The 72089-nt window shown below is 34.7% G+C and overlaps 2 pseudogenes; both read right to left on the bottom strand.

The window, feature by feature from the left end:
• Positions 1 to 39646: 39646 nt before the first annotated feature.
• LOC140007184 (uncharacterized) lies at positions 39647 to 42569 on the bottom strand (annotated as a pseudogene).
• A 25050-nt stretch (positions 42570 to 67619) lies between these two features.
• On the bottom strand, positions 67620 to 70542 carry LOC113689126 (uncharacterized; annotated as a pseudogene).
• Between the last annotated feature and the right edge of the window lie 1547 nt (positions 70543 to 72089).

The raw sequence follows: 72089 nt of genomic DNA, 5'->3' as shown, positions 1-72089 counted from the left end.
GAACCTCCAAAAATAACTGACTGAATCCTGATTTTCCCCCTATGTGTTTTATGAGTCCAATTGTTAACCACCTCATAAAATGGAAAAGTAATCATGATGACGTTTTAGTTAAAGACAATAGGCTATTTTCTACGCTGTTTAATGAAAAGTGTGACCAAATTACACAAATGAAAAAAAAAGGCTTAGAAAATTTTAGGAGATCATATATGTTATCAAACTTTGATTTGCTTCTTTAATTTGGTTATTTGTACCAAAGGTTTCCGTAACTTCATTCGGTATTTTGATCCGTCTCTAATCAAAATTTTCTTTAAAGTGAAATTATTTGGCATTGACTTGATCAAAATTTTCTTTTGTTTTACTTATTTATTTATTACTATTATGATTATTATTATTATAACTTTTTTCATTTTGACTCTCTACCAACTGCTTAGGTGATTGGCCGACTTGGACTTGAAGGAATTTTGTTGACCATTACACCCTACATGAGAAAATTGGAACTACTATGTAGAAAATGCAGCTGTTGAGTTGAAACTGAAACCGTAAAAATTTCATAAATCTATTGCGTGTAATCGTTTTTGGTAAAACTTAATTAACTTAAAATTTGACAATTGTAGCAACAAAAATGTAGTAGAAAATTTTCCTATACAAGTTTGGAGTAATTAATTATAGGAATAACCGAATATAGTTTGTTAGTGAACGCATTTTAACTTTTGGATGCTGTTATCAGTCCAAGCTAAGGTAAATACCAACTTATGCCAAAAAATTGAGGGATAATTTGAGAAACCTCCCCTGAGATTTTAAACAATGTCACTAGCCTCCCTTATTAAGGTTTGCAAAATTACACAAACCTCTCCTGAAGTTTAGGTTTTGGTAACAAAATTAGTCCAAGTTAGAAAAAATAACATTGAAAGAGTACTTAAGGAAAGAGATGACATTGTTATTTCATAAATACCACTTATACATGTACATAAGTTGTATGGGATAATTGCATAAACCTCCCCTAAGGTTTTTGATAATTTCATTGACCTCCCCTGAGGTTTATGATTTGGTAACAAAATTAGTCCATCTCTAAAAAAGTATGATTAAAAAATTACTTCTAGGAGAGAGATAAAAAATTTGTTCCATAAATGCCCTTTATGCATTCCAGTCAAGGCATATTAGCAAAAACAATTATCAGTTGTAAACAATTATCAATCAAGGTGTATTGTAGCTATGATTGTTTCAAAAAATTTCATAATTTCAACTAAGATTATAACTTTTAAATATTAAACTGAGAATAGTAGAGGTTGTTTACTTGATTTAGCATTTGCCTTTTGTGATTTTATACATAAAAGATCTTCCAATTTTGCCTTTTTTTTATCTCCTTTCTTAGCCACTTCCACAAAATTACTCTAATACAAAGGCTATTTCTTTAGTTTCTAAACTAAGGGGAAAAATCCTCAAGAACAAACTTGTTTTTCTATTTCTTTCCTCTAACCTTCCTTCATTCTACCCAAGCCTTTTTTGTATACGATTGAAATGTGATCATGTCAAGTCTTGTCAATCACAATATGGTGCCAATTGGTGTAGCAAATCGAGCTGCCATTTTATTTCTTCCACATTATTGTTCATACTATTAATAGATAATTCCCTTAATTTGTTGATTTGTGCCATAATTGCTTAATTTTCAAATTTTAGTTTCTAATCTCAAATAATGTGTTGGGGTATATGAGCAATTTCATGCTAGGTGATGTCAAAAAATGGGCCTCTTATTCTATCAGGGGAGATCAGTGTAATTTTTCAAATCTCAAGAGAGGTTAGTGAAATTATCAAAAACCTTAGGGGAGATTTCTGAAATTATTCCAAGTTGTATTAGTAAAAGAATGAAAATAATTAAAAGTTAAAAACAATTAACACATACATTTTACTGCTCAAAAAGTTTATATTTAATACATTAGACAACACAAATAAGGAACAAAACTACATTAACATTCACAAGATTTAGCAAAACGCAGTCTTCTCTCTTAACATGAGATTTGCTATAATTCTTGTGATTTTGAACAAAAAATTTTAAATTTTAAATTTTCCCTTCTTTTCTCCTTTACTTTCACGAAATTACTTCATAACCATCACAGTTGTAAGAGTTTCAAAGAAAATTTTCTCATGAACAACCTTCTTTTGTCTTGTGGTTTTTTCTTCTATCAAATCCCTTTGTCTCATATTGTGTACAATTAATTTATGGTCAATATCAAGTTAGGTCAATTACAAAATAACACTAATTAACTATTAGTAACTAATTAACTAATTAACTATTAGTAACTAAATAACACAAATGCATCCCTACCTAAGACATTATGTCATATTAGAAACTAATATCTAACGTTTGAGTAATTACACTAATTAACAGAAATAACTGTTGGAAATTTCTTTATTGATGAACAGTGACTTGCAATTACAAAATAACACTCTTTGATATCAAATAGTGTTATTTTGTAATTGCAAGTCACTGTTCATCAATAAAGAAATTTCCAACAGTTATTTCTGTTAATTAGTGTAATTACTCAAACGTTAGATATTAGATATCAAAGAGTGTTATTTTGTAATTGCAAGTCACTGTTCATCAATAAAGAAATTTCCAATAGTTATTTCTGTTAATTAGTGTAATTACTCAAACGTTAGATATTAGTTTCTAATATGACATAATGTCTTAGGTAGGGATGCATTTGAGTTGAGTCAAACTCGAGGAGTATAGATAAAATCACTAAACTCGAACTCAAGCTCGACTTTAGTTTACTTTACTCCAGTTTGATCTCAAACTCGAGTTTAATTAAATCTAATGGAGTCAAATCAAGTTCAATTGAGCCTATTCGAGTGTAATCGAATTTAATCGAGCCTATTCGAGTCTCATCAAACTCACATAATAAAAATTGATATTTTACATATAATTTTTCATATAGGATATTATTGGACATTTCACAATAATAAATATAAAAAAATAAAAAATGTATATTATAAAAAACTCAATTAGACTCATCGAGACTTTGAGTACAAAATATTGGAGTTCGATCTCGACTCATGAGCTCAAAACGTAGTTCAAATTCAATCAAAATGAGCACGAGTCAACAACTTGAAATGTGTCGAGCTACTTGGTTCAGTATCACTCCTAGTGTTAGGGTATATGAGTAATTTCTCCTCACGTGATGTAAATAACTAGACCCACAATTTGCTCAGGGACGTAAGTATGATTTTACAAATCTCAGGAGAGGCCAGTGAATTATTAGAAACCTCAAGGGAGCTATCCCAATTCCCAAGTTTAGTCTGTTAAGCTTCTTGCACTTAGTAAATGAAATAGCTTAGAAAACCCAAGCTTAATCCCAAGAACAGCAACTCATGGTATCAATCTCCATCTATAAACAGCTTCAACGGTCAAAGTTGTCTAGATGTCTCACATTTTCTAATTTTTGTCGGAGGAGATATAATGATATATATATAAAAGGTAATGCAATCTACTTTTGTCAACAAGTCAAATTCTTTTTTCGTTATTTAACTTTGAGGAAGAATTTGACCAGGTCTGGATTTTTCCCCCTTTGACATTTAAAAGATTAATTGCTAGCCACCGACAAAAAAATGCAAGGGGGTAGTGAAAAGTTCGCCACCAGAAGGAATTTATATCCGCTTTAAATTGTGGGTAAGGTATTGAAACCTCGCACATGCTGTTAAAAAAATTTCAGAGGGTGTGTTATATCGAAATGTGTTAAAATAATTGAAAAATATGTTTATGAAAAACATAAATTTTTTTTTTTTTTTGCAAAAAATCACAGGAAAATGCACCCATTCTGATACCATATCAATTGTTCTTTAGGATGACATTAGACGAAGAAGCGCCCATTCTTAACTTATAAGATGTACGAGTAGGTAAAAATATTTTTCTCTTCAATCAAACAAAACTTGATGTCGTATTCATGTGATTCGAGCCAAAATCTTTCAAAAGGATATCAAAGGCATTGTGTAAGCCCAAAACATTCTCTGATTCAAACTTTGTGTGAATCCCAAAATAAATATGGCCCATTAGATTGTTTTGTGGACCGACCATTTATCCAAGTTTTGTTGGACTACCAGCAGAGCAACCTTGCTGGAAAGTACATTTCTATTGGATTTCACAAGTGGTTGGCTAATATCACAATTCAGGAATCTATATATATATATATATATATATATGAAAGTAGATATTTTAATTAGAGTGTTACTCCTATGTGGCTTGCTTAATTGAAGAGAATTAATAGGTTATGGATCATTTGGACTTTACCCATACTGAATATTATATTATATGTGTAAAAACTATCCCTAATTTTATAATAAATTTAAAAAATAACTAATCTTATCTTAATGATATCTGCTTTCTATCAAATTATTACATAGAACTATAGTAAACCCTTTTCAAATTACAATTATTAAAATTTTACATATTCCATAAATTACTTTCTTTCATCACCATATCGTTGATTAATATTCAAATTGTTCATCATCTATTCCCTTAATTTTGAATTAACTTAGTGTAAAAAAGAGAATTAATTATTATACTGACAGAATTATCATTATTGTTGGAATCTAAATATTTATTATTGAAAAAAATAGGTTGTTGGATCCTTTCTACTTAATTAAATGTGAATATATAGTTCTAGGTTTATGGTCATTATAAAAATTTAAATTATCTAAAAGAATATCTATCAAGTTTTTAATATGGGATATATTATTTAATGTATACTATTATATTATAGTGAAAGTATGTAAACAAATTTTTTAACAATTAGTAAATAATTGAACATTTGGAATACATTAATTTTTTAAAGTTAATATGAATGAACATGTAGGATTATTGTTAATTTATTTAAATTATTCATATTTGTATAAATTCATAATAAATAAAAAAAGATCGTACTAAGGCACATGCAAAATTCTAGTAACAATTAACAAATAATACTTAGCAATTAACATAAAGAGTAAATTTTATATACACCGATGGTATCTACACTATCATCATTGGATCTATGACACATGTACAAAAGTAAATTTGAACCATGGAACATATAAGTAATTAACACCAAAGCTCAAGGCACCAACTAGAACAAATACTAAGGATTTAAATGCTTACTCAACTCTTACAAATCCAATCCAATCTCTATTTATAAACATAATATTTTTTTTAAACAAGAACAGAAAATTTTCCATTATAACATGCAGCACTACAAGGCCTTGGGTCTAGCAGCCAAATTATGAGCTTTTGCAACAGCAAAAATGTCAAGTAAAATAGGTGCTATAGTTAGCAATGCATTCGAGCACTAGGTTGCATTTTTGTTATTAAATTATGATTGTTTTTCCCATAATTTTGACCGATTATTCCGTTAATTGGTAGATTCTACTCATATTTGATAATTAGTGTTGGTTGTATGGATTCAATGCAAAAAGGAATCAAAGATGTGATTTTTAACTGGACTTTTGTGCTGTTTAGAGTGGGCGCGTCAAAATCTAACTCTACACGTCCGGAAAACTTGGGATTTAGTACGTGATCTCCAATTGTAAATTGAAGTCCTGAAAGTCAGATTCATCACCGAATGGATAGTATTTCACTTTTGTTAATACTAGTCTAGGCTATCTTTTAGAATTTTTTGAAAAAGGAATTGTTAGCTTATTAGGATTTGGATTCGGTTAGAGAAAGAGAGTAGTTTGAATAGGAATAGGAATCAGGGGAAGAGACATCATTGTCATTTTTCTATTCTTTCCCACAAGGAACAAAAGGTAAAAAAAAAAAGAAGAAAACGCTTTTTTCCTTTCCTTTTTCTGCTTGACTCTTCAACTCATAATTGAATAACGGTCTTGGCAATGAATTCAACTATTTTGCATGCGATTTCTTCGATGGAGATGAGCTAAACGTTTTGTTCTAGCCTTCATTACACACTTCCCCATTATTGATCAGTAATGCCGATAAAACCCTACTGGAAACATTGATATGTATCTCCTCTTCAGAAATTGGTTGAATTAGTTCACTCCCTTCATCCCGCGTGAGGGAACATGATATATATTCTAATAAAGCTTGAGAAACCTCCTCATTTTCAAGGATTGAATTTTGACCTATATTCGAATTATATAAACCATGAAAGTAATTCAAAAAAAGATTCCTGTTGTATTCCTCATCTCTAGCCCAGTAGTCATTCTCATCACGAGTATCAATAATATTATTTCCCGATTTCCTCTTAGTGGCTCATTAATGAGAAAACTTAGTATTACTAGCTCCCTTACACCACTAATTAATTTTTGCTTCTTGTTTCTAGTAGTCCTCTTTGCATTACATGAGATGATCTAGGTGGTGTTGAAGCAATTGATGTGCTTGCATAGCTTCCAGAATGTGAATATTTTCCAGATGCTATTGAGTTTTTTTAATTTTGAGATCAAGCTGTTTGTATGATTTTTCATTCCAATTTAGGAAGTGAGCAATTGTCTATCGTAGAAGAGAAGAAATATTTGGTTTTGGTCCCTCCAATAGAATCATGTCATTTGCAGTCATGCAAGCGTAGTGGCGAAGCCAAGACTCCGGAATAGGTGGGGTCAAACTTTAATATAATAAAAATTGTACAAAATAAAAACTATAATATAAAATGAACAAAAAAATGCAAAACTATAATATAAAATGAACAAAAAAATGCAAAACTATAATATCACATACATATTATAATTGTCTCCTACGAGTACTTATCTTCTAAAAACGTTGCAAAATTAATTCATTGTCAATTTTGTTAAATACATCTTTTTCAATACAAATAACCAAACGATCATTCATCCATTGATCCCCCATACGATTACGCAATCAATTTTTAACAATCTTCATTGTTGAAACGGTCCTCTCCATGGTTGCTATTGCAACAAGTAAAATAAGTGCTATTTTTTATAAATAAATAGTCCAATGGATATACAATATCCCTTTTAGTCTTAATTAATTCAACTGCAAAACCAGCAATTCCTATCAATTTTGCAAATTCATTGCTTGAGAACATATCAAGGATGTAACTATCAAGCTGATTGTCAAGAGTTAGTAGATCAACTAAAAAAAATTCATATTGATAGAGTTCCACAAAGTGAATCAGCTTTTTCTTATCAAAAGAAGAGAAACCATTATCTAGAACAAGCCCTTTCATACAAATTAGCAATTTAACATTTTCCTTTGTAAAATTATCATTCAACTCCTAAAGTAGCATGTCAATCACACCACAAAATAAATTTACTTTATAGTGGTGTAAATGTGTAACACTTGGACTTTGGGGCTTTGACGTATCTCTGAAAACATATGTATCATTCATATTAGGAATCTCAATATCATATTTGATACAAAATGAAGTATCCTCATTTAATAATGCATCTCATCCATTATCTCTCATCAATTGCAATCACTTTTAGCAATTTTAACTAGAGTCATTGTATTCAAAATGTCTTGATCTTTTCTTTGTAATGCTAATGATAGCTCATTAGTTATCCCTAACAAATTTTCATAAGATGCAAAGGAAATGCAAAGTTAAATGTTTCTCAGTATCCAAAATACCATCAGCTTCAATTTTTTACTTTGAAGTTGAGCTATCATCCACAATGTACTTCCTCCTTGTGGTTAGCAAGAAACTTCAACAGTTCAAGAAATGCTAATCCTTGAATAGTTGAACTCCCAGATTTATCATGACCATGAAATGCTAATCCTTGGGACAAAAGAAATCAAATACAGTCCACTGATAGAGTTAATCTTGTCCTATAAAGACTTCAAACTTGATCAAATTGTTTAGACAAAGCAACTTCAATATATTGATCTTGTTTCAACAATGCTACACATTTTTGCCAAGCATAGTTGTGGGCACTATTTAGCGGTCCAATATGTATAGTTAACCTATCTTTCTTATTCCAACTATTGAAACCCTTATGCAGTGAACAAATCTTCTCTTTTTTTTTTCCAAAATTATGTGAAAATAAATAACAACATAAACAAAAGACTACATCCTTACTTATGCTATATTCCAACCAATTCCCATATTCATTACACCAAGTAGGACAAAATCGATGTGGTACATTTGCAATTTTTTTTTGTTGAAAAGTTGTAATGCTAAGGTTGACAAGGCCCTTTTAATAAACATGCTCTTCATACTCTATCTTGATCAATTAGGTCATACTTGGAGATCTTAATAAGTAACCTCAGATTTGAGGAAAGATCAGCCAAATTAACTAGGGCTCCTATTTTTCTAAAAAAATATTTAGTGAACCACTAGCAACTTGATCTTCTATCGATTTTCTTTTAAGAAAATTTTGCATAACCTGTTACAAATAAAAATCATAAACTAACTTAATTTAGTATTATAAACATGAATTTCAGCATTTGATTAAAAAACATATTAAGGTTGAGCACAAATATATAGCCCATTCACAAAAGAAGGAAAAAAAAAAGATAAAAAGTACAATCAAAACTAATTTAAGCTTTATTTCTAAAGTCCAAGAAACATTTGCTAATATGTATAATAATGGTCCAAATCCATAATTCAGAAGAATCTTCTAATTTGCTAATTTGATAATCCATAATTCAGAGGAATAATGCTAATTTGCTTAGCAATGCTTTACATCTATAGGAGGAATGAAGAAAAAGTGAGATAGAAAGTTTTAACTTTAGATCATCACAGGTTCACAACGGAAGTCAGCAAATGAAATTTCAACAAAAAAGAACAAGAAAATACAAACTAGAATTGGACAAAAAAAAGAAGTCAAGCTAGAGAAAGGTTTCCGGTCTGTTCTAAAATGTCTACATTTTGAGTTACTTTTGTGTAAGACAAGCCACCCACTTTGGAAATGTTATTTGGACTTTTTAGTCCTCTAAATTTATCAATTAAAATTTTGACGCCAAAGTCTATTCTTTGTAAGGGGTCAAGCAAGAATATCATATATATATATATATATATATATATATTATAGATAGATTTTTAAAATTTAAGTAGAGTCATTTGACCCCACCTGGAGCCACATGGCTCCGTCTCTATGCAAGCGGCTTGAGTTCAATGGCCTCCAAATTCTCTGAACAATTGACCAAGTTGTTTTATCTCTTATCAAGAATGCTTTTAATCTCGTCTTTAACTTTTTAGTTAATGATCCTCCAAAAAAAAAACTTTTTAGTTAAAGACAAGATGTATTGATAAGCAATAAAGATGTTAACATATCCTTGTAGTCAAAGTAGAAGAATAACTCTTATAGATATACATTGGTAGTTGATTCATCATCTTGAAAAACTATTGCGCTTGCTATTCTTTCTTTTTCTTTTTTTTTCTTTTATGCTATTACCTTATGAACTATAGCTTTTAAGGAAGGAAAATTTGTTTCAACATGTAATATATGTCGAATTGCAATGGATGTGAAATCATCTTGCATTGCTAACACTAACAAAAATTTGGCTACTATTGATTTTAGCATTTGCTTGTGTAATGATAAATAAGGGCGGCATATTGATATCTAAATGTTCCAAACAAAATATTTCTAGTTACATGGTTGGAGATCATATTTCTTGAAAACCTTCTAATCGTCTATTGAAGCTTCTCTTGTCAAACATATTTTCTTCGTGTGTCAAAATAAAACACATTATAGTAATCAATGTAAGTGATAACATAGACTACATAAAATATAAAAAAAATTGTTATAAACCTCTATTTTAAAAACTATTACATCTTTACTAATTTTTACTGATAAGAGAAGATGCACAGCTATCTAAACTTTTTTGAACTAATTGTATGCTTATGTCGCTTTTGCACTACTATGCACTTTATAAATGATTAATCATAATAGTAACATATGATAAAGTGGAACACATGTAAATAGTGTTACTAGTTATATAAAATTTTCAATTTAAATGAACTAAAAAGTTATAAGAAATGAATACTTGTTTTATTCTTCCTTGAGAATTTTTTGATGCCTTGTTGTAAATTGTGTTTGCTTGCATTAAGAATGAGAAGATAGTGATTGAGAATGAGGTCTTAATAAAGTTTGAACTTCAAAAACTTTATGCTCTTGAGAGAAAAGGACAAGTTGAGTTGTCAAGTGAATGCTAGATAGGGGGCAAAAAAAGGACAAAGATGCTAGGCATATTCAGTGGCTAGTCACAAAGACTGTTGAACTCAACATGTTGTGTTTTACAGATACTATTTTGTATTGAAGTGCACCGAACAAACAATGTGGGTCATTATTAGGTAATTTAATTAAAACGGGTCAAATCTATTGGTATTTTGTAAGTGGGTCATTTAATTAAAATGTTGGGCCAATACGTATGGATATATTTCTTTTGTTATTGGTCAAGACTTATTATTTAATAAAATTTCATTTGGACTAAAATGGCAATTCGGCTTCTGTTAAAAAATTTTAACTGACTTTGGACAAAATATAAGCTTTTTATTGGCTTGTATGACCTAATGATTTGTTATTTTAGTTTGGATCTTACATTTAGCAATTGGACCATGAGGCTCATTTCTTTAACCCACTTTAATAAGTTCAAAATTCCAAGCTTTATCACAACAGCCTAATTTTGATTAAATAAGCCCAAAGTCTCTTTTTAAGAGACCAAGTTTGTTTATAAGGTCAAGTTTAAATTTAAAAAAAAAGAAAAGAAAAAGCTTCTTCCATGGACTGGCTTAGATGGGGGCAAACTCCAATTCAAATCCAGCCCAAACTAGCAAGGGTCCATTCATACCAAAATTAGAAACTTCCTTGTGGTATTTTTCGACTAAGGCACTTTTCAAAAAGAGAAAGCTTTTCCAAAAGAGAAGCTTTTCAAAATAGAAAACCTTTCATTTTTGCTTCGAGCACTTTTAATAGGAAGTCCAAACATGATCTTTAGGGTTATCTGATAGGAAAAGAAATATGTACCCTAAAATATGAAATGAGAACTAATTAAGGTAATATGTTATCGACTATAGTTTTGAAACAACTTTAAGGTACCTTAGAATATCTTTGAACGAGCAATTTGAGATACATTGTGCTTGCTCGTATATTATTATATTAAAATGGATTAAGTGTGCTTACTTGAAAATGTTTTCTTATGTTACAATATATGAATAAGTGGCATGTTTTATGAATTAAAAACTATAGGGTTATTATCACTTTATTCCCTTAAACTATATCACTGCTATCAGTTCACCCTCTAACATTATCTTTTAGTCACTTTACCCCCATAAATAATTCAACTCAACATGTTAAAGAAATTTTAGACAAAAATATTCTTTTATTTTATAGTATTACTATATTGTTGTTATCACTTTATTCGTTTAGATTATAGTGATGCAATCACTTTAGTTCCTAACTGTAAGGATCGAAGACAACCTAAGAAAATGGTGAATTAGGTTGATTAAAAAGCTAATCAAGTTATAGGCACTTTTTTGCTCAATATGAAATTTACCCTATTTTCTAAGTGATCACATAATGAATCAATTAATGAATGAACAATATCACTTGAAAGAAGTAGAAGAGATATGCAATTTAAGAATCACAAGATAATAATCAATAAATAAGAAGAAAAGAGTTACAAACCAATTAACTACCAAACTCCTCTTGAGCTTGAAGATCAATTCACAAAGCAAGTTTCTTCAAGTTGATGACGTACAACCCATCTTGTGTATAAAGGAAGGCACACTTCCTCCTTACCTCAAGTTTCACTCGGTCAAGTTAGGAAGTTTTACTATCCCTCAGGACAACCCTCAAAGAGTTATACTATTGAAATATTTACTCACAAATGAAAAGTTTATAATGAATTTCACACCACCAAGATTACAAATTTTCCTTGGTGAATGTTTTCTCACTAAAACTACCCTATATCTTTTGTATGTTCAGTGTGCAAAAGTTGTTTGAAGTTTCTGATAATACTCTATTTATATGAGACCAAAAAAGTGTTTCATTAATGCTTCCAATGGATAGAAAGTAGCTGAAGAATCAATTAACCGTTGGGAGTATCAGACGTCCGATACTACCGTTGCTTGCGTCCGATAGCAGATAGAGAGTTTGAAAGATTCTATCGGACTTCTGGTACTTCCGATACTTGCGTCCGATAGTAGACAAAGAGTTTGAAAGATTCTATCGGACGTCCGGAGTTGTTTTTGTGAGTGTCCGACAACTTTCGTCTTCCTTTTTCTTCTTTCAAATGCTATTGTTCTTTGAATCAAATTGCTTCAAGGCTGAAAAGATTTCTTGGGAAAGATATTAGTACTATTCATTTATTTTGTAAACATCAAAAGACAGGAATCAAGATCAACATTCTTCCCATTTTTTATGATGATAAAACAATGAATGGAAGGAAGGAAAATGAGGAGAAACTCTCCCTTACTCATAGCATCTCAGAACAAAACAACTCTTCTATAACTCCCCCTTACATACAACATCCAATGCATTATCCATTCTTCCCCTTTTTGTCATCATAACAATTGAAAGTCATACAGCATCCATTAGTCAAAAATCATTAAGAACACCAAAATTCAGCAAGTATCATCTGTCAATTAAGATCCAGCATCATTAGATTAGTATTATTCTTTTCTCCCTATTTTTGTCATCATAAAAATCAAGTAATATCAATTAAAATCCACTAATCATTCAAAAAGTATCAAAGAAAACTCATTTTAGAGCATCATAAACATCAAAAGAAAATTACAAAAGAACATTGAAAATGCATCCTAATATAAAATGCAAATGACCCTAGAGTGTTTAAAGTGTAATCACAAAATTTCAAAAAGTCACAATATTTAAATTTTGAACTATTGTCACTTGTAATTTTAACAATATTCAAACCAAGCAGATTTTGAACTTTTGCAAATAGGGAAACGAAATTTTTGAATGTATCATCTTTATGAGTAAGAAAAACCACCCAAGTGTATCTAGAATAATTATCAATAATGACTAAACAATATCTCTTACAACCCAAGTTAGCAATTTGTGTAGGACCAAACAAATTAAGATGTAAAAGTTTCAATGGTCTTAGAATAGAAACACGTCATCTCCAAATGTCACTATGCCACTAAACTTTGGTTTGAATTTGATAAATTGTGGTGAATCACCGATCATGTGTTTTGAACATTCACTGTCTATGAACCACTTTGATTCCTTAATAATGTTCACCAGATTCACCTACTCAAGAGTTCAAGAACTAATATTTGGTACCCATTAATTTTTGGATTTTTGAGAGTTAGTATCATGTTTAACTATCCACATACATTTCATGTCTTTTCTGATGTTCTTCCTCACATAGCAATTACTTTTCATGTGACCTTTTTGATAATAAAAATTACACATAATCAACGAGTTATTTGCATAAATAGATTTAATAAATCTTACTTGTCTTCTCTTATAAACAACAAAATCATTTGCATCAGAATTTATCTTCTTCTCATAAGTGCCAAGATGAGACTTTGTTCCATTTCCTTGAAAGCAATTTTATTTTTTATATTAGAGCAATTCATTTAAATTATCCATTATTCTTTTCAAATCACCTTGTTCCTTTTTGAACATTTCACAAAGTCTTGTTTTTCTATCAAACTCATTTTGTAGATCAATCTCACCCTTTTTCAAGTAATCATTTTCAGTTTTCAATTTTTTATTTTCTTGAAAAAGACGTGCATTGTCTTGAAAAAAAAAACTAATTTTGTGTTTTAATTCCTTATTTCTATCATAAGATTTTTTCAAATTATCATGCAATTTTTCAATAAAAAATTCAAGATTATCATCAGTTTCATCATCACTTTCAAATTGAGAGTTAGAAGTTGTTATCTCATTATCTCCAATGGTCATAAAGGCCAATTGAGCAGATTTTTCTTCCTCTTTAATTTCACCATCGGAGCTGCACTCACTCCATGTGAATTGAAAGTTGTTGAATCTTGATTTTCTTTCAGCTTTTCTTTCTTTTTTCTTCTTCATTGGACACTCACTCATGTAGTGTCCAAATTGGCCGTATTCATACCATTTATCATCTTATTTTTTTATTGGTCTCTTGCTTTCCGTTGTTTCTTGCATTGTTGAATTGATTGGAATTCGAATTGTTAGGTCCTCCTTTTCTAAATCTCCTTTTGTTAAGGATTCTCTTGAAACCTCTTGTGATAAAAGTAAGATCATTGTCGTCAACTTCCACATCTTCTCCATCCAAGGAAGCCGAATCATCTTCATCTTGAGATACTTTTAGAGCAATGTTCCTTTTTACCATTACATTCTCTTCCTCTTGCACCTTAATCTTAAGTTTCAGCTCATAAGAGATTAAAAAATTAATAAAAGATTCAATAGGTATATAATTCAAATCTTTAGCCTCTTCAATGACAATCACCTTACTCTCCCAATTCTTTGATAAAACATTCAAGATGTTTTTATTTTTCTCTCCTAAGGAGTATTTCTTTCCTAGCACCTCTAAATCCTTAATGAGATCATTGAATCTACAATACATTTTATCAATATTCTCATGAGGTTCCATCTTAAATGATTCATATTTGGTAACTGAGATAGATTTCTTTTGTTCTCTCATATTCTCACTTCTTTCATGAATTTCTCTCAACTTGTTCCAAATCTTTTTAGCAGACCTACAACCTTTAACTCTAATGAATTCATTTGAATTCAAAACACTATATAATACATTCATAGTCTTTGCATTCAAGGTGAGGTGGGTTCTATCATCACCAGTCAGTTTATTTTTAGTTTTTGGTCTTGGTCTATGAGTAATTTCATCTATTATAGAAGCATCATATGGACCTTCATTAACTATAAACTACAATTTAATATCAATCGATTGCAAGAAAATAATCATTCTTTCTTTCCAACTCACATAATTTGATCCATTAAACATTGGAGGTCTAATCACAGATTGTCCTTCAAAAAATATGGCATTGTTGGTTGTCATCCTTACTCCTAAACTGTTTGAGTTTAATCTCTAGAAAACCAAACTCTAATACCAATTGTAAGGATCGAAAACAACCTAAGAAAGGGGTGCATTATGTTGATTAAAAAGCTAATCAAGTTATGGACACTTTTTTGCTCAATATGAAATTTAATATTTTTTCTAAATGATCACATAATGAATCAATCAATGAATAAACAATATCACTTGAGAGAAGTAGAAGAGATATGCAATTTAAGAATCACAAGATAATAATCAATAAATAAGAAGAGAAGACTTGCAAACCAATTGACTACCAAACTCCTCTTGAGTTTGAAGATCAATTCACAAAGCAAGTTTCTTCAAGTTGATGAAATACAACCAATCTTGTGTACAAAGAAAGGCTCACTTCCTCCTTACCCTAAGTTTCATTCGGTCAAATTAGAAAGTTTTACTATCTCTCAAGACAACCCTCACATAACTACACTACTAAAGTATTCACTGATAAATGAAAACCTTACAATGAATTTCATACCACCAAAACTACAAATCTTCTTTGGAGAGTGTTTCCTCACAAAAACTACTCTATATCTTTTGTATCTTTAGCATGCAAATTTGTTTGAAGTTACTGACAATACTCTATTTATATGAGACCAAAAAAGTGTTTCATTAATGTTTCTGTGAGAACCTTGAAAAAATATATATATAAATAGTAAATAAATATATACTTACATATATTCATACTTGTTGCTTATACATTTTAAGCTTTGAATAAATTTTATTATTGTTGGTTCTTAGATAAGTATGAAAAAATAAGTTTAAAGTCGCAAATAAGTTAATTGTGCAAAATAGTAGATTATTTGAATTTTTGCCAAGTTAAGTTAATATTTTTTGACGTAGAGTGTTTCATTGCTTTTATATTAATTCCTTGAATTTCAATAGCTAATTTTAAGTGTTAATAACGTTAGGTATTAGCAGGAACCTAGAATTAAGACGAAATCGTTTTAAGTCAAAACTTTTTATAATTACGCTTCAGACGTTGAATCTCGATAGTTTAATTTTTGCGCGACTAGTATGTTAGTAGGCTATCAAATTTCTTTTAGGGTGAAATCTTGGAGTTAGTTTACGAATGAGAGCTTAAGTGGAAGGGCGAACTAGTTGTTAAAAGACCGAAATAGCCTTCCTCCATCTCAAAATTAACCATGCAGCCATGGAACAATTCGTGAACAAGCTTCCATTCCAAACACTTCCAATTTCTGCCGGTTCCATTTTTCCACTTTTCATTCCAGCATCCACCATCACTAGTGCCGACTCAGTCCACGTAAAACACTTCATTATATACTCTCCACTACCACACTCTCTTATACCATTTCCAACCCACCACAATATCAACCTTCCATTTTCTTTTCTGCCGTGAGCCGAGAGTGGAGAGCAAGAGAGAAAGACCCGAGCCTTTTATTCTTTTCCTTTCTGTCCGTAAACTAGAGAGGGAAGAGAGAGACTTGCTGTTCATTCTTCCTTCCATCCGTGAGCTAGTGAAGAGATTGAGAGCCAAATTTCCTCCATCCTAGTCGCAAGCTTGAGCAAGGGAGAGGGAGAGCTAGCGGGCTGCAATTTCTGGACTGCCGAGAGGAGGGAAATATTTCTGTTGCTAGCCGTGTGTGTGAACTCCAAGCTGAGGTAATTTCTGGACCTAGAATAGTTGTTTAGGGGTAGATGATGTTGATTATAAACTTGCATGTGGTGGTTGTGCGGTTGGATGATAGATTAAGTCACAAGAAAACTGGTTTCGAAAGAATTGGAGTTGCCGAATGAGTAAGCTGGAAATTTACAGCCTTAATTGACCAATCTGTGATAATCTGAGCCTAGATGTGTATTTAACTAACTAAAAACTGGATGATCAAGCTTTGCATAAAGTTAATTAGCTGTGAGAAAGCAAGAAAATTTAAGGAACACAAAATCTGGTTGCATGCAAGCCAACTGAGAGCAGAATTGGATGAATTTCTGGTTAGATGGTGACTTTTGATGACATTCGAACTTGGTTTTAGATCAAATCTGATAGATAGCTCTTTATTTGGTGATGCATGTAAGTTTTATGGTGACAAGCTTGAGTTTTGTTGCTGGAATTCTTGTTTGGAGGACTGCATGGCCGCTGTTTAAAAATTCCAGCTTAGCCGATGGTGGTTCTTTTGAGTTTTAATGGATGTTTTGGTGAATTGAAGCTGGAAAATCCTGTTGTATGCCCTATATGACCTATATCTAGTATTGCATGTTGAATTTTCTGGATGGAAACCTTGTTGAAAATTTCGAAGTAACTTGCTGGAAAATCTGTTTTGTTGGCCGAGAGAGTGAAGGCTGAAACTCTCTTGTTAATTTCAAAAATTCCATGATAATATACTATAATCCTAAGTAAAACGTCTTATAACATCTTGTTCTAGTTTTCATGTTTATCTTATTGATTTTAACACTTGAAAGGCTGGTGAATTGGATCATGAATTGAAGTAATTATTGAAGGAAAATATTTTCCAGCATGGCCGAGAGAAAGGAGTTGAGCACTTGACTAGTTTTCCTTCGAATTTTAGCTAAGATTCTTGTATTGGATGTTTAGGACTAGTTTGTAGCTTGCTAATCACCTTTTGCATGTTGAGTTGAAGTAAAAATTTAAGAAAATTAGGGGCAAAGCACTATAAGTAAACTGTTACATTTGCTGGATTTGTACATGGTTACTAGCCGTACTAGTTGAGACTTTTGGTGAGGTTATTTTTTGGAATTGTGTGTTACTTGTTTTGGTTTTGGTTGGATGGTTTATGAGCTATATATTTGGTGTTTCAAGCAATTAAAAGATGGAGATTTAATGGACACTTTGAATTGGCAATTACTGGAATTTTTTCTTGATTGTCGAAACAAGAAATGAAAATCTGAATTTCTAAGGGAATTTGTGAGTAAGCTAACCGTGAATTTCTTTTATGTTTGAATTAAAGTTCTAGTTGACTTGTTGTAAGAAATATTTGTTTGATGCCAAGAGCTAATGATTGATGAAGCTCTTGGCCATTTGAGTAATTTTTGACAAGAGTTAATTTTTGGTAAATTTGTTCAAGTAGTTGGTTGAAATGTACTTGGAAGGTCCATGGTTTGTGATTTGGATTTGTTTTGATACCTTGGACTTCCTTTGTTGAATTTTGTTTGGAATTGAATTTGTTGAGACCTAGGGCTAATGATTGATGAAGGCCTAGCGAAATTGATGTTTGGATTGTGATTTTACTATATTGGTGACTTGAATTTCAAAGTGCAAATGAGTTGGAATCGTGAAGTCCGTTTTGGTCTTTTGAATTCGAGTAGTTTTGATCAAGCTTTATTGAAATATTTTATCTTAATATCAAGTTATAGAAATTGAGTATAGTATGATAAAACTAAAATTTAAATATCGGGACTTTTAAAACCTTGCTAACTAGTTAATTCTTTTCTTTGCTTAAACTAGTTCTAGTATTTTTAAGAAATAATTGTATTAACTTCCAAACTTTAAATTTTTCACAAAATTATCCTTGGCTAGTTGTTTTAGAGGAAAATTGTTAAAAACACTAGATTTGATTTATTTCAAAAAGAAAGGCTTTGAAAACTTGTTTGAATTAATTTGGTCCTAGTTTGCCCTCTAGAAGGGAAATGCCTTTAAAGAAACCATACAAAATATTTTATTACTTTACTAGCTTTAATTCTAAGAGATTTATTGATTTATTCCGAGAAAATAAATTAGTTTTATACCAGATAATCTTTTGTATTTAAACCAAGAGTTTATATAGTAAAACTTATAATTTTTAAAACTTGGTTTTTCTAGGGTTTAGCGAGGACGTGGAATTCGATTCCCAGTTTGACTTTTGAGTTTCACTTTTGGTGAGTGCCCGTGCTTGTTCTATGACTAAAGTGTTAAAGTGCTTTCTTGACTTGTTATATGATAATTGGAAAGTGATTTTTCTGAACCATCGAAGTGGCAGTGTGTACTTTATCGCACTAGCCTTTCGAATAGTGACTTGCTTGAAATGTTTTCTCGACTAGTTTATAATTGTGACGTCGTTGGATGAATCTCTCGACTAGTTTATAATGTGATGTCATTGGGTGAATCCCTCGACTAGTTTACAAAAAGATATACTCGAGTAATACCAAACTCACTCGTGAGAAGAACGGGTCTGGTGGGAGTAAGTTGGTTGGAGCGTGTTAAGGAAAAAATAATAATAAATCTACATGGACTTTAGATAGTGAGAGTTGACGGAGGGTCAACTGCGATTAATTTTGATCAAGTGCGTGGAAAATGGCTCCTGAGAACTCCTATATCCTACCCTGTACTGTTATACGCTTTTCTACTTGCTGAATTTAAGCTTGAAGTTATTAATTATTATTTGTATTATATGATTGCATGTTTTGGGCACCACTGAGTTTTAACTCATCACACGATATTTGTTTTCCTTAACAGGTTTTGGCATTCTAGAGACTTGAAGCCTACTTGTCGTTTTTGTTTAACTCATCACACAATATTTGTTTTCCTTAACAGGTTTTGGCATTCTAGAGACTTGAAGCCTACTTGTTGTTTTTGTGAATATTGTGTTGAATCGGACTATGTAACTTTTGTTTTGGGTTGTCACTTGAAGCTGGAAAAGTGCAAACCCTAAGTTTTGGCTTGTATGAATTTATTTGAACTTTATGAGTTGACTGTGTGGTTTGTAATGTATATTTGTAGTTATGTATTAAACTAGTTGGAGATGTGTTTAAGAATGAACGTTCAGATGTCCAATGACAATGTTATCTCTGAAGTTAATGTGTTCCTAGTATTTTAGTCGTTCAAAGGTGTGGATTTTTCGGGTGACGAGTTTTGTCTTGATTTGAGTTATACGTGGAAAGGGTTTAGCCGGTTTCTTTGCGTGAGTTCTAGCGAAAGTTGGGCAGGCGACCCGCCAACCCTCTAGTTCGCCTTAGGGAGAAGTGGGGCCGCCACAGTTTCTAATGGATAGAAAGTAGTTAAAGAGTCAACTAGCCGTTGGGAGTATCAGACGTCCGGTACTACCGTTGCTTGAGTCTGATAGCAAGTAGAGAGTTTGAAAGATTCTATCGGACGTCCGGTACTTCCGATGCTTACGTCCGATGGCAGACAAATAGTTTGAAAGATTCTATCGAACGTTCGGAGTTGTCTTTGTGAGTGTCTGACAATTTTCGTCTTCCTTTTTCTTCTTTCAAATGCTCTTGTTCTTTGAATCAAATTGCTTCAAGGCTGAAAGGATTTCTTAAAAAAGATATTAGTACTATCCATTTGTTTTGTACACAACAAAAGACAGGAATCTAGATCAACACTAACATTATTTTCTAGGTGTAGACAATGAAATTTTAATTAAATTTCAAAAAATTACCATTGGTTTATAAATTATTTTTATGGCTTATTTTTATCCAATTGGATATTGCCATATGTTATGTACACTTGAAAAAATTGGTTGTTAAATGGCCAATTATATTTTGCCACATGTCAAGTTGAGGCGTTCCAATCAATTGAAATTGCGGGGATGTTTCCACCAACGAAATCATATCTACATGACTTGAAAATTTTTGGATAGATATCTAAATATTTATTTCTTATTAAAGAGATAATATTTAGAGTCGTTTAGTCCATATATATTTCTTATATACTGCAATAGCTTGACCAACCAAATGGCGCCACATCACGTGTCCCTACAAGTTTGGCTAATCAAAGAATTATTTATTAGTATTATTTCTTTATTAGTAAATACAAAACGAAAAAATAATATTTAAACTGGTACATTTGACGCCCCCACTTCTCCCTAAGGCGAACCAAAGGGTATCGGCGGAACGTCTGCCAAGCTCTCGCCAGAACTTGGTACAATTCAAATCCAAATTTAAAAATAATACCCGATAATACAAGTCCAAATAGAGAAAAATCACTTCCTTAAATAAACTTTCAAATCTTACATCACCAGTTCTCAAAAGTACATCAATATTTTCAAAATATACAGTCATTATCATTCGACTAGCCAATTACATCCCATGATTCTAATCAAAAGCGATCAATTCGGCTTTTCTCCCTAACTTGCAATTCGATCCTGTTAAGAAAAACAAAACTAATGGGGTGAGCGGATGCTTGTGAGGCCAAGAAAACATACAAAACACATAGTTCAGGTGGTGATATCATTTAAGCAAGAATTAAATCTGTAACATTCAAGTAATTCAAAATTTTCAATTAAACACATTCAAGGAGGGTACAGGACCTTTCAAGAACTAATTTTCACTTGTTTTGCCAAAGTTCAATCCCATATCTTCTCATGATGACACTCCATCATCCGGGTAGGTAATTAAATTCGTAAAATTTCACTTACTCCATTTATGGTTCTGAGTCGACATAAGAGGTACCTCCCACTCGAATCGGTGCGGTACATGCTATCGCTCAGGGAATCAATTATACATTTATGGTTCTGAGTCGACATGAGAGGTATCTCCCACTTAAACCGGTGTGGTACATACTATCGCTCAGTGGTCGATGAGACATCGCTTCAATCAACTTATACTTTGTTTATGGTTCTGAGTCGACATGAGAGGTACCTCCCACCTGAATCGGTGTGGTACATACTATTGCTCAGTGGTCGATGAGACATTACTCCAATCGACTAAGAATGGTTTAAGATTCTGAGTCGACATGAGAGGTACCTCCTACCCAAATTGGTGTGGTACATGCTATCGCTCAGAAAATCGATCATTTGTTTAGAATTTTGAGTTGATATGAGAGACCTCCCACCTGAATTGGTATGGTACATGCTATCATTCAGAAAACTGATTATAGCACTGAAACGGTATGAGAGGCACCTCCCACCCAAATTGGTGTGGTACATGCATCCGCTCAAGGCTTACGAGTTAAACATGTTTATGAATAATTATCGATCATATGTATTCCAGTAACAAGTATCGCAAAATTAAAAGAAAGAGAGGACGAGGGCATCCCCAAAAGTATACACATAAGTCGAGGAGGTTCACTCCACTCGACATCACAACACAAATATGGTTTGCAATAGCAACATTTCACTTAATTCTCATAGCAATTCATTGCACACAATTCGAATATCAATTCATATAGCACAATTCAATTATAGCATCACTTAAGGGAGAGCGAGTGCGGTAAAGTACACACTCGTTTCAACAATTCCATAATACTCAATTAACAATTAAAGCATTTATCAACAATTCATGCACTTGACACTCACAAATCAAAATAGTGAGTAAGTGCTCAAATAACTCTTAGGCGTCCGCTTCGAGATCCTCTTGAGTAAATAACAATTGGCTATAACACACTATTACTTATAAATCCCTTATTAACAAGGGAGATTGCACACTTGTACAATCTAAGAAAATATCATGAAATAGAACTTTGCTTGCTCAAAATTTCAAGTTCAAAAGTGGTATTTAATAACACAAGGAAAAACTGATTTCCTTCATGAAATCAAGTCTAAAACGGTGAATCAATATCAAAGGATAGAGAAGAGTTTCCAAAACTCATTTCCCAATAGGTTCGAAAATTCAGCTTTAAGGAGTAATTTTTGAAAAATCATATCTTGCACTCAGTAGGTCTATAATTGGAAACCTTTATACCTTTGGAAACTAGTTTCAAAGTACTAAAAGTTCCCAAAAAACACTTTTCCAAAATTCTGAATGGAAGACATTCAAATTTCAGCTTAAAGTGGCCGACTTATGCTTACAAGACAGTTTTTGTCTTAATTTTCGGTAAAATTTAGGAATTCGGCAAAATTCACAGAATGTGAACTAACCTCCGAAATTCGTAACACAATAAGAAATCCAATCAAGATTTCAAAAACAACAAATAGAACTAAAATCGGGATTTTGGGTGTCGAGATACATCAGTTCAAAGTTGGCCGCATTTTATAAATTGTTCTGTCATTTTTCAGGTTTGAAAGGCTATCTTTGAAGTATCATTTGGCTATCGATTTGACATTGGAAATACACCAAACTTGGTACGCTAAATCTTTCATATGTGAACAACATTTCTAGTAAGTTTCATGCAAAAACTCCCTCGGGAAAGCAGTCATTAAAACAACTGAAGTTCAAGAAATGTTCTAAGGCTCATCTGTCTTCTTACGTTTCCTTCTTTTTTTAAAAGTTTTGTTCCATACAATCAACCTCAATTAATTTAAGTGTCGAAATCAACGTTCTATAAACATCCAATAAGTAATTTAGAGGTAATTGACATCAAGGTTTTCAAAATATAACTTCCCAAATCAGATTTGACCATTCGGCCAAGAGAAAAGAAAATTTTTTTCAGATTTGAAAAGCAACTTTGGGACATCATTTGTATATTGAAATGATCTTAGATTGACATCAAAATTGGTATAATTCAACTTCCATATGAGGACTACTCTATCAAATTTCATTTGAAAATTCACACGGGAAGGTAGTTAATAAAACTACCAAAGTTTAAGGAACTACCAAGACAAATCTGTCTTCTTGCTTCCTTTTTCCTTTTCAAACATTTTGCATCACGAAATCAGTCCCATTTTGGTTCATTTGTGAACTCACAGTCCAAGAAATATTTCATAAGCAGTTCATAGTTGGTTGACATCAAAATTTTCAAAGCAAAGCATCTCACAAACAACCAAATTAGTTGGCCAGCAAAAAGTAGGATTTTCCAGCTCTGCTGCAGTTTACAAATTGCACCATATCTCACTCAATAAAACTTAGAATTGAGAATGGTTAGTGGCGTTGAAAATTAGATTAAAAAACCTACATTTTATTAGAACAAATCGTTTTCAAATTCAATTTCTAGGTAAGAGAAAATAGAGCCACAAAATGCAGCTTCTACCTTTCTCTCGGATAGGTTAACAGAACAGGGCAGTCGATTTTGATCAATCACTACAGATGATTCAGTTCGAATTAGAAGGTGCATGATATACCGTTAGAAAACTATGGATGTCTAATTTTGAATGCCACTAACGGTACTCAATTTCGACCTCTGGATAGAGAAATATGTTCATTTAAAGAACATGCCAGAGGATTACTGTTACACGAATTTTCAGTTTGTTCTTGCCAAAATTCAATTTTTATCCAACCAATTCAAATAATTTTTGATAAAAACTTTCCACACATCATATACAACATATCTACATCAGTTTCAAAGTCATTTGAACAACAAAAATTTGAACCAAAGGCCCAGCAAAAACAGGACAGATTTCGGCCGGTCTTCCTATGCAATTTCCTTCGATTTTCCTTTCACTTTTCTAACTAACATGATCTTGTTTAACACATAATTAACACAAACAACACTTATTATCATCAAATCAGCCCATACAACCAAGGTGGGATTTCATAGAGCCCACTTTAACCATTTCAATTCAAATTACAACATAAATAATGAAGCTACAAGCTTCATAACCAAGTTTAAACCCACTAAAGCTAAGATTAAGTGATTGGATGATTTCCTCCTAATCCTTGAGAGAAACCAGAAATTTTTGCATTCTTAGAGCCCCAAGAAAACCGTGAGATGCTGTCTTTCTTCTAGTTTAAGTGAATCTCCAAGAAATTTTGTTGTTGGATGCAAAGTTTAAGGTGATTTGGAGTAGGATTTGGAGTGAAATGGTGAAAAGTTTTCTTCTTCTTCCTTGGAGAGCTTCAGCCGGCACTTGAGGCGAAAAAGAAGGGTTTGGTGTGTCATGAAACTTCCTTGAGAAGCTTGAGGTTTTGTGGTTAAGATTCCTTTAAAAGTCAACTAGGAATAGTGCGCGCATGCGCGTGTTTCGTGTCCGTTTTCTCTCAGAGTTGTTTCACATATGCACTAAATTTCTAATGTACTGCCTTTAACATTATAATTATTCACTCTTAGTAGTCTAGTATTAGTTTCTTAAATTTCCACTTAGCCGTTCAGGCTCGATATACGCGAACTTCCAATTCGCGTGCGATAAAGCGAAATTTAAAAGAAATTTTTCTAACAATAATATAAGTAACTAATACTAGGATAATTAATTATAAAAATAACTATTTTAAAACTAACGCATGGGTTCTCAAATCTCCAAGGTCACTGCACTCTTAGATCAAATACTACCTCGAAAAACGTATTTTCGCTATTTCTCACTAAACGAGATTTCGAAAATAAAATTTGCTAATGGAACGTTTTAAAAATATATGTAAGGCATAGTTTCATGTAAATGGTTTTAAAAGGGTTGAAATAAATTATTCGGAGAAAATGAGTGAATAAATATTTAAATAAACCAGTAATATGAGATTAAAATAATTAAATTTTTGGGTCCTCACATCCTTCCCCCTTTAAAAGAATTTCGTTTTCGAAATTCATACCCTAATCTATGAATAACCCTAAATACTTCTTTCGGTTTCCTCTTCAACTTCTCAAATTACTTTTTCGATTCCATAATCTCTTCATAAAACCTTCATTAGAGGGATTTGTTTGCTTTTTAACTCATTCACTTCTTGATTAAAATCTTTACCAATCCTTTCCTCACATGACCAATTTTCATCACTCCTACTTCTCTCATTCAAAACTCACACTTATTGAATTTAACTATTTTTAAGTGTCGTTCATGATTTTATCACAGGTCTAGAGGTGTGGAGCAATAGATTAAATATACATATTAACCATAAAATCAATTAAAAGCAAAGTAAATTTTCTTATGTCATAAAAGATCATAATAGTTATACTAAGTTATAATAAGTTCATCAAATCATTTCAAAAGAAAAGGGGAATAACAAGACAAAACATGCTAAGTCGCAATATACAACAAAAGGATGTCATCCCCTATACAAAAGATTACCACCTCTAAAAGTGTCAGTCTATGCTAGGGTAAAGCTACAATTCCTATTTGTCGAGTGGAGTTAGATTCACCCCTACTCGCAGAGTTTCTACTACTAGGATCCCTCACCTCTCTCGGGAGTGCGGGGTTGACGAAACCCACGCCCACGCTTCCGTCCACGTTCTCACCGATCCATTTTGCAAGGTTTTGAACACATAATAAAAGTGGAAAGTATAAGCGCATGAATTGAAAAACATGCACACATTGCAAGAACATTTTAAATCACGACATAGATATTTGCATAAACCAGAGGTCATGTCACATGTCAATGTGCATATAACTAGTTAATAGTACTATCAAATACAGGTCATAGGCAACTAAGTGTCACAAATATAGGAGTACATGCAGGCAAAATACAAAAGGCCTCACAGCGAGCACCACCCCTACTATCTTAAGCAGGATCAAAAGAAAAATCATAAGCCTAGTTAGGAGCAGAACTAGAAAATCCACGATACCAAACCACATCATTCGAATGATGATAAATTCCAAATTCCATTCAAAAGGCTAAACTACTTTCCAAATTCTTAACCTAAAACTTCCAATGAATACAAGTTTCTTCAATAAACTCAAGGTAAAAGTTCTTATACAGGTTAGGGTAATAAGTCAAACCAAAAGAAATGCAAAAGATGTCTCATTTTCAAGTTCAAAGTGGAGTCCAAATTTGTTCAAATGATTCAACTTTTCTTCCGAAATTTCGGCAAGCAAAATAATGGGAAAAACAACGTTTTTAACCCTTAAACTCACCAGATGGCCATTTAGATTTTCCAATCTTGACTCACCTCCAACCTAACTTGAAAATCAAAGTTTTATAGTGTTTTGTGAGCAAAAATGGTGTTACAACCTAAAGCACCAAGATCACGTTGCACTTAATACACAATCAAATCCCACAGTCCGACATCCTAAACTTTTAACCTTAGGATACACTACAAAGATCTGAAACCTAAACTCTGATACCAATAGTGACGCCCCTACTTCTCCCTAAGGCAAACCAAAGGGTATCAGCGGAATGCCTGTCTAGCTTTTGCCAAGATTCGATACAATTCAAATCCAAACTTAAAGATAATACCCGATAATACAAGTTCAAGTAGAGAAAGGTCATTTTCTTAAATAAACTTTCAAATCTTACATCACCAGTTCTCAAAAGTACATCAATATTCCCAAAATATACAATTATTATCAGTCGACTAGCGAATTACATCCCATGATTCTAACAAAAAGCGATCAAGTCAGCTTTTCTCCCCAACTTGCAATTCGATCCTATTAAGGAAAACAAAACTAATGGGGTAAGCGGATGCTCGTGAGACCAAGAAAACATGCAAAACACATAGTTCAGGTGGTGATAGCATTTAAGCAAGAATTAGAGATATAACATTCAAGCAATTCAAAATTTTCAATCAAACATATTCAAGGAGGGTACAGGAGTTCTCAAGAGCTAATTTCCACTTGCTTTGCCAAAGTTCAATCTAATATCTCCTCGTGATGACACATCGTCACCCGGGTAGGTAATTAAATCCGTAGAACTTCACTTACTCCATTTATGGTTCTGAATCGACATAATAGGTACCTTCCTCCCGAATCGGTGTGGTACATGCTATCACTCAGGGAATCGATTATATATTTATGGTTCTGAGTCGACATGGGAGGTACCTCTCACCCGAATCAGTGTGGTACATACTATCGCTCAGTGGTCGATGAGACATCGTTCCAATCGACTTATACTTTGTTTATAGTTCTGATTCGACATAAGACATACCTCCCACCTGAATCGATGTGGTACATACTATCGCTCAGTGGTCGATGAGACATCGCTCTAATCGACTAAGAATGGTTTAGGGTTCTGAGTCGACATGAGAGATACCTCCTACCCGAATTGGTGTGGTACATGCTATCGCTCAGAGAGCCGATTATTTGTTTAGGATTTTGAGTCGATAGAAGATATTCCTCCCACCCGAATCGGTGTGATACATGCTATCGCTCAGGGAATCGATTATACATTTATGATTCTGAGTCGACATAAGAGATACTTCCCACCCGAATCGATGTGATACATACTATCGCTCAGTGGTTGATGAGACATCGCTCCAATCGACTTATACTTTATTTATGGTTCTAAATCGACATGAGAGGTACCTCTCACCTGAATCGGTGTGGTACATACTATTGCTCAGTGGTCGATGAGACATCACTCCAATCGACTAAGAATGGTTTAAGGTTCTGAGTCGACATGAGAGGTACCTCCTACCCGAATTGGTGTGGTACATCCTATCGCTCAGAAAACCGATTATTTATTTAGAATTTTGAGTTGATATGAGAGATACATGCCACCTGAATCGGTATGGTACATGTTATCGTTCAGAAAACTGATTATAGCACTGAAGCGGTATGAAAGGCACCTCTCACCCAAATTGGTGTGGTACATGCATCCGCTAAGAGTTTATGAGTTAGACATGTTTATGAACAATTATCGATCATATGTATTCCAGTAACAAGTATCGCATAATTAAAAGAAAGAGAGGACGAGGGCATCCCCACGAGTATACACAAAAATTGAGGAGGTTCACTTCACTCGACATCACAACACAAATATGGTTTGCAATAGCAACACTTCACTTAATTCACATAACAATTCACTTCACACAATTCGAATATCAATTCATATAGCACAATTCAATTGTAGCATCACTTAAGGGAGAGCTTGTGTGGTAAAGTACATACTCGTCTCAACAATTCTATAATACTCAATTAACAATTAAAGTATTTATCAACAATTCATGCACTTGACACTTACAAATCAAAATAGCGAGTAAGTGCTCAAATAACTCTTAGGCGTCCGCTTCGAGATCCTCTTGAAGGTTCCCTTGAGCGCCTGAGCAAATAAAAATTGGCTATAACACACTATTACTTATAAATCCCTTATTAATAAGAGAGATTGTACACTTGTACAATCTTAGAAAATATCATGAAACAGATCTTTGCTTGCTCAAAATTTCAGGTTCAAAAGTGGTGTTTAATAACACAAAGAAAAACTGATTTCCTTCATGAAATAAAGTCTAAAACGGTCAATCAATATCAAAGGATAGGGAAGAGTTTCCAAAACTCATTTTCCAACAGGTTTGAAAATTCAGCTTTAAGGAACAATTTTTGAAAAATCGTATCTTGCACTCAGTAGGTCCATAATTGAAAAATTATACTGTTGAAAACTAATTTCAAAGTACTATAAGTTCCCAAAAGACACTTTTGCAAGATTCTAAATGGAAAACATTCAAATTTCAGGTTAAAGTGGCTGACTTATACTTACAAGACAGTTTCAGTTTTAGTTTTCGGTAAATTTTAGGAATTCGGCAAAATTCACAGAATGTGAACTAGCTTCCGAATTTCATAACAAAATAAGAAATCCAATCAACGTCTCAAACACAACAAACGGAACTAAAATCGGAATTTTGGGTGTCGAGATACATCAGTTCAAAGTTGGTCGCATTTTATAAACTGTTCTGTCATTTTCTAGGTTTGAAAGGCTATTTTTGAAGTATCATTTGGCCATTGATTTGGTACACTAAATCTTCCATGTGTGAACAACATTTTTACCAAATTTCATGCAAAAATTTCCTCGGAAAGGCAATCATTTAAACAACTGAAGTTAAAAAATGTTCCAAGGCTAATCTGCCTTCTAACGTTTCCTTCCTCTGTTAAAAGTTTTGTTCCACACAATCAACCTCAATTAATTCAAGCGTCGAAATCAATGTTTCATAAATATCCAATAAGCAATTTAGAGGTAATTGACATCAAGGTTTTCAAAATATAACTTTCCAAATCAGATTTGACCATTCGACCAAAAGAAAAGGAAAAGTTTTTCAGATTTGAAAAACAACTTTGGGACATCATTTGTATATCGAAATGGTCTTAGACTGACACCAAAATTGGTACAATTCAACTTCCATATGATACTACTCTATCAAATTTCATTTGAAAATTCACACGGGAAGGTAGTTAACAAAACTATCAAAGTTTAAGAAACTTCCAAGACAAATATGTCTTCTTGCTTTCTTTTTCCTTTTCAAACATTTTGCATCACGAAATCAGTCCCATTTTGGTTCATTTGTGAAACCAAAGTCCAAGAAACATTTCATAAGCAATTCATAGTTGGTTGACATCAAAAGTTTCAAAGCAAAGCATCTCACAAACAACCAAATTAGTTGGCCAGCAAAAAGTAGGATTTTCCAGCTCTGCTGCAGTTTAAAAATTGCATCATATCTCACTCAATATAACTTGTAATTGAGAATGGTTGGTGGCGTTGAAAATTAGATTCAAAAAGCTACATTTTATCAGAACAAATCTTTTTCAAAATAAATTTCTAGGTGAGAGAAAATAGAGTCACAAAATGCAGCTTCTATCGTTCTTTCGGATAGGTTAACAGAACAGGGCAGTCGACTTTGATCAATCACTACAGATGACTCAATTCGAATTAGAAGGTGCATGATAGAACGTTAGAAAACTATTGATGTTTAGTTTTGAATGCCCCTGACGGTACTCAATTCTGACGTCCGGACAGAGAGATATGTTCGTTCAAAGAACAGTGCCAGAGGACCACTGTTACACGAATTTCCAGATTTGTTCTTGCCAAAATTCAATTTTTATCCAACCAATTCAAATAATTTTTGGTAGAAACTTTTCACACATCATATACAACATATCTATATCAGTTTCAAAGTCATTTGAACAACAAAAATTTGAACCAAAGGCTCGGCAAAAACAGGACAGATTTCGGCCGGTCTTCCTATGCAATTTCTTTCGGTTTTCCTTTCACTTTTTTTAACTAACATCATCTTGTTTAACACATAATTAATACAAGCAATACTTATTATCATCAAATCAGCCCATACAACCAAGATGGGATTTCATAGAGCCCATTTCAACCATTCCAATTCAAATAATAACATCAATAATGAAGCTACAAGCTTCATAACCAAGATTAAACCCACTAAAGCTAAGATTAAGTGATTGGATGATTACCTCCTAATCCTTGAGAGAAACCATAAATTTTTGCATTACTAGAGCTTCAAGAAAATCGTGAGTTGATGTCTTTCTTCTAGTTTAAATGAATCTCCAAGAAATTTTGAGGTTGGATGCAAAGTTTAAGGTGATTTAGAGTAGGATTTGGAGTGAAATGGTGAAGAGTTTTCTTTTTCTTCGTTGGAGAGCTTCAGCCGACACTTGAGGTAAAAAAAGAATGGTTTGGTGTGTCATGAAGCTTCTTTGAGAACCTTGAGGTTTTGTGGTTAAGATTCCTTCAAAAGTCAACTAGGAATAGTGGGCGCATGCGCGTGTTTCGTGTCCGTTTTCTCTCAGATTTGTTTCACTTATGCACTAAATTTCTAATGTACTTCTTTTAACATTATAATTATTCACTCTTAGTAATTTAGTATTAGTTTCTTAAATCTCCACTTAGCCATTCCGGCTAGATATACGCGAATTTTCAATTCGCGTGTGATAAAGTGAAATTTAAAAGAAATTTTTGTAACGATAATATAAGTAACTAATACTAGGGTAATTAATCATAAAAATAACTATTTTAAAACTAACGCATGAGTTTTCAAATCTCCAAGGTCACTGCACTCTTAAATCAAATACTATCTCGAAAAACGTATTTTCGCTATTTCTCATTAAACGAGTTTTCAAAAATTAAATTTGCTAACAAAACGTTTTAAAAATATATGTAAGGCATAATTCCATGTAAATGGTTTTAAAAGGGTTGAAATAAATTATTCGAAAAAAACAGGTGAATGAATATTTAAATAAACCAGTAATATGAGATTAAAATAAATAAATTTTTGGATACTCACAGTACAGTCCTAATATGACTGCACGTCTTGCAAGACAAGTAGAGTCGCATACATGTTTTCAACATCTACCTCATACTACAACTATAAATAGGGGTCTCTCTACCAAGTCAGGAGACACACATCAAGATGTATCTCATACGCTCAAGTATTGAATCTCCAAGTTACAAAGGTCTGGGTCTTTAACCTTTTCAAGTCTTTCATATATCAAGGCTTGAGGTTTCAAATATTTTCAAGTTCTTCTAATCTTCCATATCAAGATTTGAAGGAATCGGTGGTTGATCCAAGAACAAACTGCGAAACCTCTGGATTGGCGTTCGAGAAGAAGAATCGAAGGAAACTCTCTCTAAGTTCGAGAAAATTTCAGAGATTGTACCCATATTTTTCCTAAATTTGTATATTACATATTTGTTATGTATTTCTTTTTCTTGTCATTTTGCAGACTTGAAATTTTAATCGCGTACAAATTTTTGGCACGCCCAATGAGACAATCTTTGTCTTCCATCTCTTCTCTTCGAATATTCAACCACCACCAATGGCACCAAAAAGCAACAAGATCATGATTGCACGTTCCAAAACTACTAACGCTAAATCTGTTTAGGAAGTTGCACGTATTGCCACAAATACCCGTGCTATTGGTCCTATGACAAGGAGTATGATGAGAACTTCCGCACAAAGTAGCATGGAAGCTCCATCGGGTTCAACCCCCGTCTTTGGTTCAACATCACCAATGAGCAATTCTTCCACGGTGGGGATCAAAGACATTCCTGCCTCGATTGAGAAGGCTCTTGCCATGCTCGAATTTTGATCCGGATCCAAATTTTCTAAGCATGATAATGATTCATCAAGCACTGTATCAGCCTTTTTACATGAAACTCTTCAATCAAGATTTTCTATTGAAGATTCTGTTGATTCTTCTGTTGCAATGCCTGATATGATGACAAACACTTTAAATCTCGAAAAACAAGTTTCGAACATATCCAAAATGATGGAGACCATGATAAAACACATCAAGAACCAAGATGCTCTTATCGCTCAACTGCTCATCTAGAAAGATAATGTTCCTGAAGGAAGCCATATGAACCCTAAGGAGCACCAAGAGAGTGAAATTCCCTCATCTAAAAGTTAGGACAAAGTGAAAGGAGTATATGTGACTGCCGAGAGAACAATCCCTATAGAACAATTGAAGAAATTTGTTGAAGACGTGATTAAAGACAAAAATGAGGGTGGCTTAAAGTCAAGGTTTACCTACTCCAAACCTTACACTCCTAGAATTGACAACCGAGTAACTAGGGTTGCAAACGAATCGAGCTGCTCGCGAGCGGCTCGAGCTCAGAATATTAAACTCGTTAGCTCGCGAGTCGGCTCGCGAGTTTGAGTATATATATATTTTTATTTAATAATAAAATTACGTATATTATATATATTTTATTATTTTTTATTTTCATAGTAAAATTACGTATATATCCTTCATATTTTATTATTTATTAAGAAAAAATATTATTTTATTTATTTTTTAAAAATAAAATAATTATTTTTTATTTTTTTCGAGTTCGAGTTTGAAAATTGCTGGCTCGTCGAGCTCGAGCTTGGTAACATTTAGTCGAGACTCGGCTCGATTAGCTCAAAACTCGACTCGACTCGACTTGTTTGCAGGCCTACTAGTAACGCCTGTTGGGTATCAACCGCCTAAGTTCAACAGTTCGATGAAAAAGACAGTCCAAACAACATGTGGCCTATTTCATCGAAACCTGTAATAATTCTTGAACCTATGGTGACCTGCTAGTCAAACAGTTTGTTTGGTTCTTGAAGGGCAATACATTTGATTGGTACACTGATTTCACACCAGGGTCCATCGATAGTTGGGAACAGCTGGAGTAAAAGTTCTTGAATCGCTTCTACAGCACTAGAAGAACCGTTAGTATGCTGGAGTTGACTAACACTCGCTAATGAAAGGATTAACCTGTGGTCAACTCATCGATAGGTGGAAAAGTCTGGGGTTTAACTGCAAAGATAGACTATCTAAACTCTCTACCATAGAAATGTGTATTCGAGGGTTGCATTAGAGCTTAAGTTATATTCTACAAGGTATACGTCCAAATACATTTGAAAAATTAGCTACTCGTGCTCATAATATGGAATTAAGCAGCACAGCCAATGCAACTGATAGGCTTCCTGTTCAAACCCCACGAGTACAACCGCCTCGTCAAAACAATGAAAGATAAGAAAATAAAAAAGGGGGCAAGCTTCCTTCAAGACTCAATAATAAGGAGTCCATGGCAATAAACACAACTCCCATGAAAATTGCTACTAAGGTGAGCCAAAAGTTCACCGAAAAGTTAGAATCCTCCCAAAATAAGGTAATAAGAAGACCCACTCTAAAAGAGATGTAGAAAAAGGAATATCCCTTCCTTGAATCTGATTTGCAAGAGATGTTTGATGATCTTTTCAAAGAGAAATTCCTTAAACTTCTCGACATGAAGCGTCGAGCGGAAACCGATCAAGTCAATGATTCAAATTATTGCTATTATCATCTCTTGATTGGCTACCCTCTCACTAAATGCTTTGTCTTTAAAGACAATTATGGAATTAGCTTGTCAAGGAAAAATTCTTCTCGAGGAGGATAAAGTATCGGCAAATCAAACAACAATAATGTTTGGATCTGTGTGTTGTCCAATAGAAGTTCTATCCACATCAAGCAGTGCTCTGTTTGTAAAAAGGGAACTCGAAAAATCTTTAATTGAAGATGATAATGAAGGATGGACTTTAGTCACTCGAAAGGGTACTTACAAGCCAAAGGTAAAGAAATACATCTTTTCAAAAAGCATTGGTTCGACAAAAGCTAAAGTGACAATGAAACAATAAAATGCAACAAAGAAACAAAAAGGAGTGGCCGTAACACCAGTCTCTTCAAATCATCAGCTCCGTCAAGAGGTTTGACAATCTGTGACACTGAAAGAATTTATACCCAAGGGGTATTTAAATGACGATGATGATAATTCTACTTCTTGTAATGTCGTCAATGCTGAAAATCCTCAAGTCGCACAAATTAGCACTGAATTTGAGAAAAAAACTCAAAATCGATGATAAATCATCGGTGGATTATGCAATGACTATCATTTTTTATTATGACGATTTAACAATTGATTTTAAAACCCACAATCGACCTTTGTTTATTAGTGTATATGTCCGAGAACAGGAGATGAATCGGATACTCATTGATGGGGAATCTATTGTCAATATCATGTCCGTATGCGTTATGAAAGAATTTAAAATTTCAAGCGATAAATTCTCTCAGAGTCGCCTCATGATCTAAGAATTCAACCAAGGCGGGCAAAGAGCAATTGGCCTTATAAGGCTTGAATTGCTTATTGGCGAGTTGTCTTCAAGTGCATTATTTCATATTATTGACGCCAAAATCTCTTATAACATGCTCTTGGGAAAACTCTGGATTCATGAGAATAAGGTTATACCATATACTTTTCATTAATGTTTTAAATATTGTCAAGATCGTATAGTTAAGAAAGTTATTACCGATGATAAGCCTTTCACTGAGGCTAAAGCTCACTTTACCGACGCCAAATTTTATATTCAAAAAGAAGCAAAAAGAAAAGAATTAACGAAGGAAGAAATTCCAGATTTCAAAGTACCCATTTTGCGTTATATTCCAAAATCAAAGAGAAAAGAAGGTCAGTCTTCTTTTATCAGAAATGACACATTAAATATTCTCCTCACCAAAATAGAGCCTGTCAAAAGTGAGAAAGTGAACTTGCAAGGATTTGTCCGTTCCAAAGAAGGATCTGTAGTGGAACATTACTCATTACCAACCCATCGGACCTAAAAAGGTTTTGATCCAAACGTATATAAGTTTCTTGCTAAGACGGGCTATAACCCAAGTGGGAAGAATGCATTGGGCAGCCTCCCTTCTGAAGCAACTGGTGAACATATTCATGGATTGACACCTACACAGAAAATATTGAAAGAAAAAGGTTATAATGTTGAAAGTTCATCAATGGGTCTTGGTTATCAATCGCCTTCTCCTGTTCGTATAGTGATCAAAACGCCAAGTTGTAATTATGGGAATGAAGAAGTGGAGGTCACAAGTCGAAAGAAATCTGTTTTCGATAGATTGAAAAATAAGTCAAAGCGTACTTCTGTGTTTGATAGACTTGACCTACAACCAAAGAATTTGAAACCGTCCATCTATAACATATCAGACAGTAGAAAACAAGAGTACCAAGTTATCAAAGAAGAAAATCTTACTCCAATAAAGAAGAATGGTTCCAGAAAATGAGTTTTCAATTTCTTTATGCATTATGGAAACTTGTTTAAACCCACAACCGAAGAATTTGAAACCGCTCGTTTATGAGAGATCAGGCAGTAGAAAACAAGAGTACCAAGTTGTCAAGAAAGAAAATCTTACTCCAATAAAGAAGAATGGTTCCAGAAAATGAGTTTTCAATTTCTTTATGTATTATGAAAACTTGTTTAACGTAAGAATCAAAACCATCATTGAAGAACAGGGTCAAGAAAGTAATACTTTTTGCCATCATATTATGATCAGTAATCCTGAAGAAGAAGAAGAACATGCGGATGACGCTCCCCTGAATTTGAACAAGGAGTAAAAAATACAGTCGATATGTTAAAAGAGATTTACCTTGGCACAAGTGACGACCCTCGCCCAATTTATATAAGTTTTTGTATGATTCCTGAAGAAGAGAAAGAGTATGTTGATTTGCTGCTCGAATTCAAGGATGTCTTTGCCTGGAATTACTCAAAAATGTCCGATTTGAATCTAAAGATCACTGTTCATAATTTGTTTGTCAAGCGAGGAACAAAACCTGTCAAACAAACTCAAAAACGCTTTCGACCCAAATTAATTCCTGAATTGATCCCATATTATAAGTATGCAAGACAACTCATGGGATATTTAGACAATGTCACTATAGAACATATCCCTAGAAATTTCAACCAACAATCTGACTTTTTGGCAAGGATGGCGTCCATAATCACTCTACCTTCTCATCGAAATCAAGTTTCAATATGTCAAAATTGGATCATACCTCCGATGTTCGATGAAAAAGATAATAGTGGAGAAGAAAATGCTTATTATATTTTTGTCCATGAGATTGAAAAGGAGGATTGGCGTCATCTCATCATTGATTACCTTAATCATAAAAAGTTACCAGAAGATCCCAAGAAAAGGGTTGATATACGTTGTCAAGCGCCACGTTTTATTTACTACAAAGGGACGCTTTACCAAAGATGTGAGAACTTGTAAAATCTCTCATATTTTTTTTAAAATTTTCTTTTATTTGGAATCTATTCCTTTATAATAGCTATAATACTCATTTATTTTTCCAATGGTTGAAATAAAGAATAGAATTAAGAGTTTCCCTTTATTTTCATCGTTAGGATAAACTAGGATTTTTACATCTTTCGGTAGTGTACTTACTCGGTACGAAGTGTGTACTAAATTTTGTGGTTAAGAGTGAGTTTTAGATAAGAAAAAGTGTGTGATTAGAAGTGATAATAATAAGTTAGTGAATTATAAGTAAAAATCTTAGTACGTGCGAGTTAAGGAAAACGGTGTGAACCGACGTGTACTGTTTGTTACCAAGTGAATACAACACTTGAATGCTACTTTATTACGTTAATCTTTTCACTTTTGTTTCAGCAAAATTAGCCCAAAATATCCCTCAAGTCAGCCGAAAATGTTGACCACAAAAGAAAGAGGAAAAGAAGAAAAATAGGAGATTTGATCCTACGGCGACACTTGGCGGTCATCTAACCAACTTTGACCAAACTAATTCCTATTTTTTTATCTTTTCTTGAGCTTCATTTCTTCCTCATTATCCTCCATGGTGGCCGAGAGTTAGGAAAAGAAAAGAGAGAAGAAACACCACACTTTCAATCTTGATTGTTGGCTTAGTTTAAGTTGAATTCAAAATCTAAACCGATTAAACTCTTACTTGCAAATTTAGGAAGTTTTGTGTGGTAAAATTTTCAAAAAAAAAGTTTGTGATTTTCTCTTGCAAGCAGCCTTGGTGAGGTATTACGGTTTTCTTTCCTTTTCTTGTACTTAATCTTGCTAAAGTTTGGATAAAAGCTCTTAATCTTGGTTTATGATGGTTAATTAGTGAGTTTTGCATGATATGGTGGAATGTTTAGCTAGGGTTTGATATCTTCAGTTGTGAATCTTATTTTTTTATCTAGTATATTATGTTGATGAGCTTGGATAGGGATAGTGATTTACGACATAAATGTAATTTTCAAGCATTGAATCATCAAATTTTAGAAATTATAGGTCAATTTGTCTTGTTTCTGACTTGTATATTCGAGTATGATAGACGCTGAATCAGGTCTAGTCAAAATATGAAAGTTGTAGGGAATGGAGTTATATAGCTGCCTGTAAAATTATAGCTCAATCGGAGCACTGTAGTGTATGAAATGACTAAAATACCCCTGACTGCCAAATGCCCTAATTCGCGGGCAGTTTTCTATCTTCTCTGAAATTACACAGTTTAACCCTGAAAATGCACGAACTAGGTATTAATGCCTTCATAGAAAATGTAGTTCTCTGTCTTAATTTCGAAATGCCATAAAATTACCCCAATCCGATAAGTATAGTTTCAGTTGTGACTGAAACGCCAAGAGACGTCAAACCTGTTGTTTAGCCATTTGTCTTTAAAACTTGTTTCCAGTCGCATTGTTAGACTTATTTTGTAATTGGATGACATTGAGCCTAGTTGAAGGGCTATTGTATTAACATTGCTTATGTGTGACATGGGGCTGATTTGAAGAAAATAATGAAGTCATAAATGGTTGAAAAATAGCTAAATACAAAGGGCATGCCGTTCAAATTTTCACTCGAAGGCTAGGTGGATGTACTCGCGACTTAAGCAAAGATTTGAGGATGAATTGAACTTGAATTGTCTAGGGTATTCGAGTCCTCTTTCGTAGAGGTATATAAGTTGGAATTTGGTTGAAACTCGTACCCTTGAAAATATGATAGTAGCGACCAATAGGAATACGTTTTCCTTGTCTTTTCGACTCAAATGGGAATTCCAATGTTTTAATCTATTCATTGCCAAAACTAAAACAAGTGCTCATGCGTTTCTTTACTGTTTTTGCCACTTTGATCGTTTTAGTTTTTATTTCCATTGTGATGGTTATTTGACTGATAGTTGAGTATAATCTTCTATCACAGGCAGTGACAACCCGGACAGAGTCGGTGGACCCATATAAATTGTCTTGATTTACGTGCTAGTTATTTTGGGTGAGTGATTGGGTTTGTTTATGTAATAAATTATCAAAGTGCTTTGTATATGTTAAATGAGTACTTAGGCGAGGGTGTATTTTATCTCACTCGATCTAAATCCATTCTCTGTTCTTGATTTAATATGTGAGAATACATGCCTTGTGTTGAGTATCACCCCTTGTACTGTGTGCTGTTGGGGTGATTACATGACTTGAATATTTTGATGAGTACTTTATTGAGAGATATTCTTTGTTGAAAGATTGGATATCTCAGGGTTTGATTCCAACCCGATTCCAAGGGTAGACGGACTGTTTGAACCGGCTGGGATTTGGTCGAAGTGAGTTCTATGCTAATTTTGGGATTTTATTCTTTCCAAAAGTAAATTAATTTTGCTTTTGTTCGAGCTGCTGTGTGCTGATGACTGGCCAGCAGGTGTTGATAAGGTGAACGGGAAAGTAAGTGGACTCTACGGACTATGGGTATTTTGGTTGACGGAGTGTCAACAGGTGGTCAAACTTGGAGAATTGAATTGGTTTTAAAGCCACTTGTATCCTACCATTGTGATGTTACATTTCCGATTATTGATGCAAAATATCTTGATTTACATGTTTATTTGGATGTGATTTTATGTTTTTACCCCGATTATTCACTAAGCATATAACTTCATTTCATTTATTTTTGGGTTAAATGCAGAAAACCACTGTGAATTTTCACAGCCGTCGCACAATACACCCCGAAATATGTTTATAGGCACTTTGCACCCAAACTCCACTAAAAAGTAACGGATCTTAACACACCGTTTATTTTATCACGCAAATGACAACTTTATCCTCAAATAATAACTGAACGGACAAAAGTACCCATCGTCCCAATCAAACCCATTATGTCGGCGGAAAGTACAAGGCAACTGAAAAACCAAAGATTGATCCAAGCAATCATTGAGTGCAACCACAGATTGCAGTATTGTCCTCAGATCATCCGCAAATGAAAAACCCATGTTCCCAATTCTCCTCACTGCATAAACATAAAATGTAATGGCACCTTTCCTGAATTTAAATCTAGCCATTTTGCATTTGGCCTGACCCCTTGTAAGCTTCTTGTTTACTTCCCCAAGTGGGATTTTTGGCAGCCAAACTCGGTCCACAGTAGCCTTCATGTTCTCAAACTCGAATACAAAAACAACCACTTTAGACTTTTTTGGTCCCCAGGCCAAGCAAACCATGGGCAGGCTGTTCAATCGTTTCCTGCGGGACAAAGGGGCTTTAGTCTCTGTTTGTGGTGACATAAATCCCTCCGTTCGAATTATTTATCAGAGCAACATGCAACTAAAAGGAGAGTTTTGAAGCAGCAACGGAAGCACCAAAGCAACAAGAAAATGCCATTTAACAAAGACGGGCTGGACTCTCTTGTACTGAAGGCAACGCAAAAGAAAAAGATACAAAGCATTCAAGGGGGCCGGAGCTTCGAGCAGCACATCCTAGCCTAGCAAAGAATCTTGGCACTTTTGGAACCTGGGATTCAAGTGCCACCGCTTCTTTCTTATTTACGTAATTTCGCGCCGAGATGAGATGTTAAGAAAAGTGTGATAAGCTTTGCTTTGGCTGCTTGACGGGACCTCCTGCCTTTGCTTCGATAACGGAAAGTTGAACTATCCAACTATAGGAGAACCAGGAATGGAGAGCTTTACCCCCTTCTTTCGGTTTCATAAATTGCAGAAAATCCTTCGTTCTCCCATATATAAGAAAGATAAAGAGGGTCCTTGTCTTCCCTTCGTCCGTCAGTGTGCCATGCATGGTGAGCCAAGATCGTGAAATTTGTTGGCAAGAAAATGGTAGTTGAAGGAAAATGCGGCTACTGATTTGTCTTTTCTTGGTTTTGGTGGTGGTTGAGGTTGAGTGTCGGTAGAAGTGAGAGGAGGCGCAAGAATTCAAGAGGCCTAGCGCTACGGATTGTGAAGGATTTAACAATAAACTGACCACCAAATTGAAGCCTTTTAACTTCAAAGCTAGGCTTGAATGCAAGGTCTGATAAGGTGGTGGGTTTGGAGGTTTGATCATTTGGGTGCTGGTGTTTGGTTTCTTGTTCTTCTTTTTCTCTTTTTCTTCCATGGATGAGGAGGAGGAGTGGTGGAATCGGCGTTGATGGTGGATTGGACTGCTTTTGGTCTTTGCGAAATGATAACTAACAACCAATCTTTAAGGGAAAAAATTATGAGAGGTGATGGTCAAGAGGGCAATTCTGTCAATAAATCAACGGATAGAAGGTGCAAGTCACGCGCTTTGTTTCACTGTGAAATGTGTTCACGGTCATTTTCTTATGGTGTAAAGCGCCTATAAACATATTTCGGAGTGTATTATGCAATGGCTATGAAAGTTCATGGGATTTTCTGCATTTAACTCTTTATGTTTCTTAGCAGGGGCCAACGCGAGGATCGTTCGGGAAGGTATATAGGCTTATGGTTTACAGAATCATTATTTTTGCTCTAGTACTTGTTCTAAGTTGACTAGTAAGATGTATATATTTGTTGTGGTGGTTATAGTTAGTAGTTTCTTTAGGATTTACTTTCTTGTACTAGTGGTGTGTATGGCTTAATGTAGTAGTTTTATGCAACTTTTGAAGACATAATAGTGTAAATAGAACTCACTTTTGCGTGAAGTCTATTTTCTCGATTTTAAGTATTGAGTTCTAGCGCGAGATAGGCAGACGATCCGCTAAGCCTTTTGGTATGCCTCTGGGTACGGCGGGGTCGTCACAAAAGATCATTTGATAGAGTGTTTCTACGATGTCTTGGAGAAGATGAGGCCATGCAAGCAATGGAGGAGGCTCACTCTAGGGTATGTGGTGCTCATTAATTTGGCCCGAAATTACACTTTCGCAATAAGAGAATGAGATACTACTGGCCAATGATAGTGAAGGACTATCGATTTTGCTAGAAGATGTCAAGTTTGTCAATTCCATGGCAATTTCATCCATCAACCTCCTAAACCATTGCACCCAACTGTGGTTTCTTGGCCGTTCAATATCTGGGGTTTGGATATAGTTGGACCGCTTCCAAAGTCTTCTGGTGGGCATATTTTTATTTTGACGGCGACAGATTACTTTTCAAAGTGGATTGAAACAGTTCCTCTAAATGAGATAAAAAAAGAGAATGTAGTAGATTTCATTCGTTCGCAAATCATTTATCGGTATGGAGTTTCGCGTTATATCATTGCCGATAATGGTAAGCCTTTTTGCAATATAGTAATGAATAAACTTTGCGAAAAGTTTCATTTCAAACAATACAATTCTTTCATATACTATGCTGCTGCAAATGGATTCACTGAATCATTCAACAAGACCTTATGCAATTTATTGAAGAAAATCGTTGATAAATCAAAAAGGGATTGGCATCTTCAAATTGGAGAACCTCCTTGGGCATATAAAACTACTTTTCGAACCCCCACGCAAGCAACCCCATTCGCATTTGTTTACGGTGTTGAAACTGTTTTTTCATTTAAATGTCAGATACCTTCACTAAAAATCGTGATTCACGAAGGGCTCAGTGAAAAAGATAACGTTCGTCTTCGCCTTGAGGGGTTAGAAGCACTTGATGAAAAGAGATTGGAAACTCAACAACGGATTGAGCGCTATCAAGTTCGTCTTTCAAAAGCATTCAAAAAGCATGTTCAATCTCGCTCTTTCCAATTGGAGAGTTAGTACTCGTTGTTCAGAGACCGATCATTCTCACTCATAGTGGGTAAAAGAAGTTTATTCCTAAGTGGGATAGTCCATATGTTGTTCGTGAAGTATATACAAATAGTTCAAATAAGTTGGTTGTTGAGAACGGATTAAGGGTTAGCCCCATCAACGGCAAATACCTAAAAAGGTACTATGCATAATCGGAACAGCATGTTACTCCTGACCAGCACGAGCTAAAATTATGGATGGCAACCACCAATAGTGCAATATGTGATTAAACTGCTGAAACATTCCATCATATCTAAGGTGGTTAACAAATAGATGCTCCTGACTCGCATGAGCTAAAACTATGGATGGCAACCGCCAATAGTGTAATATGTGGTTAAATTGCTGAAACACTCCACCAAATCTAAGGTGGTAAACAAATTGATACTCCTGACCCGTATGAGTTTAAAATGTGAATGGCAGGAACTACGTGTGACTTGATTCCCTCTGGGGATACATAGGCAGTTTAGAGGGTAATTTCTAAATTCAGTTACACCACTCTAAATCAAACCCTTTTTCCTTGAAAAAAAATCTTTTCTTTCTTAAAAAAACTATAAAATGCTACATTTGAGTTCTTGTATCTTAAAAAAAAAATTTGAAGATAAGGAACGAAAAGTATTTTACTATTTATAGAAGATTTTATTACATGAAAAAAATGATAAAAGAAATTTCAGAAAAAAAGAATGACATGATGAAAAAGCTAAATGTCAAATTTGTAATCCACTACAATTATTTTACATGATTCAAGTGCAGATTTCATGTTTTCAAGTTCCTTCACTGCATCATCAGTCAAGATGTTAGTATTTTCAATAGAAGAGAGCTTATCATGTGTTTGACTTATCTCAGTCTGGATCTTCTGAAAAGTTTCATGCTTTTGATCGATAGTTGAGCTGATTTTCATGCTTTGTTTCTCCAAATCAATGAGTTCCTGTTGCAGGACTTTCTTCCTATTTTTTATGGATTGCAACTTTTCTTCAAGGTTTTGCAGATGACGAGTTAGTTCTTCTTCATTTGCCTTGGCTCTCCTGAGTTGGGCGGTCATTTTGGAAAGGAGTTCTGCATATGTTTCCTTACTCATCTTTTCCCATGATGAAGATGTCAAAAGATCATATGCATCTGCCTTGGAAAATAATTCTATCAAGTAGTCTTTTAAAGGAAGACCACGAGTAGGATCCGTCCTTGTGATTTCTGCAATAATTTTCTCTGCACGTTCTTTTAAAGAAGAGATTTGCTCAATAGGAGTGTCAAAAATTTGCCCGCGAAAATCCATCCACAAACTCTGCAAGTATTTCCTTCGATGCGCTTGGATCAATTTTTGCCCATGAAATTCTGAGACCAATGCTACCTTAGGCCCTTTTCGAATCTCATGTGAACTAGTCAGCTCCTTCTGATGCATTGATAAGGTACCTCCACTAGGGACAAGTTGTTTTGGAATGCTGATAACAATTTCGTCACTTTTCTTGTTTGAAATCGTACCATCAGTTTCAAGTTCAATTGGTGAATTGGTATCAATAATTTCTTGGCGGAATTCAAGAAATGGGGGCTAAAAAAAAGGAAAAAGTTATGAAAGTTAAAAAAAAAAGAAAGGAAAAAAGGTTACAAAAAAAAAAAAGAAAAAATGGAGAGATGATTATCTTAAGTGGCGACACTCCAATCGACGGTGGTGTAAAGGAAATCTCTTCCAAATCAGAAGATGTTCTCTTCTTTGATCGGTTCCAATGACTGTCTAGATTGCTACTATCGCTTGCCAATGAATGGATTTCTCCTAGGGTAGATCCGGTACCCTAGGTTTGAGCTTCTTTCTTTTCAATAGCCTCGATAGAATCGTAATCATCCAACATTTCAATTTCAACACCTTCTCCTATGGAAGTCATGGTTAAAGATTTTGGAATGGTGGATGACGCCTTCTTTACTGGAGTCGCTAGATTCGTCTCTTTGAGAGCCCGTTGAGAATTCTTTGAAAACTTATTTATTGTGACAACACTTTTCAGGCGAGTGCCTGTCATTTTGCCTTCTTGCAAGGTAGATGCAGTAAAACCTGTTTCAATCTCTATAGCTCCGTTGTGATGTATCGGTTCATTGATAGAAGTAACCTTACCCTTCTTCGATGACTGTTGGGGGATCTTAACCGTGAATTTAAAGGAAGTTGAAGAGACGTTATTTGATCATGTTGACCACCAGGTATCATAGTCTTTGGTGATCAATGGATGTTTTCTATGTGTAGATATAGTCATCTGAGATTGCGTCTGCGTGCGAATTGAGGAATCTCATAATTGAATAGTCTCACCCAAAGTATAAGTGTGAGTGATCTCTTTCAAGTTATTTGGAATATCCTGACAGAAGCCGAATTGTCTGCTAAACCTACAAGGATTATATTTTTCAATAATGCAAACATTGTCCTTACGTAGCGTTAAGTGGCAAGAGCGTTGACTAACAAAGTAGCTCGTGAGCCTTGATGATAAGGATCCATCATTGATCAACACTTTTTCTTCATTCTCAGTCCAGCACAGTTTGGAAAGCATCAAAGGATTCACTTCTTTGAAAATTTCCTCGACTTCTGATTTACCATAAAATATTGTCATTTTCTCACCACTAAACCTCGTCATGCGCGCTGGTGGCTACTCACTTGATTATTCTCATAATATACGTCAAAGTATTGGCCAATTTAAGCATAGACGTAATGGATTGAAAAAATTACCCCACATTCTCCAAGGTTAGGGGCGTAGACGATCTCCCTCAACCCATGATATATACTCGCAAGCATGGGAATTGCAAGGCAAAATCTTTTTCCTGTGACTATTAAGCACGCAACTTTGAAGACACTTGGGCGGATACGATCGACCTTTTTGCTTGGTAAAAGAAACTTGCAAATCCAACACGCTATGAATGCCGCAATATAGGTTTCCTTTCTTAAAGACCCTGGGATATCCAATATATCAAAAGGGATGTTGAAATCCTTTGTATTAGCAAGGTCATAAGACTCTATGTTTCCAAAGGATTATAGGTCATTTTCAATTTAGATGTGATCTTTCTTCTATTCGTCTTGTTCAAAGGAGCCCTATACCTAGCCTCTCATTTGAACCAGAAGCGGATCCAGTCTTTCATCCATACTCCTTGGTCATTCATCCAGAGGTGGTAGTAAGTCGAAAAGAGATGCTTGCACCTCTCAGGGAGAAGTGGCTTCCCTTCTTTATCACGAGTAAAAAGTTCCTGCCTTAAAGAAACAACTTCATCAAAGAACGAGCCATCGATCGAAGGGCCATCAAGTCGATAAAGGTCCCAAAGTGTGATGGAAAACTCCCTAACGGGCGTATGGAGTATGTTTGTCGAGGGACACCAATATTTGAAGAAGGCTCGCAAGATATTTTCACAGCAGTCGTAGGAGAATCTCGACGTGTAGACGGCTTCAAATATGCCGGCACGTGTGAGCACCCCTTTATACCTTCCAAGGATGTTCTCGACCCATTCCCAATAATGGGAAGTGAAGCACGCCTCGCCAAAGAAGGAAGAGGGGATCTTCCACGTAGTTTTGTCAATACTGAACCCTACGAACAGAAGCGTGAATTTGGCTATTTCTGGATCTTCATTTTGAAGTGACGAGTTTAATACGACCACTTCTTCCCTCAATGTAGTGGAGAAAGTCGACGGTGCTACGACTTCTTTGGTCCACTTACTAGTCCAATTTTCAAGATGAAAGCATCATTTAAGAGGTATAAAAGATTCAGCGAACATGCCGATTGCTAGTTTATGAACATATAGTGACAAGTTCTTTGATTGAGATCCGTCTCGTTCGTCCGTCAATGAAATATGTGGTAATGGCGTAGCATAATCTTTAATTTGCATGGCTGCTAAGATTTTGTGAAGATTTTTCAAAGTCAATCGAAAGGAATTTTTTTTCCTTATAAGCTGTGATAGCCAAATTACCTCACTGGTCGTCCCTTATCAAGTTCCCCCGAGGTTAATCTTCCCCTTGGAGATTTGTTGTTGGAAGCTGGTTTCGGAAATAAACACGACAAAAAGGGCTATCAGTGAGTAATTTAACGAAAGTATGGGTATTTGAAGAACAATCATGGATGAAGAATCGCTATGAATAATGCATGCAAATATAAAAGTATCAATCATGGTGATATTGGCCAAAGGTGTTATCATATTAGACACACAACATCAAGGATGCATCAAAATAAACGCGCAAAGTCTATTGCCGAAAGTTTCTTTTAATGATTAAGTGCTGAAAAAAAAGTCTTGGGCACCTAAATGTCAAATATTCACGTTAAGACATGACTGGCAGCCATAATATAATCAGTTCTTGTGGTGGGAAGCTTCATGCGAAATCAATAAAGAAGAGGATACATGTGATGCTTAGTATCTTGCAAAAAAAAAAAAAAAAGAAGAGTATACAAAGCATAGTATATGTACCTCCAATTCAACTAGTTCGTGAGTATCTTGGCAAAGGTGATAACCAGTTTCAAATTGTTTCTATTAGTCAAAAGACAGCAAAGCGGGCGAATGGCAAGTAATAAGCAGTAGCATCAACTTGATGATGAAAATTAAAAACGGAACGAAGCTCGGTTTTTAAAAAGCTTTCATTGAAGAATTGATGGCTTCGGTCTTGACTATTTATAATAAGTGTTATTTGAATCCGAGAAGAGTTAAGTTCTTCAATTCAAGGAATCTGTAAGATGAGTTTGAAGTTGATTATAAGTCCAACGTGAATCTGGCTTCGGGACATTCCAGCTTGGTTAATCGAGATTGGACTATGCATATTTGTAGACTCCTAATGAATTTCAAATACTACTTGGAGTTCTCTATGGCAATTGATCTCTTGAATGTGCCATGCATAGATCTCCTGGATTAAGGTGCGGATGTGATTTGAAGATGGACATGAGGAGGAAAAAAAACAATTTTTTATGATATGGGATTGTGATTTATATTTTCCTATTTAGGCTCTTGATAAAGAGTTTGATCCTTCTACGATTGGATTTTACAAGCCGTAAAGAGACTAGTGGTTAAGGATTTCAAATTGGTTTGGAGTTCGAATTCATTGCCTACTTTTGTTCGGTTTGGAATGTTAAAACAGTCATATTGTTTGCCATTCGAAACCGAAATTGGTTTATCAAGTTCTTTGGGATTGCATTGGTAATTGCAGAACTTGCAATGACAAGGAATTTTAATTCAACGTGGAATTGAACAAGTGTGATTTGTTAATTCATGGGTTGTGGTTATGTTTCACAATTGGTATAGAACTCCTCTTTGAGTTTCGGGTTTAATTCAGCAGTTTACCAAGGATCCAAATTCTAGCTTTGAGAGGTTACCCGAACCTTATGGCCAAGGCGGTGGACTTAAGGATATTGCATGCTATGGCTTGATTTTGGAAATTGAGATGGCTTGATCTTGGAAATTGAGATCACTAAAGATATCAGCCAATGACTATTGTGGCATCTTGCATGGCCATCTTACGTGACTAAGTCATTGCCATCAGGTTTCTAAAAGCCTTAAGTGTGGTTCATTTATGGGTTTTGTTGGAAAATTAATATTTTAACGGTGTTGGAATTGAAGTTAATATATATATATATATATATATCGAAACTTGTTCATTCAAATACTCCGCTAATTTCTTTTAGTATTCACAAACAAGTTTCGAGGGGGCATTTATAGACAATGAAATTTTAATTAAATTCCAAAAATTACCATTGGTTTATAAATTATTTTTATAGCTTATTTTTATCCAATTGGATATTGTCATATGTCATATACACTTGGAAAAATTGATTGTTAAATGACCAATTATATTTTGCCACGTGTCAAGTTGAGGCGTTCCAATCAATTGAAATTGTAAGGATGTCTCCACCAACTAAATCATATCTACATGACTTGGAAATGTTTTGATAGATATCTAAATATTTATTTCTTATTAAAGAGATAATATTTAGAGTCATTTAGTCCATATATATTTCTTATATACTGCAACAGCTTGTCCAACCAAACGGCGCCACGTCACGTGTCCCTACAAGTTTGGCTAATCAAGGAATTATTTATTAGTATTATCTCTTTATTAGTAAATACAAAATGAAGAGATAATATTTAAACGGACACAATTCTAATATGACTGCACGTCTTGCAAGATAAGAAGAGTGGCATACATGTTTTCAACCTTTATCTTATACTACAGCTATAAATAGGGGTTTCTCTACCAAGTCAGGGGACACACATCAAGAGGCATCTCATACGCTCAAGTATTGAAGCTCCAAACTACGAAGATTTGGGTCTTTAAGCTCTTCAAATCTTCCATATATTAAGGCTTGAGTTTTCAAATATTTTCAAGTTTTTCAAATCTTCCCTATCAAGATTTGAAGGATTCGGTGGTTGATCCAAGAACAAGCTGCGAAACCCCTGGATTGGCGTTCGAGGAGAAGAATCGAAGAAAACTCTCTTTAAGTTCGAGAAAATTCCAGATATTGTACCCACATATTTTCCTAAATTTATATATTACATATTTGTCGTGTATTTCTTTTTCTTGTCATTTTGCAGACTTGAAATTTTAATCGCGTACACTAGGCATTTTACCTCATCATTAATCTAACTAGTATGGTAAAAAAAATTTAAATATATTTACCCTTTTTTATATATAATTAAAAATAAAATTTGGAATGGTTATTTTTCCTTTTTTCCACTTTAAGAGATCAAAAAACATAAAAATAAACGAGTTCTTTTCTTCACACTTATTAATACTAGGAAACGAAAAAGAGACAGGAAAGAAGGAGACAAAAAATTAGATTTTGAAAAAAAAAAAGAAAATAAAGAAAAGTCTAATATTACCGTATTACTTTAAGGTTGTCGGAATTAGAATTGAAATTTTACGGTAAACAAAAAAGTGAAATAATTTTAAAATAATAAAAGTATTTAATTCTTTTTATTTGTAATTTTTAAAAAAGAATTGATCTCTCTCTCCCTCTCCCCCTCCCCCTCCCCCTCCCCATCTTTCTATTTTTTTCAATATTAATAAGATTGCCAAAAAAAAAAGAAATTAATACTTTGACCTTTTTTGTTGATACTAAAAAGGAGAAGAGTTATTCTGAATTTTTTATTATTTTTATTATACAAAAGAGGATGATATTTTCTTCTAAAGTTTGTTAACTTACTAAGTTGGTTTAATGGTAGGATAAATTGCCTAAAAAATAATTTTATGAGATAAATTGATAATGAGAATATATTTTATGGGGATAAAGTGATAATAATTTTAAAAGTTAAACATATATTTTCACTTTAATTAACCAATTTTGTTAAGTTTGACCGTTAGTCTTGGGATAAAATGACTAAAAGATAATGTTAAGGGGAAAATTGATAGTAGTACCAAATATTAAGGAGATAAAGTGATAATAACCTAAAACTATATGCATGTGATGTATGAAATGATGTTATTACATGATAAACTCTAAATGGTCATGAAATAAACAGTAAGAGCCATGGTTTTGCCGTGATTTCTATGGTCAATTGTAGCCATTTAGCCGATCTTTGACCCACGTTCATGTATGGTCAATTATGGCCATCTACCTAGCATTTGGCCCATGATCACTAATGGTCAACTATAGCCATTTGCCCTACCTTTTACCCATATTTATGCAGGTCAATGGATAGTTATGAATGGATAATTCTTTAGATTCAGTAGGGATCGCAGCAGGGTGGGGTTGGGGCGGGGAACCCTCCTCCGCCTGCCACCCTGCTGCCTACTAATTCCTTCAACCCTCACCCCATCTCCCGCCCCCCGCTTGCCAATTCCCCCGATCTCGCCCTGCCTCACTTCTCCTGCAGGGCTACCCGTGGGGCTAATAAAAATTTGTTATATAATTTTATTATAGTTAAATTTTAGCAAATAATCAAGTACTAAAATATTAACACATCATCAAGTTATTATTCATTGTAATATCACAATTGAAACTCATAAAAATAATCAAATAAAGTTATTTGAATACAATCCAACAAAATGAAATAAATACAACTAAAGTAGTCAAGTTTTCACTTTTGACAGAAATACAATCACTAATTCATTATTGTACTTGTACATTTTTTAGAAAAAATGTTATTGTATTAAATATAATTTGGAATTTAGTATAAATGTATTAGTAAATTTAGTATAACTAATTAATAATTTCTATTAATAGACATATATAATTATTAGTGTAATTGATAATATCAATTATATTACATATAATAATATACATTATATAATACATATAACTAATGTTATCATTATCATAAGTTTGTAACTAATTAAATTAAATATTATATATGATTATATACATATATATTTATTTTTTTTAGCAGGTGGCGGAAACAGGGGAAAAATTCCTCTCTCCCACCCCAACCCCTGCCCCATTAGCTCCAGCGGGGTGGGTGCCACCAATTGCCATCCCTAAGATTCAATACTCAGATAATTATATACCCTCTTTATGAGCTATTACTATGAAATCATATGATAAAATTGATGTGTTACATGAGTTAATTTAATTCCCAATGGAATATATGTTTATGTATTTAGCCATGCCTATGTGTTTAATTGCAATATGTATGTGATGCTGCATGATGACCAAATTTTATAAATATATAGTGTGTGTGTGTGTGTGTGTGTGTATATATATATATCGGTCACATGATCTAGAAGAGGCGATTAGTGCTGTTTTTTTTTTTAGAAGAAAATAAAACTCGCATTATGAACCTCTGATTACATTGACTAATGCATGAGGTTTAGCTACAGTCTTCCTACAAACCTTGACTGTCAAGAGAATATAAGTATTCTTATAGATAATAAATTAGTAAGGGTATTCTTGTAAATAGTTTGTTAGGTTTGTACTCCTATAAATACTAGTTGGTCACTCATAATACTGTGACTAGATGTTTTCCTCCCAAGATACCTATTGTCATGGTATCAGAGCAAAAGTCCTAGGGTTAGGGTTAAACATCTAGCAAAAGTCTTGACGCGATACTGTTCATCGCGCACTGTTCACGCGATACTGTTCACGTAGTACTGTTCATCACGCACTGTTCACCGGTACTATTCACGCGCACTGTTCACGGCACACTGTTCATAGCGAATTTTGATTGCTGTTTTGTTTGAAGTGTTATTCGCTATGGTTGAAAGTTTTGCTAATGGGATTACCACTGATCAAGTTAAATCAAGTTCTTCAGCACATGGGTCCCAGAAAACTGTTACTATATCCGAGGAAGATTATGTTAAATTCTTACAGTACCAAACTACAAGTCACGCATCTCTTTCCTCTGCTTCTTTAGCACAAAAAGGTAATGACTCATGGATTATTGACTCCGGGGCTACTGATCATATGTCAGGTACCTCTAAAATTTTTTCTAATTTTCAAGAGTCTACTCCCTTTCCTCATGTTGCTTTGGCTGATGGATCTACCACTAAAGTTAAAGGACTAGGCACTGTAGAAATTAATCCATCACTTCCGCTGTCTTCTGTTCTTTACGTACCCAATTTGCCATTTAATCTAATGTCTGTTAGTAAACTCACTAAATTTTTACAGTGTACAGTTACTTTTTCTACAGTGTACAGTTACTTTTTGTTAGTTCATTCTGATGTTTGGGGTCCTAGTCGAGTCACTTCAAAGTTAGGTTTTAAATATTTTGTAGTCTTTGTTGATGATTTTTCCAGAGTTACATGACTTTATTTAATGAAAGATCGTTCAGAATTATATTCCATTTTTTGTGCATTTGTTATAGAAATAAAGAATCAATTTGGTGTGCCTGTACGTATACTTCGCAGTGACAATGCGAAAGAATATTTTTTCACTCCTTTTAATACCTTTATGACTAAGTCTTGTATTATTCATCAGTCCTCTTGTCCTCACACTCCACAACAGAATGGAGTTGCTGAAAGGAAAATTGGACATTTAATCGAAATTGCTCGAACACTGTTGTTGCACATGAATGTGCCCAAACAATTTGGAGTGATGCAGTTCTAACTGCATGTTATTTAATTAATCGCATGCCATCTAATATTCTTGAAGGTCAATTACCTCACTCCATTCTTTTTCCTCATGAACCTGTGTTTAAATTGCCTCCTCGTATTTTTGGATGTGTGTGCTTTGTTCATCAGCTTGCTCTCAGAGTGGATAAATTAGATTCTCGTGCTATTAAGTGTATTTTTTTAGGATATGCACGAGCGCAAAAAGGGTATAGATATTACAGTCCAGTTTTAAATCGATTTTTTACTTGTGCTGATGTTACTTTCTTTGAATCCACTCCGTATTTTATCAAACAAAGTATGTCTTGTGAGTTAGACCAGTGTCCCTCTTTTTCCTCTCCTGTTTTACCAGTCACTTCCCCTTTATTACCTGAGTTATCTAATCTACCAGATTCCATAACTCGATTATCTCGTCCTCATCTTCAAGTTTACTCTCGTCATTCCATGGTTGAAAAAATTCCTGATATGCCACGCATTTCACCAATTAACTCTCAATCTTTCAATCCAGGTATGACGTCCTCCTCTGAGTTAGATCTTCCTATTGCTTTACACAAAGGTAAGAGACATTGTACTTCCCATCCTATTTCTAATTTTGTTTCTTATTCTCGTCTCTCTATGTCATATTCTTCTTTTGTTGCTTCTCTTGATTCTATCTCCATTCCTAAGTCTATTACCTATGCTCTTAATCATCCTGGTTGGAGATTAGTTATGCAAGAAGAGATGTCTGCTTTGGAACAAAATGGTACTTGGGATCTTGTCCCTCGTCCTTCAAGTCAGCCTGTTGTTGGTTGTAAATGGGTGTACACTATAAAAGTGCAGCCTAATAGTTCTATTGATAGGTTGAAGGCTCGGCTGGTAGTTAGAGGATTTACTCAGGTGTATGGAGTAGATTACTTAGAAACTTTTTATCCTGTTGCAAAGATTACCTCTGTTCGTCTTCTTATCTCTTTGACAGCAACTTATAATTGGCCATTGCATCAGTTGGATGTGAAAAATGCATTTCTGCATGGAGATTTGAAAGAAAATGTATATATGGAACAACCTCCTGGATTTGTTGTTCAGGGGGAGAATCCGCGGTTGGTTTGTCGTTTGAAAAAATCCTTATATGGATTGAAACAGTCTCCGAGGGCTTGGTTTGGCCGATTTAGTAGTGTTGTCATGGAGTTCGGTCTGACAAGATGTGGAGTAGATCACTCTGTATTTTATCGGCATTCTAATGCTGGTAAAATTTTATTAGTTGTTTATGCGGATGACATTGTGATTACAGGTGATGATGTTGTGGGGATCCAGAAACTTAAATCCAATCTACAGGCAAACTTTCAGACAAAAGATTTAGGACATCTACAGTATTTTCTGGGTATTGAGGTAGCTCGGTCTAAATATGGAATTTATTTATATCAAAGAAAATATGTACTCGATATGTTGAGTGAAATTGGGATGTTAGGTTGCCGACCTGTGGATACTCCTATGGATCCCAATGTGAAATTAGCAGGAGATCAAGGTGCATTACTTGATGATTCTAAGCAATATCGAAGACTTGTGGGTAAATTAAATTATCTCACTGTAACGAGACCTGACATTTCGTTTGCAGTAAGTGTTGTGAGTCAATTTCTTGATACCCCTCGTACTAGTCATTGGGATGCTGTTATACGGATTCTCAGGTATCTTAAGAGTGCTCTTGGAAAAGAATTGATGTATCAAAATCATGGACACACTGATATTGAAGGATATAGTGATGCAGATTGGGCTGGTTCTGCCTCAAATCGAAAATTGACTACAGGAGATTGTGTGTTTGTTGGTGGTAATTTAGTGTCGTGGAAGAGTAAGAAGCAAACAGTTGTATCCAGATCAAGTGCAGAATCTGAATACCGTGCTATGGCTCACACTGTGTGTGAGTTGGTTTGGTTGAAGAGCATGTTACTGGAACTTGGATTTGAGCATAAATAGCCTATGAATTTAGTATGTGATAATCAGGCGGCTGTTCATATTGCGTCTAATTCAGTGTTTCATAAAAGGACAAAACATATTGAAGTTGATTGTCATTTTATTCGAGAGAAATTGCTTGACGGAGTCATTAAGACATCTCATGTACCGTCTGTAGATCAATTGGCTGATGTGTTTACTAAGAGTTTAGGGGGCTGTAGGGTGAAATACATTTGTAACAAGTTGGGTGCTTATGATATATATGCTCCAAGTTGAGGGGGAGTGTCAAGAGAATATAAGTATTTTTGTAGATAATAAATTAGTAAGGGTATTCTTGTAAATAGTTTGTTAGATTTGTACTCCTATAAATACTAGTTGGTCGCTCATAATACGGTGACTAAATGTTTTCCTCCCAAGATACCTGTTGTCATTGACTATTCAAACAAAAGAGAAACAACTACATAAACATAAGATGTCTTCCACAATAATCCGCACCAATTGGGGCAACTTGGCCGGATCCTCAATATATTGCAATAACAAAAGGGAATCAGTTTTAATATCAACAGAATTGTCGGGAATAGTTAGAAGATATCTGAGAGCATGTAAGCAGGCCAACGCCTCAGTTTGCAAAGGTGTCAAAGCTTGAACTTTTCAAGAGTGCCGGTATAGTATCATTCCCATTGAGTCTTCAATAATCCATGCTATTGCAATAGTTTGAGGTCTTTGCATGTTTTCAAGATGTTGAGCGAATGAGCCATCTATAAAGGCTTTCACTTAGGTAGGTTGATAAATTGCATCCTTTTCATGGAATGATAGTTGAAGATTACTCCCGAGTAATGGCTTGCTTCTCTGATGTGGTTCTAGAGAACATTGATAGTTGTTAGCTTCACTTGATACATTGCATCAATTGCATTTAGTAATTTTTCCAATTTAAAATCTCTGCCCTCCCACATGAATTTATTTCATGCTAGCCATATATTCCACATAATATAAATAGACAATATAATGTCATTGTCATCAGGGGCATCTTTAATCCATCCTTGCAGCCATACAATCAAGGAAACTGGTGTACCAGCTTCAAAGTCAAAACCTAACCGGGGAGCTCTCTAAATTCTAACTGATAATTGACACTCCAGAAACAAATGTGTAGCCGATTCATTTTGCTTACCACATCAAAGACAGATAGGGGAAGGACAGCAATTCCTTTTAAAAAGAGTCAAATTTGTAGGACATGCATCATGCAATAGTTGCCAAACAAAAAACTGTATTCTTGATGGAATCTTCAACCTCTATAAACGTTTCCAAGCATCTATTGAGATTGAAGAGTTCGTAGACAAGAAAGAAGTAGATGGCATTTGTCCTCTTCTAATACGAGAGGCCAAATGGTATCCTGTTTTAACAGAATAACATCCATTTGATTGTAACTCCCAAATCAACTGACCCTCTCCTCCATACTGTGAAATATAAATTGCAAGAATCTGATTTGAGTCCCTGGGAGGAAAAAACTGTCTAACCAGAGATTCTTTCCACTGACCTTTATCATCAACTAAATCCACTACTCACATGTCCAAGAATTGAGTTAAAGTATGACTACCGGCTAGAGGATTCGGGCAATCAGGAATCTAGTTGTCTTGGATTTTAATTTTTGTTCCTTTCGCCACTCTCCATTTCAGCCCGTTTCTGAGAATCTACCCCATAAAATACTTCACCACCCCCAAGTGGCTTGGTTGGTGCAATGGACATTTAGAAAGCTACTGCATGTATAGTATTTAGCCATGAAGAATTTGCTAAATACAGCATCAGGTTGAGAAATTAAATGCCAAGCCACTTTAGCAAGCAATGCTCTGTTAATCTCTTCCATGGATTGCATCTCCAATCCTCCTTGAAATTTTGATAGAGTTAAGATCGACCAAGATTTCCGATGGATACCACAGCCATCAACATCTCCTGCCCAAATAAACTTGGCCAGAAGTCTATCTATTGCTGTAGCAATGGTTCATGGGATGTGAAAGACTGCAAGAGTGTACTGGGCCATGGCACTAAGGACATGCTTTGCTAGAATCACTCTCCCTATAACCGAGAGTGTGGACAACCTCCATTTATCAATTCTCCTCACCACTTTTGATTTAAGATCCACAAACAGATGGGTTTTAGTCTGGGAAAAATCCATATTAAGTCCTAGGTACCTACCTATCACCAGCAAAGCTTGAACTGTGAGGATCCTTGAAATGGATTCTTTTAGTTCTATAGGAACATTGGGACTAAACACCAATCTAGACTTTGCAAAGTTTAATTCTTGACTTGAAGCTTGGCAATATTTGTCAAGGTGTCCGCGAAGTTCTGTTGCAGCTTCAATGGAACATTTGAAAAATACCATGGTGTCATTAGCAAACATTAAATGCAACAGAAAAGGTCCAAACCGGCACACTTTTATTGCAGGGCATCAATTTGTGTCTACTATCATCGTTAATACCAAAAATAAAGCTTGTTGACAAAGAATGAAAAGATATGACGACAAAGGGCATCCTTGACGAAGTCCACGGCTCGGGTAGATAATTGGTGATAGAGTGCCATTAATAAGTATCGAATATGACACTGAAGAATGCATTGAGTTATGATTCTAACCCAAGATTCCGGAAAATGCATCTTGAAAAGCACAGCCACCAGAAATTCCCAGGAGACTTTATCATATGCTTTGCTAATATCCAATTTCAGAGCTACAGGATATGTCTTCCCTGTCTTTCTCTTCCTAATAAACTCTAGCACCTCATGAGCTATAAGTACATTGTCTGAAATTAATCTCCCTGGCACAAATGCATTTTGGTAAATGGATACTAACCGAGGGATAATCTGTCTCATACGATTTACCTGCATTTTTGTAACAATTTTATAGAAAACATCACAAAGACTTATAGGCTGAAAGTCAAATATATTCTTTGGGTTAGGTGTTCCACACAATCAACCTCAATTAATTCAAGCGTCGAAATCAATGTTTCATAAATATCCAATAAGCAATTTAGAGGTAATTGACATCAAGGTTTTCAAAATATAACTTTCCAAATCAGATTTGACCATTCGACCAAAAGAAAAGGAAAAGTTTTTCAGATTTGAAAAACAACTTTGGGACATCATTTGTATATCGAAATGGTCTTAGACTGACACCAAAATTGGTACAATTCAACTTCCATATGATACTACTCTATCAAATTTCATTTGAAAATTCACACGGGAAGGTAGTTAACAAAACTATCAAAGTTTAAGAAACTTCCAAGACAAATATGTCTTCTTGCTTTCTTTTTCCTTTTCAAACATTTTGCATCACGAAATCAGTCCCATTTTGGTTCATTTGTGAAACCAAAGTCCAAGAAACATTTCATAAGCAATTCATAGTTGGTTGACATCAAAAGTTTCAAAGCAAAGCATCTCACAAACAACCAAATTAGTTGGCCAGCAAAAAGTAGGATTTTCCAGCTCTGCTGCAGTTTAAAAATTGCATCATATCTCACTCAATATAACTTGTAATTGAGAATGGTTGGTGGCGTTGAAAATTAGATTCAAAAAGCTACATTTTATCAGAACAAATCTTTTTCAAAATAAATTTCTAGGTGAGAGAAAATAGAGTCACAAAATGCAGCTTCTATCGTTCTTTCGGATAGGTTAACAGAACAGGGCAGTCGACTTTGATCAATCACTACAGATGACTCAATTCGAATTAGAAGGTGCATGATAGAACGTTAGAAAACTATTGATGTTTAGTTTTGAATGCCCCTGACGGTACTCAATTCTGACGTCCGGACAGAGAGATATGTTCGTTCAAAGAACAGTGCCAGAGGACCACTGTTACACGAATTTCCAGATTTGTTCTTGCCAAAATTCAATTTTTATCCAACCAATTCAAATAATTTTTGGTAGAAACTTTTCACACATCATATACAACATATCTATATCAGTTTCAAAGTCATTTGAACAACAAAAATTTGAACCAAAGGCTCGGCAAAAACAGGACAGATTTCGGCCGGTCTTCCTATGCAATTTCTTTCGGTTTTCCTTTCACTTTTTTTAACTAACATCATCTTGTTTAACACATAATTAATACAAGCAATACTTATTATCATCAAATCAGCCCATACAACCAAGATGGGATTTCATAGAGCCCATTTCAACCATTCCAATTCAAATAATAACATCAATAATGAAGCTACAAGCTTCATAACCAAGATTAAACCCACTAAAGCTAAGATTAAGTGATTGGATGATTACCTCCTAATCCTTGAGAGAAACCATAAATTTTTGCATTACTAGAGCTTCAAGAAAATCGTGAGTTGATGTCTTTCTTCTAGTTTAAATGAATCTCCAAGAAATTTTGAGGTTGGATGCAAAGTTTAAGGTGATTTAGAGTAGGATTTGGAGTGAAATGGTGAAGAGTTTTCTTTTTCTTCGTTGGAGAGCTTCAGCCGACACTTGAGGTAAAAAAAGAATGGTTTGGTGTGTCATGAAGCTTCTTTGAGAACCTTGAGGTTTTGTGGTTAAGATTCCTTCAAAAGTCAACTAGGAATAGTGGGCGCATGCGCGTGTTTCGTGTCCGTTTTCTCTCAGATTTGTTTCACTTATGCACTAAATTTCTAATGTACTTCTTTTAACATTATAATTATTCACTCTTAGTAATTTAGTATTAGTTTCTTAAATCTCCACTTAGCCATTCCGGCTAGATATACGCGAATTTTCAATTCGCGTGTGATAAAGTGAAATTTAAAAGAAATTTTTGTAACGATAATATAAGTAACTAATACTAGGGTAATTAATCATAAAAATAACTATTTTAAAACTAACGCATGAGTTTTCAAATCTCCAAGGTCACTGCACTCTTAAATCAAATACTATCTCGAAAAACGTATTTTCGCTATTTCTCATTAAACGAGTTTTCAAAAATTAAATTTGCTAACAAAACGTTTTAAAAATATATGTAAGGCATAATTCCATGTAAATGGTTTTAAAAGGGTTGAAATAAATTATTCGAAAAAAACAGGTGAATGAATATTTAAATAAACCAGTAATATGAGATTAAAATAAATAAATTTTTGGATACTCACAGTACAGTCCTAATATGACTGCACGTCTTGCAAGACAAGTAGAGTCGCATACATGTTTTCAACATCTACCTCATACTACAACTATAAATAGGGGTCTCTCTACCAAGTCAGGAGACACACATCAAGATGTATCTCATACGCTCAAGTATTGAATCTCCAAGTTACAAAGGTCTGGGTCTTTAACCTTTTCAAGTCTTTCATATATCAAGGCTTGAGGTTTCAAATATTTTCAAGTTCTTCTAATCTTCCATATCAAGATTTGAAGGAATCGGTGGTTGATCCAAGAACAAACTGCGAAACCTCTGGATTGGCGTTCGAGAAGAAGAATCGAAGGAAACTCTCTCTAAGTTCGAGAAAATTTCAGAGATTGTACCCATATTTTTCCTAAATTTGTATATTACATATTTGTTATGTATTTCTTTTTCTTGTCATTTTGCAGACTTGAAATTTTAATCGCGTACAAATTTTTGGCACGCCCAATGAGACAATCTTTGTCTTCCATCTCTTCTCTTCGAATATTCAACCACCACCAATGGCACCAAAAAGCAACAAGATCATGATTGCACGTTCCAAAACTACTAACGCTAAATCTGTTTAGGAAGTTGCACGTATTGCCACAAATACCCGTGCTATTGGTCCTATGACAAGGAGTATGATGAGAACTTCCGCACAAAGTAGCATGGAAGCTCCATCGGGTTCAACCCCCGTCTTTGGTTCAACATCACCAATGAGCAATTCTTCCACGGTGGGGATCAAAGACATTCCTGCCTCGATTGAGAAGGCTCTTGCCATGCTCGAATTTTGATCCGGATCCAAATTTTCTAAGCATGATAATGATTCATCAAGCACTGTATCAGCCTTTTTACATGAAACTCTTCAATCAAGATTTTCTATTGAAGATTCTGTTGATTCTTCTGTTGCAATGCCTGATATGATGACAAACACTTTAAATCTCGAAAAACAAGTTTCGAACATATCCAAAATGATGGAGACCATGATAAAACACATCAAGAACCAAGATGCTCTTATCGCTCAACTGCTCATCTAGAAAGATAATGTTCCTGAAGGAAGCCATATGAACCCTAAGGAGCACCAAGAGAGTGAAATTCCCTCATCTAAAAGTTAGGACAAAGTGAAAGGAGTATATGTGACTGCCGAGAGAACAATCCCTATAGAACAATTGAAGAAATTTGTTGAAGACGTGATTAAAGACAAAAATGAGGGTGGCTTAAAGTCAAGGTTTACCTACTCCAAACCTTACACTCCTAGAATTGACAACCGAGTAACTAGGGTTGCAAACGAATCGAGCTGCTCGCGAGCGGCTCGAGCTCAGAATATTAAACTCGTTAGCTCGCGAGTCGGCTCGCGAGTTTGAGTATATATATATTTTTATTTAATAATAAAATTACGTATATTATATATATTTTATTATTTTTTATTTTCATAGTAAAATTACGTATATATCCTTCATATTTTATTATTTATTAAGAAAAAATATTATTTTATTTATTTTTTAAAAATAAAATAATTATTTTTTATTTTTTTCGAGTTCGAGTTTGAAAATTGCTGGCTCGTCGAGCTCGAGCTTGGTAACATTTAGTCGAGACTCGGCTCGATTAGCTCAAAACTCGACTCGACTCGACTTGTTTGCAGGCCTACTAGTAACGCCTGTTGGGTATCAACCGCCTAAGTTCAACAGTTCGATGAAAAAGACAGTCCAAACAACATGTGGCCTATTTCATCGAAACCTGTAATAATTCTTGAACCTATGGTGACCTGCTAGTCAAACAGTTTGTTTGGTTCTTGAAGGGCAATACATTTGATTGGTACACTGATTTCACACCAGGGTCCATCGATAGTTGGGAACAGCTGGAGTAAAAGTTCTTGAATCGCTTCTACAGCACTAGAAGAACCGTTAGTATGCTGGAGTTGACTAACACTCGCTAATGAAAGGATTAACCTGTGGTCAACTCATCGATAGGTGGAAAAGTCTGGGGTTTAACTGCAAAGATAGACTATCTAAACTCTCTACCATAGAAATGTGTATTCGAGGGTTGCATTAGAGCTTAAGTTATATTCTACAAGGTATACGTCCAAATACATTTGAAAAATTAGCTACTCGTGCTCATAATATGGAATTAAGCAGCACAGCCAATGCAACTGATAGGCTTCCTGTTCAAACCCCACGAGTACAACCGCCTCGTCAAAACAATGAAAGATAAGAAAATAAAAAAGGGGGCAAGCTTCCTTCAAGACTCAATAATAAGGAGTCCATGGCAATAAACACAACTCCCATGAAAATTGCTACTAAGGTGAGCCAAAAGTTCACCGAAAAGTTAGAATCCTCCCAAAATAAGGTAATAAGAAGACCCACTCTAAAAGAGATGTAGAAAAAGGAATATCCCTTCCTTGAATCTGATTTGCAAGAGATGTTTGATGATCTTTTCAAAGAGAAATTCCTTAAACTTCTCGACATGAAGCGTCGAGCGGAAACCGATCAAGTCAATGATTCAAATTATTGCTATTATCATCTCTTGATTGGCTACCCTCTCACTAAATGCTTTGTCTTTAAAGACAATTATGGAATTAGCTTGTCAAGGAAAAATTCTTCTCGAGGAGGATAAAGTATCGGCAAATCAAACAACAATAATGTTTGGATCTGTGTGTTGTCCAATAGAAGTTCTATCCACATCAAGCAGTGCTCTGTTTGTAAAAAGGGAACTCGAAAAATCTTTAATTGAAGATGATAATGAAGGATGGACTTTAGTCACTCGAAAGGGTACTTACAAGCCAAAGGTAAAGAAATACATCTTTTCAAAAAGCATTGGTTCGACAAAAGCTAAAGTGACAATGAAACAATAAAATGCAACAAAGAAACAAAAAGGAGTGGCCGTAACACCAGTCTCTTCAAATCATCAGCTCCGTCAAGAGGTTTGACAATCTGTGACACTGAAAGAATTTATACCCAAGGGGTATTTAAATGACGATGATGATAATTCTACTTCTTGTAATGTCGTCAATGCTGAAAATCCTCAAGTCGCACAAATTAGCACTGAATTTGAGAAAAAAACTCAAAATCGATGATAAATCATCGGTGGATTATGCAATGACTATCATTTTTTATTATGACGATTTAACAATTGATTTTAAAACCCACAATCGACCTTTGTTTATTAGTGTATATGTCCGAGAACAGGAGATGAATCGGATACTCATTGATGGGGAATCTATTGTCAATATCATGTCCGTATGCGTTATGAAAGAATTTAAAATTTCAAGCGATAAATTCTCTCAGAGTCGCCTCATGATCTAAGAATTCAACCAAGGCGGGCAAAGAGCAATTGGCCTTATAAGGCTTGAATTGCTTATTGGCGAGTTGTCTTCAAGTGCATTATTTCATATTATTGACGCCAAAATCTCTTATAACATGCTCTTGGGAAAACTCTGGATTCATGAGAATAAGGTTATACCATATACTTTTCATTAATGTTTTAAATATTGTCAAGATCGTATAGTTAAGAAAGTTATTACCGATGATAAGCCTTTCACTGAGGCTAAAGCTCACTTTACCGACGCCAAATTTTATATTCAAAAAGAAGCAAAAAGAAAAGAATTAACGAAGGAAGAAATTCCAGATTTCAAAGTACCCATTTTGCGTTATATTCCAAAATCAAAGAGAAAAGAAGGTCAGTCTTCTTTTATCAGAAATGACACATTAAATATTCTCCTCACCAAAATAGAGCCTGTCAAAAGTGAGAAAGTGAACTTGCAAGGATTTGTCCGTTCCAAAGAAGGATCTGTAGTGGAACATTACTCATTACCAACCCATCGGACCTAAAAAGGTTTTGATCCAAACGTATATAAGTTTCTTGCTAAGACGGGCTATAACCCAAGTGGGAAGAATGCATTGGGCAGCCTCCCTTCTGAAGCAACTGGTGAACATATTCATGGATTGACACCTACACAGAAAATATTGAAAGAAAAAGGTTATAATGTTGAAAGTTCATCAATGGGTCTTGGTTATCAATCGCCTTCTCCTGTTCGTATAGTGATCAAAACGCCAAGTTGTAATTATGGGAATGAAGAAGTGGAGGTCACAAGTCGAAAGAAATCTGTTTTCGATAGATTGAAAAATAAGTCAAAGCGTACTTCTGTGTTTGATAGACTTGACCTACAACCAAAGAATTTGAAACCGTCCATCTATAACATATCAGACAGTAGAAAACAAGAGTACCAAGTTATCAAAGAAGAAAATCTTACTCCAATAAAGAAGAATGGTTCCAGAAAATGAGTTTTCAATTTCTTTATGCATTATGGAAACTTGTTTAAACCCACAACCGAAGAATTTGAAACCGCTCGTTTATGAGAGATCAGGCAGTAGAAAACAAGAGTACCAAGTTGTCAAGAAAGAAAATCTTACTCCAATAAAGAAGAATGGTTCCAGAAAATGAGTTTTCAATTTCTTTATGTATTATGAAAACTTGTTTAACGTAAGAATCAAAACCATCATTGAAGAACAGGGTCAAGAAAGTAATACTTTTTGCCATCATATTATGATCAGTAATCCTGAAGAAGAAGAAGAACATGCGGATGACGCTCCCCTGAATTTGAACAAGGAGTAAAAAATACAGTCGATATGTTAAAAGAGATTTACCTTGGCACAAGTGACGACCCTCGCCCAATTTATATAAGTTTTTGTATGATTCCTGAAGAAGAGAAAGAGTATGTTGATTTGCTGCTCGAATTCAAGGATGTCTTTGCCTGGAATTACTCAAAAATGTCCGATTTGAATCTAAAGATCACTGTTCATAATTTGTTTGTCAAGCGAGGAACAAAACCTGTCAAACAAACTCAAAAACGCTTTCGACCCAAATTAATTCCTGAATTGATCCCATATTATAAGTATGCAAGACAACTCATGGGATATTTAGACAATGTCACTATAGAACATATCCCTAGAAATTTCAACCAACAATCTGACTTTTTGGCAAGGATGGCGTCCATAATCACTCTACCTTCTCATCGAAATCAAGTTTCAATATGTCAAAATTGGATCATACCTCCGATGTTCGATGAAAAAGATAATAGTGGAGAAGAAAATGCTTATTATATTTTTGTCCATGAGATTGAAAAGGAGGATTGGCGTCATCTCATCATTGATTACCTTAATCATAAAAAGTTACCAGAAGATCCCAAGAAAAGGGTTGATATACGTTGTCAAGCGCCACGTTTTATTTACTACAAAGGGACGCTTTACCAAAGATGTGAGAACTTGTAAAATCTCTCATATTTTTTTTAAAATTTTCTTTTATTTGGAATCTATTCCTTTATAATAGCTATAATACTCATTTATTTTTCCAATGGTTGAAATAAAGAATAGAATTAAGAGTTTCCCTTTATTTTCATCGTTAGGATAAACTAGGATTTTTACATCTTTCGGTAGTGTACTTACTCGGTACGAAGTGTGTACTAAATTTTGTGGTTAAGAGTGAGTTTTAGATAAGAAAAAGTGTGTGATTAGAAGTGATAATAATAAGTTAGTGAATTATAAGTAAAAATCTTAGTACGTGCGAGTTAAGGAAAACGGTGTGAACCGACGTGTACTGTTTGTTACCAAGTGAATACAACACTTGAATGCTACTTTATTACGTTAATCTTTTCACTTTTGTTTCAGCAAAATTAGCCCAAAATATCCCTCAAGTCAGCCGAAAATGTTGACCACAAAAGAAAGAGGAAAAGAAGAAAAATAGGAGATTTGATCCTACGGCGACACTTGGCGGTCATCTAACCAACTTTGACCAAACTAATTCCTATTTTTTTATCTTTTCTTGAGCTTCATTTCTTCCTCATTATCCTCCATGGTGGCCGAGAGTTAGGAAAAGAAAAGAGAGAAGAAACACCACACTTTCAATCTTGATTGTTGGCTTAGTTTAAGTTGAATTCAAAATCTAAACCGATTAAACTCTTACTTGCAAATTTAGGAAGTTTTGTGTGGTAAAATTTTCAAAAAAAAAGTTTGTGATTTTCTCTTGCAAGCAGCCTTGGTGAGGTATTACGGTTTTCTTTCCTTTTCTTGTACTTAATCTTGCTAAAGTTTGGATAAAAGCTCTTAATCTTGGTTTATGATGGTTAATTAGTGAGTTTTGCATGATATGGTGGAATGTTTAGCTAGGGTTTGATATCTTCAGTTGTGAATCTTATTTTTTTATCTAGTATATTATGTTGATGAGCTTGGATAGGGATAGTGATTTACGACATAAATGTAATTTTCAAGCATTGAATCATCAAATTTTAGAAATTATAGGTCAATTTGTCTTGTTTCTGACTTGTATATTCGAGTATGATAGACGCTGAATCAGGTCTAGTCAAAATATGAAAGTTGTAGGGAATGGAGTTATATAGCTGCCTGTAAAATTATAGCTCAATCGGAGCACTGTAGTGTATGAAATGACTAAAATACCCCTGACTGCCAAATGCCCTAATTCGCGGGCAGTTTTCTATCTTCTCTGAAATTACACAGTTTAACCCTGAAAATGCACGAACTAGGTATTAATGCCTTCATAGAAAATGTAGTTCTCTGTCTTAATTTCGAAATGCCATAAAATTACCCCAATCCGATAAGTATAGTTTCAGTTGTGACTGAAACGCCAAGAGACGTCAAACCTGTTGTTTAGCCATTTGTCTTTAAAACTTGTTTCCAGTCGCATTGTTAGACTTATTTTGTAATTGGATGACATTGAGCCTAGTTGAAGGGCTATTGTATTAACATTGCTTATGTGTGACATGGGGCTGATTTGAAGAAAATAATGAAGTCATAAATGGTTGAAAAATAGCTAAATACAAAGGGCATGCCGTTCAAATTTTCACTCGAAGGCTAGGTGGATGTACTCGCGACTTAAGCAAAGATTTGAGGATGAATTGAACTTGAATTGTCTAGGGTATTCGAGTCCTCTTTCGTAGAGGTATATAAGTTGGAATTTGGTTGAAACTCGTACCCTTGAAAATATGATAGTAGCGACCAATAGGAATACGTTTTCCTTGTCTTTTCGACTCAAATGGGAATTCCAATGTTTTAATCTATTCATTGCCAAAACTAAAACAAGTGCTCATGCGTTTCTTTACTGTTTTTGCCACTTTGATCGTTTTAGTTTTTATTTCCATTGTGATGGTTATTTGACTGATAGTTGAGTATAATCTTCTATCACAGGCAGTGACAACCCGGACAGAGTCGGTGGACCCATATAAATTGTCTTGATTTACGTGCTAGTTATTTTGGGTGAGTGATTGGGTTTGTTTATGTAATAAATTATCAAAGTGCTTTGTATATGTTAAATGAGTACTTAGGCGAGGGTGTATTTTATCTCACTCGATCTAAATCCATTCTCTGTTCTTGATTTAATATGTGAGAATACATGCCTTGTGTTGAGTATCACCCCTTGTACTGTGTGCTGTTGGGGTGATTACATGACTTGAATATTTTGATGAGTACTTTATTGAGAGATATTCTTTGTTGAAAGATTGGATATCTCAGGGTTTGATTCCAACCCGATTCCAAGGGTAGACGGACTGTTTGAACCGGCTGGGATTTGGTCGAAGTGAGTTCTATGCTAATTTTGGGATTTTATTCTTTCCAAAAGTAAATTAATTTTGCTTTTGTTCGAGCTGCTGTGTGCTGATGACTGGCCAGCAGGTGTTGATAAGGTGAACGGGAAAGTAAGTGGACTCTACGGACTATGGGTATTTTGGTTGACGGAGTGTCAACAGGTGGTCAAACTTGGAGAATTGAATTGGTTTTAAAGCCACTTGTATCCTACCATTGTGATGTTACATTTCCGATTATTGATGCAAAATATCTTGATTTACATGTTTATTTGGATGTGATTTTATGTTTTTACCCCGATTATTCACTAAGCATATAACTTCATTTCATTTATTTTTGGGTTAAATGCAGAAAACCACTGTGAATTTTCACAGCCGTCGCACAATACACCCCGAAATATGTTTATAGGCACTTTGCACCCAAACTCCACTAAAAAGTAACGGATCTTAACACACCGTTTATTTTATCACGCAAATGACAACTTTATCCTCAAATAATAACTGAACGGACAAAAGTACCCATCGTCCCAATCAAACCCATTATGTCGGCGGAAAGTACAAGGCAACTGAAAAACCAAAGATTGATCCAAGCAATCATTGAGTGCAACCACAGATTGCAGTATTGTCCTCAGATCATCCGCAAATGAAAAACCCATGTTCCCAATTCTCCTCACTGCATAAACATAAAATGTAATGGCACCTTTCCTGAATTTAAATCTAGCCATTTTGCATTTGGCCTGACCCCTTGTAAGCTTCTTGTTTACTTCCCCAAGTGGGATTTTTGGCAGCCAAACTCGGTCCACAGTAGCCTTCATGTTCTCAAACTCGAATACAAAAACAACCACTTTAGACTTTTTTGGTCCCCAGGCCAAGCAAACCATGGGCAGGCTGTTCAATCGTTTCCTGCGGGACAAAGGGGCTTTAGTCTCTGTTTGTGGTGACATAAATCCCTCCGTTCGAATTATTTATCAGAGCAACATGCAACTAAAAGGAGAGTTTTGAAGCAGCAACGGAAGCACCAAAGCAACAAGAAAATGCCATTTAACAAAGACGGGCTGGACTCTCTTGTACTGAAGGCAACGCAAAAGAAAAAGATACAAAGCATTCAAGGGGGCCGGAGCTTCGAGCAGCACATCCTAGCCTAGCAAAGAATCTTGGCACTTTTGGAACCTGGGATTCAAGTGCCACCGCTTCTTTCTTATTTACGTAATTTCGCGCCGAGATGAGATGTTAAGAAAAGTGTGATAAGCTTTGCTTTGGCTGCTTGACGGGACCTCCTGCCTTTGCTTCGATAACGGAAAGTTGAACTATCCAACTATAGGAGAACCAGGAATGGAGAGCTTTACCCCCTTCTTTCGGTTTCATAAATTGCAGAAAATCCTTCGTTCTCCCATATATAAGAAAGATAAAGAGGGTCCTTGTCTTCCCTTCGTCCGTCAGTGTGCCATGCATGGTGAGCCAAGATCGTGAAATTTGTTGGCAAGAAAATGGTAGTTGAAGGAAAATGCGGCTACTGATTTGTCTTTTCTTGGTTTTGGTGGTGGTTGAGGTTGAGTGTCGGTAGAAGTGAGAGGAGGCGCAAGAATTCAAGAGGCCTAGCGCTACGGATTGTGAAGGATTTAACAATAAACTGACCACCAAATTGAAGCCTTTTAACTTCAAAGCTAGGCTTGAATGCAAGGTCTGATAAGGTGGTGGGTTTGGAGGTTTGATCATTTGGGTGCTGGTGTTTGGTTTCTTGTTCTTCTTTTTCTCTTTTTCTTCCATGGATGAGGAGGAGGAGTGGTGGAATCGGCGTTGATGGTGGATTGGACTGCTTTTGGTCTTTGCGAAATGATAACTAACAACCAATCTTTAAGGGAAAAAATTATGAGAGGTGATGGTCAAGAGGGCAATTCTGTCAATAAATCAACGGATAGAAGGTGCAAGTCACGCGCTTTGTTTCACTGTGAAATGTGTTCACGGTCATTTTCTTATGGTGTAAAGCGCCTATAAACATATTTCGGAGTGTATTATGCAATGGCTATGAAAGTTCATGGGATTTTCTGCATTTAACTCTTTATGTTTCTTAGCAGGGGCCAACGCGAGGATCGTTCGGGAAGGTATATAGGCTTATGGTTTACAGAATCATTATTTTTGCTCTAGTACTTGTTCTAAGTTGACTAGTAAGATGTATATATTTGTTGTGGTGGTTATAGTTAGTAGTTTCTTTAGGATTTACTTTCTTGTACTAGTGGTGTGTATGGCTTAATGTAGTAGTTTTATGCAACTTTTGAAGACATAATAGTGTAAATAGAACTCACTTTTGCGTGAAGTCTATTTTCTCGATTTTAAGTATTGAGTTCTAGCGCGAGATAGGCAGACGATCCGCTAAGCCTTTTGGTATGCCTCTGGGTACGGCGGGGTCGTCACAAAAGATCATTTGATAGAGTGTTTCTACGATGTCTTGGAGAAGATGAGGCCATGCAAGCAATGGAGGAGGCTCACTCTAGGGTATGTGGTGCTCATTAATTTGGCCCGAAATTACACTTTCGCAATAAGAGAATGAGATACTACTGGCCAATGATAGTGAAGGACTATCGATTTTGCTAGAAGATGTCAAGTTTGTCAATTCCATGGCAATTTCATCCATCAACCTCCTAAACCATTGCACCCAACTGTGGTTTCTTGGCCGTTCAATATCTGGGGTTTGGATATAGTTGGACCGCTTCCAAAGTCTTCTGGTGGGCATATTTTTATTTTGACGGCGACAGATTACTTTTCAAAGTGGATTGAAACAGTTCCTCTAAATGAGATAAAAAAAGAGAATGTAGTAGATTTCATTCGTTCGCAAATCATTTATCGGTATGGAGTTTCGCGTTATATCATTGCCGATAATGGTAAGCCTTTTTGCAATATAGTAATGAATAAACTTTGCGAAAAGTTTCATTTCAAACAATACAATTCTTTCATATACTATGCTGCTGCAAATGGATTCACTGAATCATTCAACAAGACCTTATGCAATTTATTGAAGAAAATCGTTGATAAATCAAAAAGGGATTGGCATCTTCAAATTGGAGAACCTCCTTGGGCATATAAAACTACTTTTCGAACCCCCACGCAAGCAACCCCATTCGCATTTGTTTACGGTGTTGAAACTGTTTTTTCATTTAAATGTCAGATACCTTCACTAAAAATCGTGATTCACGAAGGGCTCAGTGAAAAAGATAACGTTCGTCTTCGCCTTGAGGGGTTAGAAGCACTTGATGAAAAGAGATTGGAAACTCAACAACGGATTGAGCGCTATCAAGTTCGTCTTTCAAAAGCATTCAAAAAGCATGTTCAATCTCGCTCTTTCCAATTGGAGAGTTAGTACTCGTTGTTCAGAGACCGATCATTCTCACTCATAGTGGGTAAAAGAAGTTTATTCCTAAGTGGGATAGTCCATATGTTGTTCGTGAAGTATATACAAATAGTTCAAATAAGTTGGTTGTTGAGAACGGATTAAGGGTTAGCCCCATCAACGGCAAATACCTAAAAAGGTACTATGCATAATCGGAACAGCATGTTACTCCTGACCAGCACGAGCTAAAATTATGGATGGCAACCACCAATAGTGCAATATGTGATTAAACTGCTGAAACATTCCATCATATCTAAGGTGGTTAACAAATAGATGCTCCTGACTCGCATGAGCTAAAACTATGGATGGCAACCGCCAATAGTGTAATATGTGGTTAAATTGCTGAAACACTCCACCAAATCTAAGGTGGTAAACAAATTGATACTCCTGACCCGTATGAGTTTAAAATGTGAATGGCAGGAACTACGTGTGACTTGATTCCCTCTGGGGATACATAGGCAGTTTAGAGGGTAATTTCTAAATTCAGTTACACCACTCTAAATCAAACCCTTTTTCCTTGAAAAAAAATCTTTTCTTTCTTAAAAAAACTATAAAATGCTACATTTGAGTTCTTGTATCTTAAAAAAAAAATTTGAAGATAAGGAACGAAAAGTATTTTACTATTTATAGAAGATTTTATTACATGAAAAAAATGATAAAAGAAATTTCAGAAAAAAAGAATGACATGATGAAAAAGCTAAATGTCAAATTTGTAATCCACTACAATTATTTTACATGATTCAAGTGCAGATTTCATGTTTTCAAGTTCCTTCACTGCATCATCAGTCAAGATGTTAGTATTTTCAATAGAAGAGAGCTTATCATGTGTTTGACTTATCTCAGTCTGGATCTTCTGAAAAGTTTCATGCTTTTGATCGATAGTTGAGCTGATTTTCATGCTTTGTTTCTCCAAATCAATGAGTTCCTGTTGCAGGACTTTCTTCCTATTTTTTATGGATTGCAACTTTTCTTCAAGGTTTTGCAGATGACGAGTTAGTTCTTCTTCATTTGCCTTGGCTCTCCTGAGTTGGGCGGTCATTTTGGAAAGGAGTTCTGCATATGTTTCCTTACTCATCTTTTCCCATGATGAAGATGTCAAAAGATCATATGCATCTGCCTTGGAAAATAATTCTATCAAGTAGTCTTTTAAAGGAAGACCACGAGTAGGATCCGTCCTTGTGATTTCTGCAATAATTTTCTCTGCACGTTCTTTTAAAGAAGAGATTTGCTCAATAGGAGTGTCAAAAATTTGCCCGCGAAAATCCATCCACAAACTCTGCAAGTATTTCCTTCGATGCGCTTGGATCAATTTTTGCCCATGAAATTCTGAGACCAATGCTACCTTAGGCCCTTTTCGAATCTCATGTGAACTAGTCAGCTCCTTCTGATGCATTGATAAGGTACCTCCACTAGGGACAAGTTGTTTTGGAATGCTGATAACAATTTCGTCACTTTTCTTGTTTGAAATCGTACCATCAGTTTCAAGTTCAATTGGTGAATTGGTATCAATAATTTCTTGGCGGAATTCAAGAAATGGGGGCTAAAAAAAAGG

The sequence above is a fragment of the Coffea arabica genome, chromosome 5c, assembly GCF_036785885.1.
Source record: "Coffea arabica cultivar ET-39 chromosome 5c, Coffea Arabica ET-39 HiFi, whole genome shotgun sequence".
NCBI classification, from domain to species: domain Eukaryota; kingdom Viridiplantae; phylum Streptophyta; class Magnoliopsida; order Gentianales; family Rubiaceae; genus Coffea; species Coffea arabica.
Note: the sequence above shows the minus strand (reverse complement) of the source record. Positions and strands in the feature narration are given on the sequence as shown.